Below are 72,089 nucleotides of genomic sequence, written 5' to 3'. Positions count from 1 at the left end.
TCAGAGGGGGTCAGGGACATCATCTATCTGGCCTAACCAATCAGATGCTCCAAGGGGCCTCAGCACATCTTGTTTTTAAGATGGCAAAATCAGCTGGCCACCTGACAGAACACTGGGCACCTCCATAGTGGAGGAGCTGGACAGGGGGGTGGTCACTACTGTGTCCTATGTGCAGTTTTGCACCAGAGCAGGTACCAGGGTTTCCTGAATTGGTGCAAACCAGAATATGCAGGGAGAGCACCAAATGTGCCCTTGAAAGCAGTCTGGTGGTACTCATTGGCCAACCCAGCCCTTAGACACCGAATACACAGGAAGATGTTGTCACTCCTCTCCTTTGCTGGAAATCCTTTGTTCTGCCTCTCCAGCCTGTGCCAGGCTCTCCAGCAGGAGAGCAGAACAGTGTCTGGAGTTAGCAGCAGCGTGGGCTGGCAGCTAGACTCTGTCAAGGCTGCACAGACAGAACTGGGGGATACTCCAAGGAACCCCCAGAGTTCATGGCATCATGCAACTAGCACTGGAATCGATGTAGTTGCATGATACCAACATGTTTGAAACCAAAAATGCCTATGTTTGGAGAAGCCATTATGTAGTTGAGACACTTGTGTTGACCAGTGTCCACTGCATACCTTAAGATAGCTTCTCTGCAATTACAGAACTCAGGAAATAGAGCCTGGAGTCTGTACGGGTACCCTACTAATCTAAGGGTACCATCACACTTAGGGACATGCACCCTGCCCTTGGGTTGAAGGGCCTACCAGAGAGGTGACTGACAGTTTTCTAAGTGCAGTGACCAGGGTATATGGCAACCCTTATGTCCTTAGTGAAAAGGTGCATGCACCATTTCACGCAGGCTGCAACAGCAGGCCTGCAGACAGTTTACATGGGTGCCATGGATGGCATAATACATGCTGCAGCTCATGAGAGGCCCCTGGTGTACCAATGCCCTGTGTACCCCAGAACCATATACTAGAGACTTACATGAGTGCACCAGTGTGACAATTGTGAGTGTAAAAAATTTACCAACAAGCAAATTTAGAGGAGAAAGCACAGACACTCAGGTCCTGGTTAGTAGGATCCTAGTGAACTACAGTCTAAATACATTAACATCAGGCAAAAGAGCAGCAGGTGCAAAATTACACTGTATTGCCAATCATAATTACGCAGGATGGGAGAGAAACAACTTTTATATGTATTACTAACAATCTTACAGTCTTCTTCTTAGTTGTTTTCTGCCAACCTGTGTTCACATGTTGGTACTGAGTGTGTCACAACTAATTATTTTCAAAGCCAATTCACAGCTTCAGAGGAGTAGCAATGATTGCTGCTTAATGGTTGGCGTCACCTCAAATGCAGGCCGAGCCGTGGTACTCTCAGAAGTCTTCGATGTCCCAGGACGGCTGGTGCTTTCCCCATACAGGAGGGTGTTTTTTCCAACAATCATGTTAGATAAAAACAGACCATTTTCTGCTCTCTTTTGCCTGGGGTCTCCCAGCGCAACAGAACTGCAGCTTCAGGCACCCATCTGCATCAGTGGCCAGCACGCGCTCCTCTGCCAGCCCATCTTAATTGTAGCAGAACCAAGGCATCGCCTCTGCTGTACGGCTCAATCCAGAGCATATCCTGTGCATCACCTCTACTGCAAGGATTCTCTCCGCGCAAGGACTCAACATCAACCTCGCAGCTCGCATCAGAACCACCAATGTGTGAAGCTTCCCTGACGCAGGCCCTTGCATTGCAAATTTCTCCTCGACGGCAGCCTCAACGATGACACAGCTTCTTGTATAGCAGCCTTGCAGCTCCTCTGAACCAACGCATCACCTTAACTATGCAACGCATTTTCGACACCAATGTTCACATTGGAAACCCTCATCAAAATTTTCCTTGATGACCACATAGGGACTTGCATCGCAGCTCTTCGGAGCAGACACATCACATCTTCTGCGCGATGCATCCTCAAAGCAGGATCTTACAGTGCTCCAAAACCAGGATTTAAGGTATTCTTGTTCAGTGGGCCTAACTGGGTCACTGTAGCTGGCACCCGCTCTATCACGTCAGCATGAACTTGTGATTGTGACCCAGTTTGGCGTGACCAGATATCCACTGTTACCTCTTTTTGCTTTTTGGTGCTAGTTTCACTGAAACCTATAAAACTTGCATATATCCAATTCTACAAATTGGAAACTTGTAATTTTGGTCTTGATGTACTTATTAAAATTTACTCTATGTTTCTAAATGGGTGTGGAATTTTCCTTGTGTTGTCTCTTACCATTATTACTGTTTAAAGTGCTGCAAAAATACCATAAGCATTGTGTAAGGAAATGCCTCCTTGGCATGGTTACCTCCTGACCTTTTGCCTTTTCTGATGCTAAGTTATGATTTGAAAGTGTGCTGGGACCCTGCTAACCAGGCCCCAGCACCAGTGTTCTTTCCCTAAACTGTACCTTTGTCTCCACAATTGGCACAACCCTGGCACTCAGGTAAGTCCCTTGTAACTGGTACCCATGGTACCAAGGGCCCTGATGCCAGGTAAGGTCTCTAAGGGCTGCAGAATGTCTTATGCCACCCTAGGGACCCCTCACTCAGCACATGCACACTGCTTCACAGCTTGTGTGTGCTGGTGGGGAGAAAATGACTAAGTCGACATGGCACTCCCATCAGAGTGCCATGCCAACCTCACACTGTCTGTGGCATAGGTAAGTCACCCCTCTAGCAGGCCTTACAGCCCTAAGGCAGGGTGCACTATACCACAGGTGAGGGCATAGGTGCATGACCACTATGCCCCTACAGTGTCTAAGCAAAACCTTAGACATTGTAAGTGCAGGGTAGCCATAAGAGTATATGGTCTGGGAGTCTGTCAAACACGAACTCCACAGCACCATAATGGCTACACTGAAAACTAGGAAGTTTGGTATCAAACACCTCAGCACAATAAATGCACACTGATGCCAGTGTGCAATTTATTGTAACATACACCAGAGGGCATCTTAGAGATGCCCCCTGAAAACATACCCGACTTCTGGTGTAGGCTGACTAGTTTCTGCCAGCCTGCCACACACCAGACATGTTGCTGGCCACATGGGGAGAGTGCCTTTGTCACTCTGTGGCCAGGAACAAAGCCTGTACTGGGTGGAGGTGCTTCTCACCTCCCCCTGCAGGAACTGTAACACCTGGCAGTGACCCTGAAAGGCTCACCCCCTTTGTTACAGCGCCACAGGGCATCCCAGCTAGTGGAGATGCCGGCCCCTCCGGCCACTGCCCCCACTTTTGGCGGCAAGGCTGGAGGAGATAATTAGAAAAACAAGGAGGAGTCACCCACAAGTCAGGACAGCCCCTAAGGTGTCCTGAGCTGAGGTGACTCTTACTTTTAGAAATCCTCCATCTTGTGGATGGAGGATTCCCCAATAGGATCAGGGGTGTGCCCCCCTCCCCACACACAAAGAGGGTGCAGCCACCCTCAAGGACAGTAGCCATTGGCTACTGCCCTCCCAGACCTAAACACACCCCTAAATTCAGTATTTAGGGGCTCCCCAGAACCTAGGAAAATAGATTCCTGCAACCTTAACCAGAAGAAGGACTGCTGACCTGAAGCCCTGCAGTAAAGACGGAGACGACAACTGCTTTGGCCCCAGCCCTACCGGCCTGTCTCCCAACTTCGAAGAAAACTGCAACAGCGACGCATCCAACCGGGACCAGCGACCTCTGAAGCCTCAACCCTGCAACCAAGGACCAAGAAACTCCCGTGAACAGCGGCTCTGTTCGACAATCTGCAACTTTCTTGCAACAAAGAAACAGCTTTAAGGACTTCATGTTTCCCGCTGGAAGCGTGAGACTTTCCACTCTGCACCCGACGCCCCTGGCTCGATCTGCGGAAAACCAACACTACAGGGAGGACTCCCCGGCGACTGCAAGCCTGTGAGTAGCCAGAGACGACCCCCCTGAGCCCCCACAGCGACGCCTGCAGAGGAAGTCCAGAGGCTCCCCCTGACCACGACTGCCTGTATCAAGGGACTCGACGCCTGGAACCAACACTGCACCCACAGCCCCCAGGACCTGAAGGAAACGAACTCCAGTGCAGGAGCGACCACCAGGCGACCCTCTGCCTAGCCCAGGTGGTGGCTACCCCGAGGAGCCCCCCCTGTGCCTGCCTGCATCGTTGAAGAGACCCCCAGGTCTCCCCATTACCTCCTATACAAAACCAGACGCCTGATTGCACTCTGCACTCAGCCGCCCCTGTGCCGCTGAGGGTGTACTTTCTGTACCTGCTTGTGTCCCCCCGGTGCCTTACAAAACCCCCCTGGTCTGCCCCCTGAGGACGCGGGTACTTACCTGCTGGCAGACTGGAACCGGGGTACCCCTGTTCTCCATTGAAGCCTATGTGTTTTGGGTACCTCTTTGACCTCTGCACCTGACTGGCCCTGAGCTGCTGGTGTGGTAACTTTGGGGTTGCCTTGAACCCCCAACGGTGGGCTACCTTGGACCCAACTTTGAGACTTGTAAGTGTTTTACTTACCTGTGAACTTAACCTTTACTTACCTCCCCCAGGAACTGTTGATTTTTGCAGTGTCTACTTTTAAAATAGCTTATTGCCATTTTTGCCAAGACTGTACATGATATTGTGATTATTCAAAGTTCCTAGAGTTTCTAAGTGAAAAAACTTTCATTTAAGGTATTATTTGTAAATTTTGAACCTGTGGTTCTTAAAATAAACTAAGAAAATATATTTTTCTATATAAAAACCTATAGGCCTGGAGTAAGTCTTTGAGTGTGTGTTCCTCATTTATTGCCTGTGTGTGTACAACAAATGCTTAACACTACCCTCTGATAAGCCTACTGCTCGACCACACTACCACAAAATAGAGTATTAGAATTATCTCTTTCTGCCACTATCTTACCTCTAAGGGGAACCCTTGGACTCTGTGCACACTCTATTGCACTCTGTTTCTTACTTTGAAATAGTATATACAGAGCCAACTTCCTACACATTGCCTCTAAGTTAAGCTTGACTTCTCTGTGCCAAGCTACCAGAGGGTTGAGCACAGGTCAATTTGCGCGTGCTTCACCCTGACAATGCTTTGTGGTTACTACCTGAGCAGGGTTTCACTCCCCTCAAGCAGTAACCCGATTTCTTACAATCTGTATACGTAGATAAATACACACATACCTAAAAAAGTCAGTGTTAAACATTTTAAGCAAACAATGTGTTGCAATGGAAGCTGATTGGACAACTTAATGTGTGTGTGTGTGGCAAGGTACAGTGTCTGTGTGTTATTTGTGTTATTCAGCCGCTGTGGTGGTGGGGCGCAAGGTGGGGCGGAACAAATAGAGCTAGGGCAGGGAGCCAATCCACCCCCATGAGATGCCACTGTTTTTGTAATCCAGATTTGACCTACTATAACCAGCCAAACTGGGAGCCTTATTGTGATGGCATTGCAGGAACAGCAATGGACAGTGAAATGTTGCTGCATTAATGGCATCTCCCAGTGTGATTTCACTGAGGAAAGTAAGCTCCCAGCATGATGTAAATGCAGCAAAGACATCTGCTAGTGGGGTTTCACTATAATAAGTATATGACTAGTGTTATTTGCTGGTATACTACAATAGGGGGGGGTCACAAAAAGAGACTTAAAAATTGCCTCAAAATCCTTGCAACATTCCAGCTCACAAAGTTTGAGTCTTTTGAGCATTGACTGCTATTATAGGGTCTACAGGGAGTTTACAATGCTGTTGAGATTATGAGTTCGGACACTCAGCATGATGCACAGATAATATTGAAATATCAACCAGTGTTTTGCTGTCATTATGACTCTTGTTATATCTATATAATTTTATTTGGTATTGTGTTAGGATAGATGATGAAATATGAAAGGATGAAGGCACTTACTGGGTGAGCAGACCGTATTGCCCAGCTAAAGTGAACAAGTGAGAACAACAACATTAGATACAACATGTATATAAAACAAGTCAGAAGGGCATTCTGTAATAGTTTGGTCAAGTTGTATTCCATTTGATCTTTAGGGAAAATCAATTTCGGAAAACTTTTTGCAAGTAGATGTCAATGGCTGTTCGACCGACCCACTTTGGATTAACAGTCCACAGTTTAAGATTGTGTCCTGTGCTCCTGACGAGTCCTGGATTAATTTAGCTGACCTGAAGCAGGTTTCTTTTTCTGATACAAACAGGCCTTGATTCTTTGTTTCTGGACTCCTTCCAAACCAACACCATTAAGTAAGAGCCAGTTGTACCCACCTGGATGCCCTACCTTTTCAGTGCTCCATGGGACAGAATTATTTTTTTTACCATAAGCAAATACAAGTTGTACCTACATGGATGCCCCTGCCTTCACAGTGCTCCATAGGACTTAGTAATTTTCTTATGTATAAACTCCCTTCTTTTCCATGCTTTGTGGCTCCAGTCTCTGTCGCCATAACTGGAGTGGCTCTTTATGATTGGGTCTGTAAGTCTACCGTTAGATGTGTGTGTTTGCTACTTGCGTGGATACTTGGGTGCTTGCCATCAGATTCTGGCAGTTGCACATTTTTCTCTACATTCCATCATCACTTTTTTGCCAAGGACTGCTTTTTATAGACATACTGTGCAGTACATGCAATTAGCTAACTATGGGCATCGTGTGGAGACCATGTGATAATTGAATGTAATTGAAACTGTTAATGACTATTAGTTGGGGTGGATGGTAGTCCCAGGCAATAATAGTGTTATTCCTGATAGGTCCAGTAAAAGTTTCAGTAATTTAAACCTAAGCTCACCTCCCAGTAGCTATAGTAGAGAGCACACAGACTTAGCTTAAGGAGTGTGTAAAGCATTTAGAGGTACCGAAAATAGTCAAGAAGTTCAATACTCTGAAAAGATCACTCCAAGAGAAAGAAATAGGGAATAATTTAATTAATACAATGACACCAAAATGACAAAAGTCCTACTAGGGCAAAAATTGGAGATGATTTTTTACAATTTTAAATAAAAATAGCGACAAAAAGCACGAAATGCCAACCATGGGCAACTGTTCACCCTAGACTGCTACAAGAATTAAGTTTAAGGACGACTACTATGGAGCATGGGTTGGATACACAGGCTGGATTAGTCCCAGCTGAAAAATTACCTTTTCACTTAGAAAATTTCAGAGAAGAGAGAGTCTTCAGCAGAACAAATCTGCCAGCTGAATCTGAATAGGTACTAATCAGCGATGGGTCATTAATGGATGAGATCTTGGTGAAGCCGTCGATGAAGGCAGAAAAAAATCTCCCACCCAGGAAGTCATCAATGTTGATTAGATGCTACTCGGCGCCGGGCCCCCTGAAGATTTGTGCCTTTGTACTTAGACTCTTTTTTGAAAGTCGAATTTCCTCCATGGGGCTGCGGGCTGTAGCCAAAGAAGGTTTGATGTTAGATGTTGGTTACCATAGGGCCTGCTAAAATGGATTTGCCACTGTGGAGACGAATGTAGTGGGACTTGTGATGAAGTTAGCCTCACTAGTGATGCACCCTCTGTCGTTCGGCTGGCAAGTTGTTCCCAGTCCCTCACCAGTTCTCCAGGCAAAAATTCAGCAAATGTTTGTAAGTCCCAAGATTTAGGTCTAAATACCACTGACGCCAGCCAAGGGTTCCAGAACCTCAGGAACAGCACTTCAGGGTCAGGACTCACTTGAACAGAAGCCACCAGCAGAAACCAGGGAGGTCAAAATGAAACTGGTCAGCTGGGCGCCTTCGGGAGATTTTATTTTTGCAGCTTTTGTGTCCCTGTAGCTTAACAGAAAATCATCCAACCAGCCCTTGGAATCCGCTATATTTTGGGAAGAAGTGGTGGTCGTGCTGCGGCGCACGGCATGAGCCGAACACTCGGCTCGGGCCGCGGCGTGTGGCGCTGGGACACGCCGTGCCCCCAGCCTCTCCTGCACTACTCGAGGCCCCAAATTGGGCATAGGGCCTCGTTTCTTTTCTGGCGCGGCGCGCCTTCATTAACAGATAGCGTTTTCCCCCACCTACCTGTTATTTGTGTCCTTCTCTTGCTGTCACCCTCGTTTTTTCTCCCCTTTTATGTTTTCCCTTTTTCCCATTATTCCCCTCTCTTCCCAGAATACCTTGGTTCCCTATTCACTATGGTGCCTTGTCCATTGCTTTCTATGTAGTGTTCCCTATCAAATATAGTGTCCTTTTACTTCCTGCCGGTCGTTTCCTGTCCTATGGGTATTTAAGTGCTGTGATTCTTCTCCTTCTTGCGCTGTTGGATGGTGTCTTTGCTCCTTCTCCCTCGCATCAGATACTGGTTCAGCTTTTTGTTCCAGTGTTTTCCTGTTCATTTTTGGTCTTGTGTTCTAAAAGTATTGATCTTTTTGCTCTTATTCCAGGATATTCCTTTTTGAGATTTTTTCCCCATTGTAGGGTTTTTTTCCTTCTGAAGGACACAGACTGCACTTGGCGTTTCCATCGCCGGCAGTACTGTGGCTACCAGAAAGAGTCACCCCTATCTTGGACAAGGCAGAACCTACAAGAATAAGAACCTCGTCACTCGTTCATCGGACTCCAGGCTCAAGCAACGAGTAAGTCGTGACAGTGGGAGCAGGTCCAGCCCTATGGTTCTCCTCATAGATCTCAACAACAGGTGCAGCACTACTTCTGTCTTCCACAGATCCAGTAGTGTTCTGAAGAGAGTGTCCAGTGGTGCCCCATTTATGCCTTTTACTAGCCTGTGAGTGGGAGTAACTCCTGGCTTCTCCATAACCAAAAGGGGAAATGTTTGCAGGGGGAACCCTACCCACTTTTGCAGCTGTTACTGTGTGCTCTTCTGCAAATAATCCCACAGTTCCCTTCTTTACTTAAAATTATGATTGCAGAACCTTTCCTTCCTTGTGCAGAGCTTCTGTGCCCACCCTAGGGGTGTGGCCAGGGAAACAAGCACACTCAAAACCAGTTCTAGAGGCAGCTCCTCTCCCTCTGGTATTGGCGCCCGGCTAGCACAAATAAGGGGCAGGCCCAGGTGTTAGCTATATCTGCCTATGACAGGGTAGGCTTTATTGATGATAAAAAAGATCCTGGGCACTGCCCAGACAGTCATCCTGTCAGAGGAACAGAACAGCTCTCCCAAGGCCTTTGCTTCTGCTCTGTGAGCAAGTTCATTATTTATCAAGGAGCTTTTCAGCTCCTGGGTGACAGTTGAGAGTTCATGCAAAAGATCTTTTAGAAGCTTTCGGAAAGCAAGAGGTGAGTTTTTAAAAGTACCTCTTGTAGAGTATTTAGTACAAGATTGACTACCAATGAACTGGATTGGTAAATAAATAGTTTAAACAGTCCAAGAATGAACTTTGTATCGGATTCCTACGTGCAAATAGCATTATTTATATTTAATATTAATTCCCATTGCTTTTCTATGGAACAACTAACCCTGCTATAGTAAAAATAGCTTTTCAGGCATAGTCACTGTAAAGAAATGTTTTACATTGAACATTCATATATTCTACTTTTTTATAGCAGGCTTGCAGTTACGACTTCATTGTCACTTTAGTGGTGGCACACTATGTGCTGCAGTCCAATAGTGACATGAACTTATAGACCCTGGGTACACTTTTGTACAATATGCTAGGGGCTAGGGGTAAGTTAAAGATGCCAATCAGCAGTAGAGACAATGTTGACAGAGGACATGCATTAGTGGCTGTTTAGCTGAGTCCCAGTGCACAAAGTCACAAAAAGCAGCATCAGAAAAATATGGGAGTAATGTAGTTTTTTTTAGTAATTTATGAAGGAAAGTCTTAATTTTATAAAAGACACGGAGGTGAGTATTATGCTTCTCTAATCTTGCTTTATTCAATAGCAGCAGTCAAGAAAACTACAAATCCCAAAAGGCTTAGCAACAAGCTAGCCAATGGGATAGAAAAACGTAACCAAAGTAACTACCAATAAGATACCAATATAAAGTATAACATCCATACTTGACTGCAAGCAGCCCTGTTTTCTTGAGTGAGAAGTTAAATAGAACCAGAAAACAACAGAAAAATAGAAAACATAATAGCACCTGCTAGGATGAAAGTAAAAAGTTCTCGGCAAAAGTTCATGAAAAAGAGGCTCCTAGGAGAATCCATCGGACCAGGTGGAGGTAAGTCATACAGATCCATTGATGCAAAAGAGGAAGTTGATAATCTTGTTGGTATTGTGGTGTCCTTAAGAGGAAGCAGGTGGTAATGGCAGAGTGGCTGTTAGGGAGGGAAACAACACCAGTTACCAAGTGTTGTGGTGGGATAATACTTTCCTTCATATCTTTAATAAAATTGAGACTTTCCTTCATAAATTACTAGGAAAGCTGCATTTTATGTCAAGACTGGAGGTTCCTATTATTCATGTTTAAACCACCGAAGTAGCAGTATGAACTGGTTCACAATAAAATGTCCTAAAAACATTATTATTAGACCAGTCAGCTGATCTCAGAATGTCCGCAAGTCTGTAACCCGCCCAAAATGCTTTGGACCCATGGTAGAATGTGCCATGAAAGCAGAGATATCAATGCCTGCTAAGGATATAACCCATCTGACCCAGCGAGCCAGAGTAGCGAAAAAAAGAGGATTATGAGGTTTATGAACAGAAATGAGGAGTTGGGAGTGACAGGTTCTGAGATCAAAGGTTTGCTGTTCATACACTTTTAGGTATGGTTTAACACAAATTTTAGGTTGGTTTGGAAAGTAAGGGTATAACATTGTGTGTAAATTAGTCTTTTGTGTTTGTTAACAGAGAACAACACCCCCGTAGGAGTGTACTGATTAGAGGAAACATCCAAGGATTTGACATCTGACAAACGTTTAATGGAGATAAGGCATTTTCAAAGAAAGCTCTGTATTATCAGGCCAGGAAATAAACACATTCAATACTACATTTAAGTTCCACAATTTTGTATGCTTACGAAGAGGTGAATTAGAAAAGTTTACTCCTTTCAAAAGGCAACAGATAAGCGGGTGTTCTCCCACTGGTTTTCTGTTGATGTAGGGATGGTTCATGGAAATTGACGATCTGCATAGATTAATGATCCTATAAGACTTACCTGCACAAGCTTGGGCCACCAGGAAATTGATGACATACATTATATCAGCTGGAAAGGGATAAAGACATTTTCCCAGACACCAGCTTGACCATAGAATCCATGCTGATTTGTAAGCCTTGGGGGTACCTGGAGCCAAGGCTTTGCTAATGAATTCTGTTGCTTCTGATGATATGAGGTCGATAGATTGGGAAGGCCCATTATTTTCCAAGCAGAGAGAGTGAGGGAATTGTTGAGTACCAAGTTGTGGGATGAAGAAGAGTGGGAAAGGACAGGAGGAGGACTGGGAAGTCGATTGTTAGTTCGAGCTGTAGGGAAACCATACCTGAGATTGCCCAAATGGGACCACTATCACTAGGGTGGCCTGCTGATGTCTGACGTGAGCTAGAACTCTGTTGATCAAGAGAAAAGGAGGAAAGGCATATTTGACTGAAAGCTAACAATCCTGTAAAAAAGCATCTGCGGTTAAAGCTAGTGTATCTGAATCCTGGCTGAAAAAATTAGGTAAGTGGGAATTTAGGCAGGATGCAGAAAGATCGATGCTGAAAGGACCCCATTTGTGAAGCAGAGACTGCAACATTGAGGGATGAAGTCTCCAATCGTTGGAGCCTCATAGATGACAGGAGTGCCAATCTGCAGTGGAATTGAGACTGTCCGGAAGGTATTATACTCGGACTGAAATCTTTTTGAGAAGGTAGAATTACAATAAACATTTTCCCAATTCCACTAGGGGCTATGATCTGGTGCCGCCCAGATGATTGATGTAACGGACAGCAGAGACATTGTCCATGCGGAGGAGGATGGAATGTTGCACTTTGTCTTTTGCAAGACATTTAATTACAAAGGAGCCTGCAAGCATCTCTAAACAATTGATATGCAATCTGTACTCCTCGATGGACCATGTACCTGCAGACATAATTGGTCAACACCGGGCGCCCCAGCCCATCTGGCTTGCATTGGATACTAACGCGAGACCGGGGGCTGACATGAAGATAGTCCTGCCGTTCTAGGTGTATAAATAGTCTACCCACCACTAAAGTACTCAATGGGACTCTTGGTCTATGTTTATAAAATCAGAATAAGCAAGACCTTTTAGTGGGTGACAAATCTTTAGGCTTTGCAGCACCCGATAATGAAGTGGACCTGGAAAGATGGCCTGAATGGAAGAAGAGAGGAGGCCTACCATTCTTGCCAGAGATCTGGGAAATATTTAAGAGCTGTGAAGTGACTGTAGGATTTCGCTTTTGGTTGCTTTTACTTTTGGTTGAGGGAGATGAAGCGTAGCATTTGAACAATTTACTAGAAAACCTAGAAACTCTATTTGTTGAGTGGGAGACATGATTGATTTTTCTGTATTTACCAAGAAACCCAACTCTGAAAGAAGAGAACAAATGAGATGAAGATGGGAGTATAGGATTTGTATATTCTGACTCATGAAAATAATGCCATCCAGGTAAATTATCAGTCTGATACCCAGAGACCTGAGGTGTGCATCTACTGGTTTTATTACTTTTGTAAAACACCAAGGTGCCAAAGAGGGACTGAAAGGAAGGGAAGAAAACTGTTAAGTTTGTCCCTGCCACTGAAATTGAAGGAATTGTCTGTGAGATGGATGACTGGGAATTGTGAGATAAACATCTTGTAAATATAATCTTACCATCCAGTCATATTGAAGCAAAGCGTCACTAAGATGTACAATAGTTTCCATTTTAAAATGACAGTAAATCACAAACTGATTGACGAGTCAGAGATTGATAACTGGTCTCATCTTTTTGTTTTTCTTCTGGACCAAAAACAGGGAGCTGAAGAAACCCGAAGAATCTGGAACAGAGATCTGAATTGCATTTTTTTGTAAAAGAGACTGAATTTCTAAGAAGATTAGGTCAGCCATGACTGATGAAAACTTTGGAGGAGGTGGAAACATTTTGGTAAGGTAATGCATAGAACTCTATAAGATAATCTTGTATCATGTTTAAGCCCAAGGATCTGCAGTTATTGTTTGCCATTTTGGGAAAAATACTGAAGACGGCCCCCTACTGGAGGAGGGCCAAAAGGTAAACTCACCTTATTGCTTGTTACAACTGAAATGCCGTTGTCCATGACCCCGAAGTCCTCTACCTATTTGGGGGTAGAATTGAGGCTTATAGTCATGGTAGCTGCAGCTTGAGGTGAAGGAGCCTCTGGTTCCCTGGTTATGATAGGAACTGCTGGTAAAGTGTCTTCTGCCTCTACTGGCCCGTGCAAAAACACACTAAGAAAAAATAATTCAGGGACTGTTGAGCTTTATCAATTGATGAAAAGTAATCACATTACGACTAAAGTCTTTTATGAATGAGTCACTGGAAAGAAGACCATCTACTTTGATGCCAGTGTCAAGAGGCGCAAGATTTGCTAACTTTGGATCCAATTTTAATTAAAGTCCCTTCCTTCATTCATGTGTTATTGTTGCACTGACATTGCCAAGCAATCAAAAGGCTCCCTGGACCCAAAAATAAAGTTCAAGAGGATCAATGTCCAGATTATACAACCTGGCTGCCTCAGCCCTTTAAAAAATGTGGGCTAAAGGACACTCTAAGTCGAGCAACTTGTCCTGACAAGTCTACCAGGCTTTATCAACTCCCTTACGGGGATACTTATCAAATTTTGAAAAGAAAGTAAGTAGTGATTGATCAGTTGTTGGAGTAGAAGTAATGTTGGAGGCCAGGGAGTGCCTAGGGCATTCTGTCTTCTACTTGGCTCTTGTATGCTTGATTAGGGGAGGAAGTAGCCTAGAAGACATATCGTTCCCCTACATGGGCAGGGGGAAACCATTCCATAGATTTGGGGTGGTGAATGAGAGATGAGTCAAACATATGAGTACTTTTTGTGTCCAGAATGGTTTTTGAATGGAAGGCGTCAGACGTGGAAGGAAATAGTTTAGACTTTTTGGGTGGAGTAGGAGAAGATGGACTATTGTCCCCAAAATGATCTGAATTGTCATCTAGAACACCCATGACATCATCAGTATCCAAAATGTTGGAAATAATGATTTGTTTAGGCTCATGTTGAATATTTTCTGCCTTACCTTCACATTTAGAATATATCTTAGAATTCCCCTCCTTAGTTGGAGGCCTGGGGAGGAACGATGTCCTCTGTCTGGTGTGAGGAAATCTCACTATGCACCCTCTCGTATGTGGATCAATAATTGTTTTTTTTTAATAGGTAAAGATGCCATCCTATGTTTTCTGTTTTCCCCTGCAGAATTGGTCAATAGAGTCTTAGACATCAGACTCATGACAGAATGTTCAATATTTCTGGACATTTTGTCCATTGAAGCCGCAGTGGCTTGTTCAACTGATGTATGAATAAAGTTATTTAAAAAACGTTTAAAAACTTCCCCACCATCATTTTCATCAGTCATCGAAGGAGAGCTCTCTAATTCCATTTGAAATATTACAGAAAAAAAATTCAGGCAGAAAAAGGGTTAAATGCTCAGATGAAAAAAAGGAGGTGGAGACAAGGGTCTAAATACTCCCCTAAGGCGTAAACATTCTGGACCCAGTAGCCGGTAATGAAGGAAAATGGGAGAGATGAACCTTCTCACCTTTGCTGAAGTGGTGAAGGGAAACCGGAGTCAGAAATGCAGGAAATGGAGGAGAAGGCAGGCGAAGATGGTTGAGCTGCCTCAGAACAAGACAGACACGACTGTTTGAGCAGTAGGAAGCATCTAAAATGGCAGACGGTGGAACTGCCGTGATCAGAAATGTAACAGAGCTCATGCTCGAAACAACGGTAGCTGAGTGCATGCCGCGTTCTATAAGGTCATATGGCGGTAGAGAAACTAAATACTTATAAATCAATGTATAAAAATATAGTATAGTACAATAATAATGGCAGAAAATGATACAACGTGAATAAAACAGTACTTATCTTGACTGGGACTGCGAGCAGCAAGAAAAGAGGGCTGTTCATAGTCAAGTATGGGCATTATACTTAATGTTGGTATCTTATTGGTAGTTACTTTGTTTATGTTTTTCTGTCCCATTGCCTAGTTTGTGCTAAGCCTCTTGGGATTTGTAGTTTTCTTGACTGCTTCTATAGAATAAAGCAAGATTAGAGAAGCAAAATAGCCTCTGGCCTTGACATAAAATTAAGAAAAAAGGGTCCTTTTCCTACACTCACCTTTCAAATAGCATTGATTGTGTATTATTGCTTTTTATAGGGTCTATAAAGTGGCTGTTATATTTGTTCAACCGGATGAAGACCCGGTGTGTCTTTCAGGGATAGAAATGCTGTCAACACCTTCAGGTGCAAAGACAAGTCCCAAAATGAACTGTTCCCTATAAAGCATAGAAATTACACCTTCACCAAATGATTACATGATATTCTACTAACTGGTTTTACTTACATGTTCTGTCTACCACCGTTGATGACTTTAGTCGGGATATACGCTTTTCTTCACAATCATTGTGTGATCACCTTCACTTTTGAGCATTTGTATATACTTGTTTTGTTGATGATTGCCTATGTATCATAGCTCTTTGTAAAAAAACAACTGTTGTATATATGGTCTCCTTTTATAACTATGCTTGATATATTGATTGATTCTTAAGGCAGAGTTTTTAAGTATCTCGCTTTTCCAATTTGATATTTGCTGACCTGGTCAGACCCCTTTGCTTTAATACTTTTTAGCTCTGCCCGTCATTGGTTTACAGTTTGTTCATGAGTTTTTTTACATAAACATTGGGGATTAACATAAATATTGTGCTTACACTTTATCCTCTCCTGCGTTATGAGGAAAACCACTCAAGAGCATACTGTGACTTAAACTCGCCATTTTGCAGTGCAATTTTAAATGAGTGTGAGAAAATCTGCGCAATTGTAACCATATATTCAATGGCAGTTACATAATTTTGGTAACTTTGTTTCTAATGGATACTGTTTCATCTGTAAATTCTTTATTTTTTCCACATCTTTGCTTCTGGGTTTGTGTCTCTGAACATTTCTCATTCTCACTTTGTCATGGCACTATGAAGGCCATGTCATGTGCCATTGGGCACGGATACAAGCTGTGCAACTGCTGTAATGGGAACAGGCAGGGCTCTACCCTCGGTGCTTGACTGCATATGATACTGGTATCCTAATTATTTTGTCCCTACATCATTCTAATCTAGTGTTTGCGCAGAGGTCCAGGCCTCTCCCTGGTGACTTGAGGTCCAGAATCTATTCTTTGACCTGGAGGGGCACACCGAACATACCATCATTGTCCATGGCATGGGCACATCATGTAAACTCGTGGTGAACACATACCTTTACCTTGTTCTTTGAATCTGTGGTGTGACCAGATGTTTTTCTCTGTGTTAAAGAGATGCAAGCCTATCAGCTCCTCAAGTGTAAAGTTTTACTGTTATACGAACCCCCCAACCTTGTGCGGGCACCCTGTTGCATGTCAAGTGTGTACATGTGCAGCGAGTGTGTAGCAGATGTACTGTAGTCAGACTTTGGGTATTGTATGGTCTGGGTACTAGAGCCAATGGAAACAATTTCATATGGCTCTGGATTAACATGGCACAGGACCGTGAAAGTGTATTGCCTGCATTTATATGGCTGCAGAGTGGAGGCACAGATACTGAAGTGAGGAAAGATCAAGTCAATGCTTCCTATAGAAAGCCAAAGAGGTCATTGTTAGCAAAGGCCTACTGAATAGCTCTTCCTCAGCACTGACATTTGGTAGATGGTAGGGGTGAGGAGTGAGTCTGTAGTCTGTAGTCTCCATTGTTCAAGGTGAGGAAGTTTCTAGGCAATACCTGCCCTTTTGCTTGTTACTGATTACTGCTTCAGGAAGGCTGATGAGAACTAGGTGCAAAGATCTCACACTTTATTGTGCCCATGTTATGGATACTCTGACTTGATACCAAAACCATTGCTATCTGATGTGTGAGACATCACATTGCACAAACGCTGTGATTGCCATTTCAATTCAAACTAGTTTGGTAACCTTAGACAGTTTATTCACACAATTTGTCTGGAAAATGTACATACATTGGGATCCAAACCACCCTACTTTATTCCATCCCAAGGTCTTCTTGAGTGCAGAGTACTTGAAGAGCTGATGCACAATCAACACTGGTGTCTGCATGACAGCCAGTCTCCCTGGGGTGAGGTGACATCGCCTGAAACCTGCACTTCCTGCTGCACAAGCTGAGGGTCTCTTAGAGGAACCTAGAGGTCTGCCTGCCGAGAGGGGGAAGGAATATGTTTGGCCCTGCAGGAGGACAAACTGTCAAAGAGGACAAGCCCACGATGTTATCTTTGTAAAAGCAGACTTGCCTAGAGAGTGAACTCAGGACTGACCTCTGTTGTGGAGGCATCCCCGCACTCACTTTGCACTGTTTCTATGTGAACTGCATAGGATTGTAAAACAAAAAGTGTCTCCTGGCCGTTTGTGCAGACTTAAGAGACTGGTGCTGCTCATGGACATCATTTAGGGGTCATTAGGGGTCGCAGCTGCGACCCCTGGCTTGCCCTTTGCGTCCCCTGACACTGCCTTTGCGACCCCTGGCTTCAGAGGTGGCAAAGTCAGTGCTATGAACACAGTGGCAGCTTGTTAGTTTGGACTTCGCTCTCTTAGTTTTCTGCAAATCTTCATTACACTAATCGTGAATTATAACATATTATTCACTATTAGTGCAATAAAAATGAGGTACAGTTAGCTGGAATATGCCTTTCCATGGCAGTTGAGGTATCTGAAATATTTTAAGTGTATGTTGTGTGCGTGCCTGTGGGTGAGTGTGTGTGTGTATGTGGAAATATGTGAGTGTGAGTGAAAGTGGAGGTCAAAGGGCGTGCCATGCCACTTCCGCTACCCCTGGCATTTTGGTAAATTTACGTTCATGGTGCGGCTGCTTCTGATGCAGTCAGTGAAAGTGTGTTTCTGCCAAAGCAGGAAGCCATGATCAACCCAGAGATCACAACTAGAAAAAAAAACACCACCTCAAGGGATGTGTCCTCGAGGCTGCATGTGTCACAGAACACGCCCGGAGAGCAGCAGAGGATTACTACTGCTACATAGATCTGACACACTGATTGTATCTGCAGACTTCGTTCTGAGCAAAGCTGTTGGTGCAGACCCCGCAGGAGAGGAGATATTGCTGTGATGGTGGGAGCCCAAACTGCATTCACCAAACAACCCAAACTGTTAAAATAACTAGCAAGAAAAGCCCCGGGATCAGCCTGCACACACAATATCCTAAGCATGTGCAAATAAGTCTTCAAGCACTCTAAGACTGTTTGCTGAAGGGCTAAAGAGACATTGGACTGAGTTGTACATTTGACCTAGGAGAATATTTGAGCCATCTGCACCTGTGTTTAATCCTGACTCAACTAGACACAGGTTGCTGACAATAGCAGGAGAACGGGGGATGTAGCGCCTCTCTGTTTAACGCAACTTAATTTGCAACCCCTATAAGAATTGAATGATATTTTTGTTGATGTGTGATTAAAGTAATTTCTTTTACCATAAAAGATAAGCACTTGGCTAGACATTAAGTAATTATGCCTGTTGGTTGTCTGAAAGCCTGTGATTGAGCACCGTCGATGCCCTGAGAGTGAATTGTGGGAAGGATTGAACTTGACCCAAGTTTGCAGAGCTATAGTAGGAAGGATCCCAGCACACCAGTGGCAAACGACATCTATCACCACACCTGGGGGGTAGTAGCTCCTGTTTGCGCAGTGGCCCTGTGATTCACGCGGTCTGACACCTTCATTCAATTGGAATGAAATTGTTTTGGGGCCTTCGGACACTAGAGGAAAAATCGGTATCCACCTACCTTAAAGCTCAGTTACTTTCAGACCTATCTTTAGAACCTCTTTAACACTTTAACTAATGCATTCGGAAACATGTCCTAGGACCCGAACATTCTGACCCCATATTCTCCAAAAACGTTCTTGGTAGAAAATCCGTTAATCCAAGCTCCCTGGAAAGGCTCATCCAGCTTGCTGAGGTGTTCAGTGGCACAGGCATTGCCGACTCATGATATCCCTGTGGTGTTGTCAAAGGACAGCACCTACACTGTCTATTGTTCCTGTACTGCTGTCCATGTCTGTAGCCCGCCATCGCGATGTGTCGTTCCCCATGCCTAACTGGTCTAGGTGTGTTTGCATCAGGGCCGAACAGCAGGTCTACAGTTCAATTGTACCCTTTGATAAGATATGCTATTTACCTTGGCTCTGAGGCAGTAGAACTGCGTCATGTGTCGATTCGCAACAAAACTCACAAATATATAATGCATTTTTAAATTTACGCAACGAGATGCATTGTACATCCACACTCTTGCCCTTGTTTTATTACTTCTCAGGTATCCACATCGCCAGTGATGCAACTGCATTTGTTTTATGAAAGAAGGACTTGAATCAAAATCAGTTTTTGAGGCTAATGTAGAATTTTCGGAAATGGTCTTCCACAGTAATTATTAATTTGTAAGCAAACTCCAGGCTACTGGGATATCGATAGCTCAGAATCAGGTGCAGTCAAAGTAAACATTCGCTCTCATCTTCCTTCATCTTCCCGCGGGATAATAAGATAATGTTGACATTCATTTCGTTTTCTGTCAAACAATCAGTGTAATAACTGTAACAAAACAAGGCCTCTTCTATTTGGGATTCATTAAAAGCACCTGCCATGGGAGCCAACAGACAGAAGCCACACATATAGTAATCAGTCTCTGTAATTGGGTCTCCCTGGAAAATCAACGTTTAGCTCTTGGGGATAGGTGAACCTATGACACCCTCTATGAAGCAACTTCTAATTAGCAAGCTGGCAGTGCCCAGGTGGAAGTTATAATGGACAGAAAGACATTTTACACACACCATGGAATGCAATTAAACTTCAGAAATGAAAAACCTGTCATGGTCTGTTAGCGTGTCAGACCTGAATAAGTAAACTTACAAGGAGACGCGAATAGGTCGATGAACCTTTTGACTCGCTTTGAGGTTTTCCCGCCATATATCCAGTACATGCAGATCAATAATAATAACATTAGTAATCAATAAGAGACTGTAATTGTTACACACCATGATCTTGCAGAAACGAATAACCACACCTTTATGTAAAAGTTAGAATGTTTATTTCCCTATATTAACAATGCTAATGTCACATAGCTTAACCTCAAAATCAAATGATAAGCATACAGAAACAATACTGGCTGTCCAAAGTGACAGAAGAATCGCAATCTAATCAAGGCTTGAGCTACTACACATTCTAAAGTTACAGTGCAAATTAATAGCAAGAATAGCTGCACAAACGATATTACATATATTTAGATTCAGCAAAGAAAATACATCAAATGGTATTACCAGTATTGAACTTCATTAGTGAGGACCCTAATTAACATCAGATTAGAATAGCATGTTTGGGCTTCATGCAAAACAAACTAGTCAACACAAATTTGGAAAAACATCTATCTATGGCTCTATCAAAATAGAGGTTGGTACCTAGAAACAAAAACAAATAGACATAGCAATTAATGACATTATTGGTATACCTCTCTTCAGTTGGATCGGCAAGCTAAGATAGTCTTCGTCATCAGGACATCAGGGTGGTCAGCAAGGCATCAGGATTTAGCATCAAAGTTCAGAATACGCAAAGTCTCTTTAAGCAATAAAGTTAAGCACATCTCTTCTCAAGATGGTCAAGAAAATAATAGCCTTACGGCAAGATAGAAAATGGGCAAATAACCTGTCTTCCCTCAGTGCAGTCCGGCTAAGTTTGATTTCCTAAAACTACTTCCCACATCCTAATTGGTCAGGGGATCGCATGTTCACACTTTGTCCAATTAAACTAAAACTTGGTTCACATGTCGATGATTGGTTCTCGCCTTTTCCATTCTCGTCATTGCGCTCATCAGGTAACAATATTGTTGCAGCTTGTACTTCAGTCAGTGAATTCTTTGTCTTCTCCTGAGAAAGTCAGTCACACACATTACATTAAACATTGTTGCACTAGCAAGCTCATCATCTCCTAGCAAGCAGTTCTCATGGGAAAGACTTCAGCTACAAACATTTGGTCAGCACAGTGGAAGATCACAAATTAATTCTCTAAGCATCCATTTTATTAAACACCTAAGCAAATGCAGCTTGACATGAGGCTGTGCAACTAGGCAAGACCTCGTTAAGTTAAAGCCTACAATTAATTAAGCTAATACATGATGCATGACCCTTAATATGGCATATTACTACATTAGTCAAACATAAGCCCAACATTTCTTATTAATAAGCCATTAATAAGTACACTTCGTGAATACTAGTGGCCACTCTGGTGGACGCACCTTCAAATGCGTGCATTATTTTTCCCTACGTTATTACATTTTCTATGCAAATCCAACACTCAAAATACATGAATATTCATTAATAGTTTCATTAGTAACTCAGCATTAACAATCCCTCCTCTGATGACTAAATGTGTCATCACACTAAACCTTCCCACACAAATTTTTGCATCAGCTAAAATTCTGTCATTTCTAACCCTTCAAATCTTCATTCCCTTCTTGAATTTCCCCCAGACAATTTTTCTCTTTTCATTTCTTCCCTCCTCTGATCAATTTTCATTTTCTTCAATTTAATCATTTTACACAATTTACATATGCCCCGTTCTCCAATTAAGCAAATCACAATAATCAACATCCCTTGTATTATTTTCAATATTAGCCCTTTCCCAGGGTTGCTGAGCCAATTTCCCAGTGAAGCAAATTCTTTGCCAACTTTCTCCCAAGCACCTGGTTCTTTCAACTCTTTAAAATGAGCACTCTCATTAGTCAGATTAGTAAGTAAACTTTTAATTTCTTTACTATTATCAGGAATGAAAGAACAGCAATGCTTCGAATTGAGCATTTTGCAAACTCTGCCATCCTGTGCGAAAAGAGTGTCTATTGCAAGGCGGTTCTGAAGAGTCATAGGGGGTCATTCTAACTCTGGCGGGCGGCGGAGGCCGCCCACCAGAGTTCCCCCAACAGAACACCGCTCCGCGGTCTGAAGACCGCCGCAGTGATTCTGTGTTTCCCGCTGGGCTGGCGGGCGACCGCTAGAAGGCCGCCCGCCAGCCCAGCGGGAAACCCCTTCCCACGAGGAAGCCGGCTCCGAATGGAGCCGGCGGAGTGGGAAGGTGCGACGGGTGCAGTTGCACCCGTCGCAAATTTCAGTGTCTGCTGAGCAGACACTGAAATTCTTTGTGGGGCCCTCTTACGGGGGCCCCTGCAGTGCCCATGCCATTGGCATGGGCACTGCAGGGGCCCCCAGGGGCCCCACGACACCCCATACCGCCATCCTGTTCCAGGAACAGGATGGCGGTATGGGGTGTCGGAATCCCCATGGCGGCGCAGCAAGCTGCGCCGCCATGGAGGATTCCTGAGGGCAGCGGAAAACCGGCGGGAGACCGCCGGTTTTCCTGTTCTGACCGCGGCCAAACCGCCGTGGTCAGAATGCCCTGCGGGGCACCGCCAGCCTGTTGGCGGTGCTCCCGCCGACCCCCATAGCTCTTTCCACGGCCAGTTTAGAAATGTCTTTAAATCATCAAGGTGAAAAATCTTTTGGAAAACTATCCCCAATAACATGTACCATACCATCCTCTTGGAAGCGGTAATAAGCATTTGTCCCACAGATGTAATATATGCCAGGAATCGCTGGATCCTGTCCATTCAAAATAAATGTCCATTTACTCTGAAACAAAAACACATGTCTACATTCACTTGTTTCCACAAATAAAGTGTTAGTGCGAGATTTAGGTCTATATACACAAAGCTTCCCTACGTGTTGTGCATCTAAAGCTAATTTCTCTTGTGTTTTTATTGCACTAAAAGCATACTCATTCTTGTAAGTCCTTCTCATTAAGTCCTCTAATTTCTCCTTCAATGCCTTTCTCCTGTCATCTGTGTGATCTAAAAAGCTCTTTTCTAAAGGTGTAAGGTGTAAGCAAGCATGTCAGGTTATTCCTGTGAGCGTAAGCTGTACCAAAGGTTAATGTAGGCTCAAAGAAACCCCTTACTAATACTATGTCATTATCCTTAGCAACTCTACTCAGGTACCTAATTATAGGGACAAATAAAAATACCACATCGTGGTTGGAGTAGAAATACTGAATGTACTCCTGGTTATAGAATCTTGTTAGTAACAGACTACAGATTATCCCATAAGTAAGAGGCAAACTATGATAAGCAACTCCTTCTTCGACTGATGTAGGAATCTACGTACACACAAAACAATTCTTTGCATCCATCGTCTCAACATACTCACTCAATAGGCAATAGAAGAGATTAGAAGAAAGTTCCCCTTGAGCATTACCTAGGTGCAGATACTTCTCACCTAACCTAAACTTCTCTATTGCTGTAAATGCAGGAGTGGTCTCTAAAGCTGAAGCATGGTTGGCTTTACTCTTGTCAAGAACAGTCATACCCACAATCAATATCACACACACAATTGCTAGACCAACACTCAGGCCCTCATTACGACCTTGCGGCCATTTGGAGATCCCCGCTGGGCCGGCGGGGATCTCGGCCGCAGCACAGGAGCCGGCTCCAAATGGAGCCGGCGGTGTTGCGGGCGTGCAACGGGTGCATTTTGCACCCGTCGCGCTTTTCACTGTCTGCATTGCAGACAGTGAAAAGCTGCATGGGCCCTGTCAGGGGGCCCCTGCACTGCACATGCCAGTGGCATGGGCAGTGCAGGGGCCCCCAGGGGCCCCGCGACTCCCCGTACCACCAGCCTTTTCGTGGCAGTTCAAACCGCCAGGAAAAGGCTGGCGGTAGGGGCACTCGTAATCCCCTGGGCAGCGCTGCTAGCAGCGCTGCCCTGGCGGATTACTACCGCTGGGGCCATTGTGGCAGGAAACCGCCGGCCCCGGCGGTGCGATCGCGGCGCTTCCACCACAGTCGTAATGACCTGCGAAGCACCGCCAGCCTGTTGGCGGTGCTTCTGTCATAACAGCCCTGGCGGTCTTGTACCGCCAGGGTTGTAATGACCCCCTCAGATATTTACAGCACCTGTTTTTCCTACCCTGCTGGCTAATTTTACTCATGATCTGTAAAGAATCAGAAAGTAGAAGAGAACATTTTTAGAAATTATGCAGCAAAAAATTAAAAACAAAAATCTTCTTTCAGCAGTTACTTACAGCTTTCAGTCTCACTTCCAGGATCCTTTATCAAAATCAGTAAGTTTGTCAAATCAGGTTATCTTGTCAAAATCAGGTAATCAAAAAGTCTTATATGGCTACCTTCAACAGTGTCATTTCTTTTTGCACTTTTCTCAATTTGTCTCAACAGTTCATTTCATTGATTTCCTTGAAGTGCCAAAATATTGACCTGGAATGTTTCAATCAAAACAAAAACTCTCTTTGCCATTCACTTGTAGTTGCATACGCCCATTCAGGACCTGTGTACCTGCGACTTGCTATTCTCTTTGTTTTCAATTTTCGATCTCCCTGCAACTCTCCTTCACTCAGAACTTCTCTCCTTGTTGTATCTATTTCTTCCTCGATTGTTGTTACAACAACTGCTTCCTTTCTCTTTGCTTGTGACTGTGGCCACGTATCTCCTTTCAGTGGACCCTTGGTCAATGCTCTTTTCGGTGTTGAACTTGAAACTTCTTCTTGCTCTGCAGGGTTTTCTCTTGACGGACCTGCGACTGGTTCAGAAGGAGTCAGATGACATAGGCTTTGATCTGCCTCAGCTCCTTCCCCCTCAGGGTCTGGCGTTTGCACTGTTTGTCTCTCAAATTCGTCTGCTTCTGGAAGAGCCCTCCTCTGACTGGGCTCTCCTGCTGCCTCAATTGAGATTGGCTCACAGTCACCCTCCTGGAGGTCTTCTCCTTCGTCCCTCACAGGAGTGACACCCTTCCTCAATGTGCTCAGATCCGGCCACAGCTCCTTTTTCTTCTCCTTCTGGCTCTGAGGCTTGTCTGGTCGTTGTTGGTACTCTCAACAACTCCTCTTCATCGTCCAGAGGACATGCCACTTTTCTTGTGTGGCTTGCATAAATCCAGTTCGGATCTCCAGCACACTTCACAGCTGTGTTAGTGGTCAGAACCACATGGAATGGACCTTTCCACAGAGGCTCCAAACACGTCTTCTGCACATGTTTTCGGACCCCCACCCAGTCACCCGCTCTCAGGGGGTGTCCTTGATCTTGGATCGGTGGCAGTGTGGTGGCTTCCACCTGCTGAGAGAAAGAGCGAACCACATCAGCCAGACCTTTGCAGTAGTCCAACACCATATCATTTGTAATGTTCACAAGTGTATTTACAGGCTCCGCTGGCAACCTCATTGCTCTGCCCATGAGGATTTCATGCAGTGACAACCCTGTCTTCCTGTTGGGTGTGTTTATCATTGTCATCAGAATTAACAGCAGTGCGTCAGGCCATTTCAGATTCGTGGACGCACACATTTTGGCCATTATTGATTTCAAGGTACCACTAGTCCTAATGTTTCAGGGCGGCAACTACAATGTAACTTCTGCTCAACGTTCAATGCTGCACATGAAAATTTCACTACTTCATTGTTGAAGTGACTTCTCCTATCTGATTCTAAAGAGATCGGAAACCCAAAGTGTGGTATCAGTTCTCTAAGCAGTAATTTCGCTACTGTGAGGCTGTCATTTCTTCGTGTAGGGTACGCTTCAATCCAGTGACTAAAGATGCAAACAATCACCAACACATATCTCAAACCTCCACACACAGGCATCTCTATAAAACCCATCTGCATTCTGCTGAATGGGCCTCCTGCTCTTCCAATGTGGCTCAGTTTAACCACCGTCCCTTTTTCCACATTTATTTGCTGGCAAATGACGCAACAATGGCAAACTGCTTCAGCAACTTGTCTAAACCTTGAATTGAACAGGCGAATCGTTGCATCCCTTCCAACATGTGATTGACCATGATAATACCTAGCCATTTGTGACAACAGACTGTTTGACAGAACCAACTGACCCTCTTCTGAAACCCACAATTCATCCTGTCACTGTACATATTTAATTTTGTTCCATGATCATTTTTCCTCCCTGTCAACATTATTCTGCAATGTTTTCAATCTTTCCAATGTGTCAAATACTTGCAATGCAAAACTTGGACATGTTTCATCTTCTTCAGGTAACAATTCCCACTTATCTTTGAATGATATACAGTTCAATGCGCAAACCCTTGCGACTTGATCCGCATATCCCTTTCCAATTGACACAATTTGCGATTTTAGATATGCACTGCATTTCAACACAGCAATCTTTTCAGGCATTTGGATAGCATGGAACAATTCTTTAATTCTATCCCCATTTCTCACTGCTGAGCCAGAAGAGGTCATGAAACCTCTCTGTGACCACAACTGGCCAAAGTCATGGACTATTCCGAATCCATACTGGCTGTTCGTATAGATGGTAACTTTAGTCTGAGCAGAAACATGGCACGCTCTAGTAAGGGCTACCAGTTCCGCTACTTGTGCAGAATACACTCCTCACGATGCTTCCAGGATACCAGTAATTGTGCACACAGCATATCCTGCTCTCAGTACTCCTGTATTGTCTCTTAGACAGGAACCATCAACAAAGATAATTTGGTAATTTTCTTCCAATCGGGTGTATGTATGTATGTATGTATTGAGTATTTATAAAGCGCATTCCGGCCCGAGGGCATCGAAGCGCTAACTGGGTGAGGCAGGATCTACTACAAAGGAGACTCCAAAACTTATTGCGGGAAGAGCCAAGTCTTGACCAGTCTCCTAAACGTTAGATAATTGTGTTCTTGCCTTAGATCCAGTGGGAGTGAGTTCCAAGTTTTAGCAGCCGCAATGGTGAACGCTCTATCTCCCCACTTCACCTTCTTGGTGCGGGAAGTTTGGATTCGATAGGCAGAGGCAGATCGCAACAGCCTATTAGGTCTATACCATTGCAGCTTGGTGGTTAGTGCCTTAGGCCCAATCCCATGGACAGCCTTGTGAGTAATGCAGAGAGCCTTAAAAGAGATCCGCTGGGCTACCGGAAGCCAATGTAGATTTCTGAGGCACCTCTTAACAGAGGCCCCGCGGGGCAGTTTCAGTAAAAGCCTAGCAGCAGTGTTCTGCATCAACTGTAGCTTATTCAGTGATTCTTTATCCAAGTTGAGCAGAAGCGCATTCCTGAAATCCAATCTGGAAATGACTAGAGCCAGAGTACCAGTAATTCTGCAGGATTGTGGAATAAAAGGAAACACTTTCTTTAATTTCTTCAGAGTCCACATGCAGGTCTTGATTATCTGATTGACCTGAGGTTTGAACGACAATTGATCGTCAAACAGTAATCCTAAATTCCTCGAGGTAGACCCTGGCACAGGGAGAGTGCCACACTCTTTAGGTCACCAGATGGAAGACCAGTGTTCCCTCTTAATCCCAAAGCACAGAATCTCAGTTTTTTCACAATTAAGTTTTAGCCAATTGGCCTTCATCCAGTTATTCACTGCTGTCATGCAGGCGTTGAAGCGGGTGGCCACTTCCTCCATGTCTTTGTTAATAGGGATGATAATCTGAGTGTCGTCTGCATAAGAAGTTGGGATAAAGCCGAAAGAGCGAATTAGCTCTGCCAGCGGTGCCACGTACACATTAAATAGCGTAGGGCTGAGGGAAGAGCCCTGAGGGACCCCACACGGCAAGAGGTAGGCCGGGGATCTAAAATCACTGCTGCTAACTGTGGCCCACCTATCTGATAGAAAGGATTCAATCAGCTTGAGAGCCTGATCTCTAATGCCTACCTGATGTAGACGGTCTAGCAGAATGTGAGGGGCAATGGTGTCAAATGCTGCCGACAGGTCCAGTAGAACCAGAAAGACCCCCTGCCCCTCATCAACCAATCTGCGTATGGTATCGGATGATGCAATGAGAGCTGATTCAGTGCTATGGGATTTCCGAAAACCATGTTGCGAGCTGTCTAGGCCCTTTGAGGCTGACAGAAAATCAACCAATCCTTTATTAAGGTGTTTTTCCAGAATTTTAGCTGCATAGGGAAGAAGGGCTATTGGGCGTAGATTAGTCAGATCATCGGGTTTGCCTGTTTCCTTCTTTTTTAAGGGAATAATAGTGGTTTATTTCCATGCCTTAGGATACAAACCAGTTATAAGGACTTCCTGAATAATAGGGGCCAGCATAGATGCCGCTAGCTCTAGTACTAATTGAAGGATGGCGGGGGGCAGGGATCCATAGGGGAACCCGATTTACATTCCAGAAGTAGCTTGCACATGACCTCTTGAGATGGCATTTTAAACCTAGAGAGTAAAAATGGCTTATCTGGCAACCCATTGGGTGTCAACATAGTGCACAGTGGCACAGCTATCCAGGGAGGGGAGTTTACTTGTTCCTTGTCCGACATGAAGCTAGAGTAGATGTTAAGAATTTTACATTTGAAGAATTTGGCTATTTTGTTGCAAAAGTCTTGAGAGTTTTCTACTTTAGGAGTACCTAAGGGAGTGGTGAGAACATTAATGGTTCTAAATAGCTCTCTAGAAGAGTTGGCTGCCTCGCTAATTTTAAGTGTGAAATAGTCCGATTTGGCTACCAGACAGCCTTCTTTGTAAGTGTTTAGGGCTAGTTTTAGCTCCGCTCTCTCATCTTCCCGGGGGCTAAGTTTCCGACAGCGCTCCTTCTGCCGGTATTTTCTCTGTAAGATTTTGAGGTCTTGAGAGAACCATGGTTGGTTGGGTTTTTTCCTGATGCGAGGGACAGAGACCCTCGCCGGTGCTAGCGAGTCCATTGCCTGCGTAATGCCCTGATTGAATCTGGCAAGCGGTGACAGAGTGGACGCCTTCGGATCATTCCAGTTATGTATTAATGCTATTTCCAACGGTTCTGCTTTAATGTTTTTCCAGGGTCTTAGCAGTTTTTTCGGGGGAATGGGTATCAAAGGCTGCTGCCTGACCAGAAATTTAAATGTCAGGAGAGCGTGGTCCGTCCACTCTCACGGGGTCGTTAAAAGATTAAGTTCTTCCTCAGGGTGGGTAAAAATCCCATCAAGGGTATGGCCAGCTCTATGAGTGGCCAGCCCATCCTTTAGGACCCAGTCCAGAGCCGCCATGAGATTAAGAAATTCCACGACCAGCAAATCACTCGGATTATCGAAGTGAATGTTAAAGTCTCCTAAGATAATTGCTTTAGAGGCCATGATTAGGGGTTCCAATAGTGAGGTCCATATCGAAATGAACTTAGGGATGGGGCCGGGGGGCCGGTAAACTAGCAAGCCTTCAAAGACCAGGGATTTACCAAAGAAAAGTTTAAAGGTCATAGTTTCACAGACTTCTGGCATGTGGCTAGCGCTATTCCAAGTGCAGGTGAACTCAGACCTGCAAATAATAGCCAGGCCTCCTCCTCTCCCTGTATTCCTGTCTACCCTATAAAAAGAGAAGCCGGTGGGGGCTGCCTCAATAAAATCAGGGTCCGAATCTGGCCTCGCTCATGTTTCTGTTAGAAAGAGACAATCTATGTTAAGGGTGGAAATAAGTTCATTAATTTCAAATTTGTGTTTGGGGAGGGATCTGGCATTAATAAGGGCAAAAGAGCCCACAACTCTGAAGTCCCTTATACCTCCACCCGGAGCGTATTCTGAATTATTGCCTCCTACTCCCCGAACTCCCTGAATTTTCTGCTTTCCCACCATTAATGGTATAGGCGCCATCCAGTTACACTGCACACACCTCGAGGCATGAGTAGTGTCAGGGATAAGTGTGTGCGTGCACGGGGGCCCGCCAAGTTCTTAAGTTCAGCAATGGTGTACCTGTTCTTTTTAGTGCAAGGTGCGAGGTCCCTGGCCCTCAGGCCCGTTCCGGCGCGGACGGGCGCAGACGGGCTTGCCTTTGGCGCGCCAGTGGCACGCCCGCTGCACGCGTCCGCTGCGCGGCCGTGTTGCTGCCCTCATTTATCCCCCCTTGATGAAAGGCAGATCAACTAGACCGCTAACCGCGGTTCCTGCCGAGAAACAGGAAGTGGGCTCTAACAGGCCCAAACTTCCTGCACAGAATGGGTCCAAAACCTCAAAGGACCACCGGCGAAAATATACACCCCCCAACCGCCCTCAGAGGAGTGTCAACAAGGTGAGGAAGGTGCTTCCCAAAAGTAACAAGCTAAAAGTTGAGGCACGTTAAAAAAAAAATATATCTTATAAAATCGGCCCTGCAATGTTTCTCTTTTTTTAAAAAAATAAGTAGACACAGATTCAAATTCAAATGCAACAGTGATTCAAGTCATAAAAAATGCGGCAAGTGATAGGAACCGTTAAACTAAATTAATGAAATCGGCAGTAAACACGGAAACGCGCTCACCTCAGTCTGCGCGGCCGTGTTGCTGCCCTCATTTATCCCCCCTTGATGAAAGGCAGATCAACTAGACCGCTAACCGCGGTTCCTGCGAGAAACAGGAGTGGGCTCTAACAGGCCCAAACTTCCTGCACAGAATGGGCCAAAACCTCAAAGGACCACCGGCGAAAATATACACCCCCCAACCGCCCTCAGAGGAGTGTCAACAAGGTGAGGAAGGTGCTTCCCAAAAGTAACAAGCTAAAAGTTGAGGCACGTTAAAAAAAAAAATATATCTTATAAAATCGGCCCTGCAATGTTTCTCTTTTTAAAAAAAAATAAGTAGACACAGATTCAAATTCAAATGCAACAGTGATTCAAGTCATAAAAAATGCGGCAAGTGATAGGAACCGTTAAACTAAATTAATGAAATCAGCAGTAAACACGGAAATGCGCTCACCTCAGTCTGTGTGCCTCTTAGTGTCTCTAATATCAGGTCTCGGTTTTGTGCACAAATTAGTTACTTCAAGACAATCATGCTCAATGTCTTCCAACTTTTCAATTTCAACATTTTCATTCATAAGTTAGCTTGCAGGGTTAAGCACTGTACATCTTTTCAATGACACATTTGGTGACCCTAAAATACATGGCTCATAACGTGTCAATCTTGCACCTGTTAGGTATTGGGTTTTGGTGCGGGTAAGTAGAACTTCAACTGGGTGAGGGGCCATTATTGTTAGGGGGTGTCCCATCACTATGCCTTCACATTGTGTGAGGCTCTGTCCAACCACTGCAACTGCACACAGAGAGACTGGTAAAGCTGCTGCAACTGGGTTCAAAGTAGCTGAAAAAAATGCTACTGGCCGTTTTACACCTCAATGGACCTGCGTCAAGACAGACAATAAACATGCATTACGCTCATGCCAAAACAACGTGAATGACTTAGTGTAGTTAGGTATACCCAAAGCTGGAGCTTTGCACAGACTGTCTCTCAATTCAGAAAAAACTTTCATGCAGGCCTGGTCTAACACTAGGGGATCGGTGACTTCTTTATGAGTCAGCTTTTGTAAGGGCTTGGAAATGACTGAAAAATTGGGAATCCATTGGCGACAGTAACCTACCACCCCCAGAAACATCCTGACATCTTTCTGTGTGGCGGGGGGACTCATCTGCAATATTGTCGTGACCCTTTCTCTGGATATTTTCCTTGATCGTTTCTCAATCTGGTAAATCAAGTATTTCACTTCTTTCTGACAGTATTGCAAATTAAGTGGGGATACTTTATGACCATTCTTCCCCAAATGGTTTAATAAGGTAATCATGCCATTCTTGCCCTCGTCTCTTGTTTTGGATGCAATCAATAAGTCATCAATGTACTGTACCAATGTCGATTGGAACGGCAATTCCAATGACTCCAGAATCTTTTTCAATATCTGATTGCATATGGAAGGTGACTCCAAAATCCCTTGAGGAATTCGACACCGACAGTAAACTCGATCTTGAAATTTGAAGCAAGTGAAATTGGCTGTCCTCGTGTGAAGAGGCACAGAAAAGAAGGCTTGTAACAAGTCTATGACAGTGAACCATTCAGCATCACATGGAATCTGAAACATTATCACAGCTGGATTTGGCACCAAGGGGCAACATTTGATCACAATGCCATTTATTTTTCTCAAGTCCAGGACAATTCAAACCTTCCCACAGGGCTTCTTTAGTCCCATTATCAGTGAATTACATGTGCTGCTCAACACTTCCTTCAAAACCCCTTGATTCACAAATTCTGCAATTATTTGGGCAACCTTTGGAAGAATGTCCTGGGGCATGTGATACTGGGAAATCTGAGGAAAAACCGCGTTCGGCTTTGCAGGAACTTTAACTGGCTCAACTCCCTTTATTAAACCAATCTCCCACATGTTAAATCCCACACTTTCTCTTTAACTGTTCCCTGTAAATCAGGAGGAAGCTCTTTCATTGTGAACACTGGAAAGAAATTAATCAGAGGGTACTCCTCACTTATTGTTTCACACTCGATCTCTGGAGCTGGGTCATCCTCATCATCACTATTCGTCTGTATCTCAATCCCATTGTTTGAACAAGTAATCGAGCACCTAGTTTTACACAGCATGTCTCTTCCCAGTAGGGATACCGGACTTGAATCACAGACTACGAGTTTGTGCAATCCTTGAATGTTGCCAATCTTAACCTGAACTGGTTCTGTAATTGGGTTGGTCAAATACTGATTTGCTACTCCTACAATCTGGACTGTCTTTCCTGAAAGGGGCAAATTTGGAACTTCTGCAGATCTTACTGTAGAGTGTGTGGCTCCCGTGTCAACCAAGAAAGAAACTCTGTGACCCACTCCTTTTCCCTTCACATAGTGGCCTTTCTGATCTACTTCTAAGGAAGCTGCAAGCTCACATTCCTCCACATCCGAACTCTCACTCACCCAATCACCGTTTATTCTGATCTCACTGTGTAACGGGAATTGGTGAACTGTGTTATCACTTTGGTTGGACCTCTGACCTGTGACCTGTTGAGGAACCATCACATGCTGCTGTTCCATTGGGGGTTGAGGTAGTTTGAATTTGCTGTCTCGGTACCATTGGAACCTGCTGTTGCATTGGCTGCACCTGTGTCCTTTGTACATGTGGCATTTGCACCTGCTACATGGGTTGAAAATTCTGCATCTGATTCACATTGTTATGAAAATTCGGATTATGATTCTCATTTTCGGTCCTCTAATATTTTGCAACAAGTTATGTAACCTGTTTGCTGAACAACACCTTCCTGCACCATCATCGGACACTCCCGCTTCCAGTGTCCGACCGCTCCGCAAGCGTGACAAGGCAACAATTTCTTCATTCCCTGCACATCATTCACGATTCACATTACCAATTCCTCCGCAACCTCTACCTCTCATCTGATTTTGAAATACCATATTTCTTTGCTTCTACGGCGGTAGCTGTTGTGGAAAATTTCCCTGCACCCCTGTTTGTGCAGCTTTAATCTGCATCACCATCACCTTTTCCTTCAACTTTCTCTGCTTCAACTCAATCTCATCACTACAGTACATTGCATACTGCAATACCTCATCAATCGGCTTTGCTTTGCCAGCAAATCAAATGACTCTTTATCATCTGGCTAATTTCAGGTCTCAATCCTTCAACAAATCTAAACACAAAATTAATCATGTCTTTCGGCTCAATTGTTTCTATACCACTGTAATGCTTAAACGCCTGCAACAATCTCTCATAAAATGCATGTATGGACTCTTTTGCTTCCTGAGGTGTCCTGTCTATTCTCTGCCAGTTTTTGGGCAAAATTCTCGTTTTCAAAAATTCGATCACTTTGTAGTAATATTTCATTACCTCAGGAGACGGCGCACCTGTAACCTGATCTCTCTCTGGTTCTTTTGTGTGCCATCTATACTCCTCTTGCACTCCATCCACAAATCAGCTGGTACTACTATCTCTGATAGAGTGTTCAAGTCCTCCCACAGGCACGTTGCAAGTTTCACATACCTTTCTTTCTGCTGGTACCATTCCACTGGCTTCTCTCTCAATATGGGATAGTCATTCGTAAAGGACAGAATGTCACTTCTGCTCCAAGGGACATGAACAGAATTCCACATTGGTAAAATTTTCACTGGGTCCTTGCCCTGCTGCCCCTTTGCAGTCAGCTCTGCAGAATCCCTTTTTCTTTTCTCTCTTTTCTTTGCTCATCTGCCTTCCCATTTGTCTAAAGTTCCCCATGTCTGGAGGCTGTGGAGCAACTCCCTAAGGTGTCCCTTCATTCCTGCAGATAGCATGTGTTCACAATCCTTTGTGTCAAAATCTAATCTGCAACTCCTTTTCAAATGTTTTGTTTTCTCTATTTCTATGCAGAACTTCTCTGCCAGGTCTGCTAGCTTTTGATGCACATCGCTCACTTCCCTTGTGATCTTTGGGCACATATATCTCAACTCTGCTTCTGTGTAGGACTTTAATCTGTTCACATCCATAATTCCTTCAATTGAGCTCACCCGCTTCCATTCCTAGTCTCATATAGTTCAAGTACTCCTCTCCCCTAGAAGCACTCTGCAGGGTATTCAGCTTATCTAACCATTCAGTCAATTGCTGGGCAGTCAACCCTTGCAACAAAATGTTGCTGGCCTGGGCATGTGGTGCTTGTTGCACCACTGTATTTGGGGTCTGCGGTGTCGATAATTTCAGGCTCTGACTAACGTTTGACCCTATGACAGTATCCAGAGGAACTCCGAATGGGCTAAGGTCTAGCAAAGATCTCGACTAATCAAAAGTCTGCCCCACTGGAGCGACTGCTCGGATATTCTCATTTAGTCCTCCCCACATTGCATTCTGACTCAAAACTCCCTGTCCCTTTGCATTGCTACCCTCTAGTGTGAACAAAGGTACGATTGGGCCAATGGTAACAGATACAGATACTGCATCTGGGCTTGGTCTTATACTCAAGTTCTGTGGTTGCGTAACTCCTGCATTCTGGTTCATCAGTACAGACATATCTGACTGTGTCCCTGTTACCGGAGTGTACTTCAGCATTGTTTGTGACTGCACCTGAGGCAGTAAAAGTGGAGTTGGTTCTGTCTGAACCAATGCCAGTTTTGGGAAAACTTGTCCTGTAGGTTTGTGGCTGTTTCCACTACTGGGACATCAGTGTAAATTCTCGGGACACTCGGCTGTGGAACCTGATTTTGTGCTACTGGAGTAAGACTGCTCTACATTGGACTCCGTGTCATACTCGGATTAACCTGCACTGGACTCATTGTTGCATTAACCTGGGTTGGAGCTGTAGGATTCATACTAGTGCTCGGACCACTCACTTGTGCTGCATATGGTGGTGGACGATTTCGCAATCACTGCAAAATAAACTCATCATCGTCTGACTATTCCTCATATGTCAAAGATCTTAGTATCCCCTGATCTCCGCTCTCCATTTTCGGAGGGGCTTTTGTTTGTCTTTCTACTGGCCTTTCATCCTTCTCTCTCGCTGTCCTGTGTAGTCGCAGGAAACAACTTAATCCCCTGTAAAGTCTCGGTTCTCCATAATGTCTGACCAATGTCCCATCTAGCCTATGCTAGTGTCTTTTCTGCCTTCCTCATCCTTCTTTCAAATGTCTATTGCTGCTACTGCTGTCTGGCTACTAGCTTCCAAATTGCCAATGCCTCAAACTGTGCTGGTCTCGGAGGGGGTTTCATATCATACAACACCCTCCTCAGATTCTCTAAGCTCCTTAAATGAAATGTTCAGTTCGCAGGAAACGCTAAACTCCCATCCTTCTCTGTCACTTTGCACCACTGTTTCAGCCAAAGACATGGCACAACAGCCTTTTCTTCGATTATAATCTAAGCTGGTGTACCTTCTGACAGTGCTACATCCCCTAAGATCGTGGTAATGTACACATTTCCTCTTAAAGCACTCTTTAAAGCTTCGAAAAATGTCATTTCTGCGACCTATACTTTGTTTTAAATCAAATCAGGAAGTGACTTTTAATTCCAGAATTCTCTTCACCTACCTTCTCAACCACTTGCACTTCTAGGACGGCTGCCAATCCATGCGCGACCCTTCTCAGTAACCAACCTATCCCAGCGTGGCTCCAATGACGTCACACTCATACATACTGTGGCTGACAAAGTCTTGCGGCTTGTCCTCCCAAACTCAGAATCACACTAAAATAATGCAAATTATTGCAAGCACTAAACACAATCAAAACCCAATTTGTCTGTTTACTACAGGTAGAGTCACACAATTGCTTCAGAAGCTTTACAGATTTTTCGCTGACGGTGTTTCTCTCTAGCAGCTACTCCTTCTTTCTCGGCTTCCATGATTCGCAAGCGAAATTCGTCCTGCAAATTTCACTCTCAACTGACAGTTGGTCTGTCCTGGTGCACATAGGAAGTGCCAGGTCTCAGTCGAGAAATTCTTTTACTCCCTTTGACTCACACCCTAACATGTCGACCACACCCTATCAACTTATTAAACCAGACAAATTACAAAAAAAAACAAGTGTCTCATACACTTTTCAATACACTCCAAAGTCTTAGACCATGCATGGTCCGTACATCAACAACCACGTGGACAATTTTTGAGCACAAAGCACCACACACATGTGAAGTTTGCCGACTTCTCTACTCTCACACTTCGGAGTACACACTCTCCTTCTACAACTTCATTTGGAGTACGCAAACTCCCTAAACCCTCACAAACATCACAGTTCACCTGCGATTTGCATAAGCTGTGAAAGCGCAAAACCTACTTCATTCACCCTGTCGCTAGAACGCCGAGAACATCCTCAAACAACCATTGGCAAGTTCCAGGATTCTGGGAAAGTCATTTTAAGTGCTTAGGGGCACATTTTCTCTCCAATTTGTATCATTGAAAAATAAATACAAATCTCAGTGATGATGAGCTCCTTAAAGACAAACCATGTACTGGGCCTCTACGATGGGCTCTTAAGGAGACAAACCATCAGTCTGCTACCATTTCTATTAGCACGTCAGACCTTAATAAATAAACTTACAAGGAGACACGAATAGGTCGATGAACCTTTTGACTCGCTTCAAGGTTTTCCAACCATATATCCCGGACATGCAGATCAATAATCAATAATAATCATTAACATTAGTAATCAATAGGAGTCAGTAATTGTCACATACCATGACCTTGCAGTCATGAATAACCACACCTTTATGTAAAAGTTAGAATGTTTATTTCCCTATTTTAACAATGCTAATGTCACGTAGCTTAACCTCAAAATCAAATGATAAACATACAAGAACAATATTGGCTGTCCAAAGCGGCGGAAGAATCACAATCTAATCAAGGCTTGAGCTACTACACAAAGTTACAGTGCAAATTAATAGCAAGAATAACTGTGCAAATGATATTACATACATTTAGATTCAGCAAAGAAAATACATCAAATGGTATTACCAGTATTGAACTTCATTAGTGAGGACCCTAACTAACATCAGATTAGAATAGCATGTTTGGACTTCATGCAAAACAAATTAGTCAACACAAATTTGGAAAAACATTAACTATGGCTCTATCAAAATCACGGTTGGTATCTAGAAACTAAAGCAAATGGACATAGCAATTAATGACATTATTGGTATACTTCTCCTTAATTGGATCGGCAAGCTAAGATAGTCTTTGTCATCGGGACATCAGTCTTGTCAGTAATGCATCAGGATTCAGTATCAATGTTCAGAATAAGCAAAGTCTCTTTAAGCAATAAAGTTAAACATGTCTCTTCTCAAGACGGTCAAGAAAATAATAGCCTTAAGGCAAGATAGAAAATTGGCAAATGGCCTGTCTTCCCTTAGTGCAGTCCGACTAAGTTAGATTTCCTAAAACTACTTCCCACATCCTAATTTGTCAGGGGATCGCATGTTCACACTTTGTCCAATGAAACTAAAACTTCAGATCTACATTTATACTAGAACATGGTTCACATGTCGATGATTGGTTCTTGTCTCTTCCGTTCTCGTCATAGCGCTCATCAGGTAACAATAATGTTGCAGCTTATACTCCAGTCAGTTAATTCTTTGTCTTCTCCTGAGAAAGTCAGTCTCACACACATTGCATTAAACATTGTTGCACTTGCCAGCACATCATCTTCTAGCAAGCAGTTCTCATAAGAAAGACTTCAGCTACAAACATTTGGTCAGCACAGTGGAAAATCACAAATTAATTCTCTAAGCATCCATTTTATTAAACACCTAAGCAAATGCAGCTTGACATGAGGCCGAGCGACTAGACCAAGACCTCTCTAAGTTAAGACCTACAATTAATAAAGCTAATACATAATTCTTAACCCTTAATATGACATATTACTACATTAGTCTAACATAAGCCCAACATTTCATATTAATAAGTACACTTCGTGAACACTGATGGACACCCTGGTGGGCTCACCTTCAAATGCGTGCATTATTTTTCCCTACATTATTAAATTTTCTATGCGAATCCAACACTCAAATACATAAATAGTCATTTATAATTTCATTAGTAATTCAGCGTTAACAAGTCCTGTAAGTACGTGCACCTGATATGTTTGCTTTTCTAAGAGAAGTGAGGATGTGACTGTCTTGTGGCCCTACAGGAGCACCAATTAAGTGTTGCGGCAGCATGATGCCTCCCAAATCTGTTGCCATTTGAAGCAGCCTCCTAGATTTGCCTTATCTAAAATTACTTTTGTCAACAATAGTTGTCACCATGAATGCTGATTCACCAAAATGTCTGGGGCAGTGGAAGGAACAATACTCACAGTTTCAATCCTGATGACATTACAGATTGGACCCTTTGACCTACCCATCATCACTCGACAATGTCCTACTTGCTGCAGAGAGCATATGGGAAGAGAAAGGAGCAATATTTACTTCCTGTTCCTGCCACTGCGTTCATGATACAAAAACCAAGGGCAGCGAGGTGAAATGATGGGACCACACAGGAAAAAGGTATGAATGATTGCTCAAGCTTTTAGCTGGCAGTAATAGTTGTCTATGGAATCTTTAGCTTCCAACGTCCCACAGAATTCCAAGCATTCCACAAAAACATGAATTAAATCCCACTTTCCGTATCATGAGTCTCAACAGAAACGTAGTGCCAGAAGTTCCAAACGGTAGAATGACCACCCCTAGTTCACACTCCTAGTTGGCCATTCACTGGGAGGGTGTGGTCAAGATGGCTCATGAATGCAAAAAGAACAGATGATGGACAGAATGCTGAACAATGTCAAACATTCACCCCAGTCAGAGATCTGGGCCTATATCAATTTTTTTTTTTTATTTATCACCACGCTGTTACAGTTTAGACCCAGCCATATGCAAATCAGTCTTGATTTTTTTTGTTTTGAGATGGCGGATGTTAGACCTGGCAGCTCATGGCGTGTGTTGGACCTGATAGCCTTAGGGTGGTCATCCCCCAACTTTTTGCCTGCCTCCCTCCACTCTTCTGACACTGTTTTACTGGTTTTTGGTCTCTGCGTAATTTACCACTGCTAAGCAGTGCTAAAGTGCATATGCTGTCTCCCTTATACATGGTAACATTGGTTCATTCCCAATTGGCATATTTAATGTACTTGTAAGTTCCTACTAAATTGCACTACATGTGCCCAGGACCTGTAAATTGAATGCTACTAGTTAACCTGCTGCACTGGTTGTGCCACCCACATAAGTAGCCCCTAAACCATGTCTCAGGCCTGCCATGGCAAGGCCTGTGTGTGCAGCTTCACTGCCACTTCGTCTTGGCATTTAAAAGTACTTGCCAAGCCTTAAACTCCCATTTTTCTACATATTTCACCCCTAAGGTAGGCCCTTGGTAACCCATAGGCCAGGTGCTATGTAAGTAAAAAGCAGGAAATGTACTCATATGTTTTACATGTCCTGGTAATGAAAGACTCACAAAGTAATCTTTCACTACGGTGAGGCCTACTCCTCTCTTATGCCTGCATTGGAAATGCCCTTATATACTTTTTAAGTGGTAGTCTGTTATGTTTTGATTCCGCGCTGTGTTCGGCGGAATGTTGACGTCTAGTGATTCTGGAGGTGACAGTTACTGAAGCTCTCCAGAGTGGCTGGATGCTAGGTCGCTTGTAGAAATAAACCTTCTACTTGAACTTACCTCTGTGACAGATTTGAGCTTATTCACATCAGTTTGGCGACGAGGATCAAGATTAACGCGACCTAGGTCGGCCCGATTTGGATTTTCTGTGTGCCGTTGCTTATTCCTCTTCACGCTGGTGCACAGGCGAGAGTGGTGCTGATCTCCGTCCGGACCCGGCAGCAGGTGTTTATTTGATGTTTGCGGGCGCGCCCATCTTCTCTCGACTTTCGATCTTGCCTGCCAGCACCTGTTCGGCAATTACGGGCGCCCCCGTTTTAATTGGTGTTCTGACTGGAGTTTCCCCTTCGTGCCGCGTTGACGAGCAGCCGGGGGTTTTATTATTTGACTGCTTGTTTCAGGAAGGACACCACTAGTTCTTCCGGGGGAGCAGGCTGGTTCACGTCAAATCAGCGCATTGATTGGAGGAAGCAGACTTGTGGGTGGCATCTTCAGACTTGGAACGCGTAAGAAAAAAAAAAGAGGAAAATAAAAACGGGGCATTGTAGGAGCCTCGCTGAGACACTGTACTGTTATTGGTGCATCGAGGCACGTGACATTAGAAAAGAGCTGGCATCTTTGGAGTAAGGAATAACTGTACTCTAACATTGTACTGTATTGTGTTGTGTACAAATTGTCTGTGCACAGTTATAATGGCTACCCAGACCAATATTTCCCCACCACCATTATTTCTATCTCTTCCAGGTATTCCAACTCTTCTCTGGGAAGATTGGATAGAAATGCTTGATAATTATATTGTCGCTTTGGATGGACAAAGTTTTTCGCCACAAAGAAAAAAAGCTATTCTTCTAAGTACTTTGGGGTGCGAAGGTCAAAGGATTTTTAAATATCTTCCCCCTTCCATGGGGCCCAATGGCCAACCTATGGACGATGTTTTTAAAGAAGCCATTAAAAGATTGGAGAACAGGTTCGCTAAACAAACTAATCTAGTGCTAGCTAGATATCAATTTTATACTCAACCCCAAGACCATCATGAATCCATTGATGATTTTGTGTCACGGTTGAGAGAGTTGTCTGTCAAGTGCAGGTTTGGAACGATGACTGATGAACTAATAAGGGATCAACTTATTGTTCAGTGCCGCGATAAAAAGATTCAGGAGAGGTTGTGGGCGGCAAAGGATCCCACATTGCAAGAAGCAATTGACCTTGCAAAAGTCATGGAGGAATCGAGACGCTGTATAAAAGAATTAGAAAGGAAAGAGAAAACTGTGGATGTTATGGCTTTGTCAAGCAATTCTACAGGGTTTCAACAGGAAACTGGAATTGTACCAAAGAAAGGGGGGTATAACAGGAGCAAGGGAAAAGAGTGCTTTCGGTGTGGCAGTACTTTTCATTTAGGGGACTCCAAGAAATGTTTTGCTGTCAACAAGGAGTGTCGCAAGTGTGGTCGTAGGGGGCATTATGCTCGGGTGTGTAGGGAAGGTAACCTATTTACTAAAGAATCTAAACCAAGTATAAATATAGTGGAAGAGTGCTGTGAATCTGCTGGTGAGGACAGGATACTTGTAGTTGAGAATGATGTGACCATGAGAGTGAATGGGAGTGACCGCAGATGCTCTAGACCATCGGCTCTTTTCTCTATTGGGGAAGTTCAAATTAACCTCATGGTGGACTCTGGTTCATTGTACACCATAATTCCAGAGAGCCTTTTTAGAAGTCATTGGCGGAAGGAAAAATTGTTACCAAAGGATATATCCCCGGGTGGGTATCAAGGGGTGGAAATCCAATTGCTTGGTTATATGTTGAAGGAAATTCAGTTTGGAAAGAGGAAAGTTCTTGGGAAAATTTATGTGGCTGTTGAAGGTCCACCCATCCTGGGATGGATGCATCAATTTGATCTCAACATTGTCATCAGTCCTAGAGCCGCCTGTCAAATTTTGTCGGTAGATAATGTACAATTGGAAGATATTTTGGAGGGGGCCAGGGATGTTTTTAAGAAAGAGTTAGGATGCTTCAAAGGTTATGTACACAAGATAATGTTGAGAGATGATGCTCACCCTAGTCAACACAAAGTTCGCAAGATACCATTTGTGGTGAGGGATGAAGTCAAAAAAGTAATAAGCAACATGTTAATAGAGGGTACCATTGAACCTATTGAGGTTTCTCCATGGATTTCCCCAGTTGTCATTACACGGAAATCAGATGGAAATGTGAGATTATGTGTGGACTTGAGGTCTGTGAATCAGAATATTGTGGTGGATACTTATCCCTTGCCAAATATAAATGAGTTGTTAACAGCGGTTAAAAATGGTAGGTTTTTCTCGAAATTAGATTTGAGAAATGCCTATCATCAGATTAGACTTCATCCTGAATCCAAACACATTACAGCGTTTGTCACTCCGGAAGGTACATTTCAATTTACCCGTATGCCTTTTGGTCTGGCTTCTGCTGCGAGTGTGTTTCAACGTATGATGGCAAAGATTTTTGGAGATGTTAAAGGAGTGTTATTTTTTCAGGATGATATACTGGTGATGGGTGAAACAGTTGATGAACATAATATCACACTCAGGAAAGTTCTCAAGATCATTGGTGAAGCTGGTTTAAGTTTGAACAAAGAGAAGTGCACTTTTCTGGTGGAGGAAATTGACTACTTAGGGTACTCTATTTCTAAAGGGAGTATTAAACCAAAAAGAAGTCTATTAGAGGCCATTAGGTTGGCACCAGCACCAACTAATAAAGAACAATTAAGGTCCTTTTTAGGACTTGTGGAATACTACTCCAAGTTTGTGGATAAGTTTGCAAGCAAGACTGAGGATTTACGGAAGTTGCTGAGGAATGGGAGTAAGTTTTGTTGGTCTGGTGAGCAGATGAGTTGCTTTGATAAAATCAAAGGGGAAATTTGTGGTGCAGGTATCCTTACAGCTTTTGACATAAATTTGCGTTCTATCTTGACTGTAGATGCCAGCGGTACTGGTTTAGGAGCTGTGTTGTCACAAAAGCATGGGAGTCAAGAGAAGACGGTTGCATTTGCGTCTCGAACTTTGACCCAGACGGAACGGAATTATTCTGTTATTGAACGGGAGGCCTTGGCGGCTGTATGGGGTACAGAATACTTCAGAAAGTATGTGTGGGGGTTGGAGTTTACTTTGAGGAGTGATCACAAACCATTGCTAAGGATATTGTCTGCTGGTGGTGCGGGGAAGGGATCAGCGAGGTTGGCCAGACTTTCTGCAAGGTTGCAAGAGTATTTGTATCAAGTTGAGTATGTCCAAGGTTGGAAAAATGTCCAGGCCGATTGTCTGAGCAGGTTGTCTCTTGACTGGGAAAAAGTTGATCCTCAATCGATAAAGTGTTGCGATACGGATGATGCTGTAGCCTCTATATGTGATGTGGTTGAGTGGGGTTTGGGTACATTTACGCTGGAGGAATGGAAGAGTGAGATGGCTGCGGATGATTGTCTTAAGTATGTTTTCAAACTAGTTTCTTTAGGGGCTAGAAGAGAGAGTTCTCTTCCGTTGTCGGTAAGACCATTTCTGGATGTGTTAGATGAATTGTCGTGTTGTGGAGACAGTGTATTGATGCGGGGAGAACGTTTTGTTCCACCAGCTGGGTTAAGGTTTAAATTATTTTCCTTAGCTCATGAAGGTCACTTGGGTCAGGGGATGACAAGCAGGAGGTTGAAAGAGTTTTTTTGGTGGCCTGGTTTAGATGGTCAGGTCAAGTGTTGGGTGGAACAGTGTAGACTGTGCAAGGAGAGTGAGAAGAGGTTGAAAGTCGGAGTGGGCAGGATGGAAGGGCACATTGAAGATCCTGGGAAACCCTGGCACACGATTTGTTTAGATTTTATTGGTCCACTTTTTGAACTTCCTCTTCAGATGCGTTTTGCAGTAGTGGTGGTGGATGTACATTCAAGATGGTTAGTGGTTAAATTCGTACGTGATGTGACCACAACCACGACCATAAAGGTATTGGAGGACATTTTTATGGAAGAAGGTATTCCTATGGTCATGATTACGGACAATGGCACTCAATTAACTTCGAATGAGATGTGTTTGTTTCTGAAGAATTGTGGAGTGCGTCACACTAGAACGTCCCTATATTATCCTCAGGGTAATGGAATTGTAGAAAGAATCAATAGATTAATCAAGGGGACAGTACAGCTAGCTCTTGCTAATCGTTGTTGTGTGCGGAAAATGATTGTTGATGTGGTACGTGCCTATCGTTCCACAATTCACAGTGTTACTGGCAAGTCTCCTTTTCGAGTGATGAGGGGGCGATCGATAGGGTCGAAATTGATTCCCCCCTGGCTTCAAGAGTGGGTTGCTTCAGGAGGAGTCAAGATGTCGAGTGGTGAGAAGGTTGTTATCCCTCATCACAACTATAAGTTGAAGGTTGAGGATTGGGTTAAAGTCAAGTCAGGAAGAGTCAAGGGGGGTGTTTCGAGATTTAGAGGCCCTTTTCGTGTGAAGAAGGTGGGGAAGTTTCAAGTTGAGATTGAAGGAGGGGAGAAGTGGAATCTGAGAAATGTGGCTTTGTATCAGAGAAGTGGAGCATGTGCCCGTAGTCAAGAGGTGGAAGAGTGCTCGAGTTCATTTTTCTTGGGAAATGGGAGTAAGATGGATGTTGATTCAGAAGCTTTTGCCTTTGGTGTGAGTGATGGAACCTGTGAAAATGCTGGAGAGGTTGAGATACAAAGCACGAGTACAGCTCAAGGAGGTGGGATACAAAGTACAAGTGCATTTCAAGAGGGTGAAAAACAAGGTGCAAGTACACCTCAAGTGGAGACATCCATTCGTAAACAACCGATGAGGATCCATAAGTGTCCTAGTTATTTGAAGGACTATGTAGTGTCCTAAGTTATCTGTTGAACTGTGTTATGAAATAACATTTGTAACTTTTGTTCTAAATTATTGCTTTATTGTTTTCTTTATTAATGTATTACTTATTTGAAGAACTATGTCATTTGTAACATGTATTCTTAAGTACGACTTGTTTTTCCATTTCTCTATGTTGTTTTTGTTTATTATTTTTAATTAGTTACTTAGTGTGAAGATAAGAGGATATGTTATGTTTTGATTCCGCGCTGTGTTCGGCGGAATGTTGACGTCTAGTGATTCTGGAGGTGACAGTTACTGAAGCTCTCCAGAGTGGCTGGATGCTAGGTCGCTTGTAGAAATAAACCTTCTACTTGAACTTACCTCTGTGACAGATTTGAGCTTATTCACATCATAGTCCTGATCTGAAATGAATGGCCCTGTTTAGTTTGGCCAGAATGGTAATAGAAAATCCTGCTAACTGGTGAAGTTGAATTTAATATTACTATTTTAGAAATGCCACTTTTAGAAAGTGGGTATTTCTCTGCACATACAGCCTGTCTCAATCCACATCTGAGCTGTGCTGGTTGACAGCTCCCCTTGTGAAGTCTACCCAGACAGCCATAAGCACAGGACACTCAGTCACATCTGCATTCATCTGCATACTGAATGGGTCCTCCTGGGCAGAAAGGGTGGGGGGGTTCTCACTTACACTTCAAAGGCCAGTGGGCCGATCCTGGCAGACAGGGCAGGGTTGAAAGGGGACCTTGTGCACTTCAAAACCATTCTCGGAAGTTTCCCCTACTTCAAAGGCATTTTTGGGTATATTTGTACTGGGTATCTGACCCCACCAAATCAGACACTTCTGGAAATGCATCCGGACTCGGTCAGAAGGACTGCCTGAATTCCCAAAGGACTCATCTGTACTGCTTTGAAGAGAAGGACTGCTCTTAAGCCTGTTGCTCTGCTGCCTGGCTGACCCCTGACTCTGCTGTAAGGACTCTACCTTCCTTCTAAAGTCCTCTCCAAGGACTTGGATTGAGCTTGCGACCTGTTTCTGAAGTCTCAGAGACAACAAAGACATCACCTCTTCAAGGAAATCCAGCGCGCCCGAAAATCGACGCATCACTTTGTAGCATGTAAATAAACAATGCATCACCTTTCCTGCGCTGGGAAAATCAACACATTGCTTTGTTTTTCAAAACATCTCCTCCTCTGCGGCCCCTCTGCATTGTTATTGTTCACGCACACCAGGTACCGTGTGTTACAAGGATAAAACCACTGACTCTTGTGGATTAACAGTGAACTCAACCTTTTGAAAGTGATATCTTGACTTATACTTATTGAATTCCTGTTGTTTTGATCTTGATTTCTTTAGATAAAGATAATCAATTTTTCTAAACTGGTGTGGTGTACTTTTGTGGTGTTTTCACTGTGTTACTGTGCAAGTTATTGCACAAATATTTTACACATTGCCTTCTAAGATAAGCCTACCTGCTCTGTGCAAAGCTACCAGAAGATGAGCAAAGTAAAATTTAGTTTGTGTTGTGCCTTCCCCTGCCTAGGATTGTGGTAACTACTTGGACAGGGTGCATACCTCTGCCAACTAGAGTCTCAATTTCTAACAGACTGGGAGCGAGCACCGAGATTAGAGCAAATGCAAACTGTAACACGCAACATGGTTTTATCAGCTGGTTTGATTGTTGCATTAATGTTCTTTTTTGTGGGTCATCTAAAGCATTTTTTTCTACTTTTGTATTATTAAAATGTGCATAACATATTATACTTTGTTTTTAACTATCATAAATATGTTTTCAAAGGCTACATTTTCCATACTCATGGATTGTAGGAAAGTACCATCTTTCTTGGCATGTTACCCCCAATTTTACATGTATGTCAGAATGTTTTTGCCTGTCTCATTGGGATCCTGCTAATCAGAACCTCAGTGCTCATGCTCTCTCTGCCTTTAACTTTGTCACTATAGGCTAGTGACTACTTTTACCAATTTCAATTGGCATACTGGAACACCCTTATAATTCCCTATGATATATTACCTAGGTACCCAGGGTATTGGGGTTCCAAGAGATCCCTATGGGCTGCAGCATTTCTTTTGCCACCCATAGGGAGCTCAGACAAACCTTCACACAGGACTGCAATTTCAGACGTTATTCCACAGCCATTTTCACTGCACTTAAGTAACTTATAAGTCACCTATATGTCTAACCTTCACTTGCTGAAGGTTAGGTGCAAAGTTACTAGGTGTGAGGGCCCCCTTGCACTAGCAAAGTTGCCCTCACATAGTTCAGGGCCATTTCCCCGGACTTTGTGATTGCGGGGACACCATTACACGAGTGCAAAACCTATATGTAGCTTCACAATAGTAACTCCGAATATGGCCATTTAACATATCTAAGATCATGGAATTGTCCCCCCATTCCAAATCTGGTATTGGGGAGCCAATTCCATGCATCACGGGGGCTCCACTATGCACCCCGGTACTGCCAAACCAGCTCTCTGGGGTTTTCTCTGCAGCTACTGCTGCTGCCACCCCACAGACTGGGTTCTGCCCTCCAGGGGTCTGGGCAGCCCAGTCACAGGAAGGCAGAACAAAGCATTTCCTCTGAGAGAGGGTGTTACACCCTCTCCCTCTGGAAATAGGTGTTAAAGGCTGGGGAGGGGTAGCTTCTCCCAGCCTCTGGAAATGCTTTGAAGGGCACAGATTGTGCCCTCCTTGCATAAGCCAGTCTACACTGGTTTAGGGAACCCCTAGTCCCTGCTCTGGTGGAAACTGGACAAAGGAAGGGGAGTGACCACTTTCCTGTCCATCACCACCCCAGGGGTGGTGCCCAGAGCTCCTCCAGTGTGTCCCAGACCTCTGCCATCTTGTTTCCAGAGGTGTGAGGGCACTCTGGAGGGCTCTGAGTGGCCAGTGCCAGCAGGTGACGTCAGAGACCCCTCCTGATAGGTGCTTACCTGACTAGGTGACCAATCCTCCTCTGAGGGCTATTTAGGGTCTCTCCCATGGGCTTTTCCTCAGATAACAACTTGCAAGAATCCAGCAGGACTCCTCTGCACTTCTCTTTCGACTTCTGCCAAGGATCAAACCGCTGACTGCTCCAGGACGCCTGCAAAACTGCAACAAAGTAGCCAGAAGACTACCAGCGACATTGTATCGCCTAATTTTGACAGCTTCCTCAACAGTTTCCTGGTGGTGCATGCTCTGGGGGCTGCCTGCCTTCACCCTGCACTGGAAGCCACGAAGAAATCTCATGCGGGTTGACGGAATCTTCCCCCTGCTTCAGCAGACACCAAACTTCAGCTTCACCGGTAATCTGGGTCCCCTCTCATCCTGACGAGCGTGGCCCCTGGAACACAGGTGGTGGACCCAAGTGACCAAGACTGTCCAGTGGTCCAATTGTCCAAATTTGGTGAAGGTAAGTCCTTGTCTCCCCCCTCCAGACAGTAATCCTGTGCACCGCGTGATCTGCAGCTACAAGGGCTTCTGTGCACATTTCCAAGAAATCCTGCATGCATAGCTCCCTGAGTTGATCTCCGGTGTCGTAGGACCTCTCTTTGCAGTTTTGAGATGACTGCTGTGTTCAGACTTCTTGAACCCCTGCTGTTGCTTCCTTCCTGTCCGAGGGCTCTTTACGTTGCTGAGGGCCCCCTCTGTCTCCGCTCCCAAGTGGCGACATCCTGGTCCTTCCTGGGCCCAGGCAGCATCCTTTTTCTCCAACCAAAACTCTTGCAGCTAGCAAGGCTTGTTTGCAGTATTTTGCCAAGGAAACAACTCTGCATCCTCCAGCACGCCGTGGGACATCTTCTGCATGAAGAAGAACTTCCTACCTCTTTCCGTTGTTGCAAAACCTGCAGCTTCTTCCAATGAGAGGCAACCATTTTGCACCTTCATCCGGGTTTAGTGGGCTCCTGCCCCCCCCGGACACTTTAGCGACTCTTGGACTTGGTTCCCTTCCTTTGCAGGTCTTCAGGTCCAGGAATCCGTCTTCAGTGCTTTGCAGTCTGTTGTGGTCCTTGCAAAATCCTTTATCACGACTTTAGTGTGTTTCTCTGGAAATAGTAGTCCTTTACTCCTACTTTCCAGGGCCTTGGGTTGGGGTATCTTTTACACCCTAAGTGTTTTCTTACACTCCCAGCGACCCTCTACACACTACACTAGCCTAGGGGTCCATTCGTGGTTCGCATTCCACTTTCTTAGTATATGGTTTGTGTTGCCCCCTAGGCCTATTGTATCCTATTGTATTCTACAGTGCTTGTACTACTTTCTGACTGTTTTACTTACCTGATTTAGCTTGTTGTGTATATTTTGTGTATGTTACTTACCTCCTAAGGGAGTATGTCCTCTGAGATATTTTTGGCACATTGTCATTAAAATAAAGTACCTTTATGTTTATTAACTATGAGTATTGTCTTTCTTATGCTATAGTACCTATGAGATATAAGTGGTACTGCATGAGCTTTGCATGTCTCCTAGTTCAGCCTTGGCTGCTCTTCTATAGCTACCTCTATCAGCCTAAGCTGCTAGAACACTACTACACTCTACTAATAAGGGATAACTGGACCTGGCACGAGGTGTAAGTACCATTGGTACCGACTATAGGCCAGGCCAGCTTCCTACATGGATGATTTAGGAGAAAAGAAAGTAGAGGGAGAATATAGTCAAGTACCATCAGGAATTATTTCATAATTTGTATCATGCAAGAAATGTTTCAATCTAGCACCCTAAAGAAACTGCCTAACTTGATTCTGGATCATTCACACAGGTTTTATAAAAGTTAACGTCTCGGTTCAGTCATACAAAACAGATTAGTGAAGGAAATGGATTCAAATGGCATTAAAAAAAATATTATTTAACATTTGAAGTAATGGTGGCTGGTTTGTCTCTTCACTTGTGTACAGTTGTTTTGAAACCATCTTTGTATGCCACCCTGAGAGCAAAAGACCTGTCTCCACAGCTTTGGAGCCAAAGACGGTTGCCAACTTTCACTCCTGGCTATAGAGACCCAAAGAGAGATTCTGCAGCAAAGTCATGAAATGTTCCAGAGAAAGGCACTCATCATCTATTAGAGTGAACTGTTTGGATGATTGGGGGAACAGTATTGGGTTCTATAATCTGTGCTTCTTGGGTATAATGTTTTTGGTTCAGATACAGATATGTTTTCTTTGTTTATAGGATTAGATAGCTTTCTTGATTGTTCCACCTTTTAGATAATTTAATATCATGAAACTCCACACCTGTTTCATTTACTTCTCTACTTAATGTTTTTGTATTGGGGATCAAAGTGTTTTCCAAATTTTCTATCAATCTTAAAATTCAAACTCTATTTTTATGAATGGGCTAAGACATTTTTCTATGTCTAACAACATTCACTTACAGTTAGTTGCTATGTAGCAGGCAATAGATGATGAAGGCAGCAGGATTTGGCACACTTATGGGAGCTTTACTATTGTGTTAATAGGTGTATGTAAACTCAATTGCAGAAGTCAATAGTGGAGTTGACTTCTGTCTAACTGATGGAAATACTTTGGGGTAAGAGCAGTAGAGGCAAGGTTTGTGTACAACATGAAGATAGAAGAACATTTTGTTACCCCTTTTGTTCACCTGTAGTGGTGAAATGTGTGCATCCAGAGTGAGAAGTAGACATAAAGGTGGTCCGTTGTGAATGGCCAGCCAAATTAAATGAGTCTCGGTTACCCAAGCCGAAAAGCAAGACCTTTATCACAGCCAGTTCTAATGCATCCTGTTTTGTAGGTCTGTTGGATAATTTGTGACATGACAATGATATCCAAGTTTGTTTGATACTTTAATATGGATCCAGGTGGTCCTGCCATCAATCCAATGATATGAAGCTCTAAGTAAATGCTGCAGTTCAATGCAATTCTTGTAATAACTCATGGCTGGCAAAGCTACCATAGTGGTGTTAAAGATGGCTGCTTACCCTACAGGTCATGTTGGTGGAGGTGGAAAGGTAAGAGAATAGTTTAACTTGTGGCACTTTTCGGACACTTAGGGTGTAAGTATTTTCAAGACTTCCCTTTTAACAGTCAGTTTGCACTCTGTCAAAGGAAGAACCCTCACTCTAGTCAGGGTAAGGGAGATACACAGCTTAGATAACCTCTGCTAACCCCCCTCGTAGGTGGGCACAAGCAGTTAGGCGAATCTCAAAGGCAACGTGTAAAGTATTTACACAAACACACAGAGGAACACAGTGAAAACACAACAAAATCACTCAACACCAGTTTAGAAAAATTGCCAATATTTATCTGTGTAAAACAAGACCAAACAACAACAATCCAAGAAACACAAGCAAAGTTATGAATTGTCAAAGATTAATCTTCAATATAGCGCTTAGAAACACAAATGCTTCAATTTGGTGTTATCACGGCATCATGATGGATTTCGTCCCAATAATCTGAAGCAAATGACGTTGGTCACAAAGTCATACGGACCCCCAGGTACAGTACCTTCGAAAATGAGGAAACAAGCCGATGCACTGAGTCAGGGAGGTGAGGAGTCGCTGGATCTGGTGTGGAGTCGGTTCCTTACTGCAGAGCAGGGAAAGTGGTGTGGTATCGATACGACGTGTCAGTTTCTCATGCTCCGGCAGAGTCAATGAATCTGGCGGGTCGGGTGCCACGAATGCCAGTGACACAGCACTCGGGACTCACAGAGTCCACTGCGGTGGGGTTGGGCTTGCAGAGTCGGTCATTACATTCCAGCGGGGACCACGGAGTCAGGCAGCGGCATCGGTCCTGGCATTGCCTAAAGTTGGAATACCTGGTTCTTCTTGTTTTTAGGCCAGCTTTCACTCTCAGGGGCCAAGAGACTGGAATAGCACCACCTGGCGAGTTAGGATCCACAGCAAGTGAACCCAGAGACTGGTAGGTGAAGTATTAAAAGGAGGCAAGCTCAGTCCAAGCCCTTGGAGACACTTCACAAGCAGGATTTCAGAAAGCAAATCCAGTCCTTTCCCTTTTAGGCAGACGCAGCAGCAGCCCAGCACAACAAAGCAAGAGGCAGAGTGGCAGATCCTCCTCAAGCATCAAGCTCTTCTGCTTGGCACAGGCTCGTCTTGATCCAGAAGTAATCTAAAAGTCTGGGGTTTTAGGTCCACTACTTATACCCATTTCTGCCTTTGAAGTAGGCACATTTCAAAGGAAAATCTCAGTTGTTTACAATATCCTGCCTTGCCCTAGCCAGGCCCCAGACACACTTGGGGGTTGGAGACTGCATTGTGTGTGGACAGGCACAGCCCTTTCAGGTGAAGGTGTCAGCTCCTCCCTCCCCAATCTAGCCCAGGAGAGTCATCAGGATATGCAGGACATTACCCAACTCCTTTGTGTCACTGTCTCGAAGGAATTCACAAACGGCCCAACTGTCAGTCTGACCCAGATGTGGATTCCACAGGCAGACAGAGGAACAGAATGGTTAAGCAAGAAAATGCTCACTTTCTAAAAGTGGCATTTTCAAACTGACAATCTAAAAACCAACTTTACCAAATGTATTTTTAAATTGTGAGTTCAGAGACCCCAAACTCCACATCTCTATCTGCTCCCAATGGCAAACTGCACTTAAAGGACATTTAAAAGCAATCCCCATGTTAACCTATGGGAGAGATAGGCCATGCCATAGTGAAAACCGAATTTGGCATCAGGACATGCAAAGCACATCAGTACACTGCACCCTGTCCATGGGGCTACCTAGAGCCTTCCTTAGGTGCGACTTACATGTAGTAAAAGGAAACGTTTGGGTCTGGCAAGTGGGTACACTTGCCAGGTCGAATTGGCAGTGCAAGACTAAACACAGACACTGCAGTGGCAGGTCTGAAACATGTTTACAGGGCTGCTCATGTGGGTGACACAATCAGTGCTGCAGGCCCACTAGTAACATTTGATTTACAGGCCGTGGGCACCTCCAGTGCACTTTACGAGGGACTTTCTAGTAAAGAACACTTACACTTTAGCACTTGTTAGCAGTGGTAAAGTGCCCAGAGTATCAAAACCAGCAAAACGAATTAAGGCACATGGTCCAAAAACAGCAGGTCAGAAGCAAAAAGTACAGGGAAACCACACCAAGAGCTGCCAGGTCTAACATTCACTATAAAGGTGCCCATCACTCATTGAAGGCGTGGCCTAGAATGGAAATTGCTAAAGTGGTTGCACTGTACCAAGTGGGCCTAAAGTTGTGTGTTTACCAATATTTGAGTACTGTAGCTAGTAAGGTGAATGCAAACATTTTACATCATTTGTCAAGGCTTCAGGACCCTTTAGCAACAGAGAAATCAGTGTGTGTTTGGACTCTAGTGGGCTATTCCCCCATTTCCGGATGTCATTAATACACTTTATGATAAAGGAGATAAGGGCAGTTTGACACAGCCTATTGACCTCAGCATTTGAGGTTTTTCTTGATTTCTTATAATCTTGATTACTTCACCCTTACAGAGAGCAATTAATTTATAGAACGTGGCTTTGCACGGTGCCACTTCTCTGCTGGATGTGCACTGTCAGCATGCTGGCCCAGATCGTTTCAGCCTGGTTGCAGAATTGGAACATAATGTTGGCACATTGTTATTGAGCGGTAGTGACCTTGGACGAAACCGATGAAACGAATGAAGGTCTGCTAGTTCAGTTAATGCTCTCCTTTGGCTGCATTGACGGTCACGACACGCAGAGCCGCGCTATGATAAGACAGGATGTCTTTCATCACATCTCCGATGTTCTTGTTTTGCATTTCAGGAGGAAAAGTTCTTCCTCGAAGCATCTCTGGTTCATTATCTTTGCTCGTTATCCAATTGTATCGTGTGGGTTCCAGTTTGTCAAGTGCCATGGTTAATTTATATTCTATCAGGGCTATTTTGTTTTCATCAAAAACAGCTCCTTGAGATGTTACTGTCTGGAATAACATTATATTTCATTTCCATAGCATCCTTTGTGTGATGAAGTCAGTTCATTCGTGTTGTTTTTGTACAACCCTTTTCTATTTAGCCTAAAAGAAAAAAAGGAATTTTAATAGGCATAGATTGTAAACAATAAACACAATCGAGTGTACCGTGGTAACTTTAACCATGACAATGTGATCCAACATTATCAGCTCACGTTGTATACTTCTTGAATTTTTGTAATGTTTGAGAAGACAGGTTACCAGCAAGACCTTCAGATTTTAAAAATGATAGATTGTACTTAGTGCCTTCTAAAATGTTATAGATGTAGTTCAATAATTAGTGTCTAACACAGAGTCAGGCCTAATCACCTGATCCATTGGCTCTTGAAATTCAGCAAATAAGAAAGGTTTCAAGGTATTTGTAGTAAGGAAATAATAAACACTTTCATATGTTTTCAAGTTTTCATTCTCTTTATATATGAGCAAAAAGACAAATGTTTCCTATTGTGTAACTTGCTGCCATGAGTGGAGCTCCTTCATGTACATTGATATCCTTTATGAGCATTGGAGCGTGCTCATTTAAAACCTACCTTGCATTTTAATATCACCCTTTCACATTTTAGCTGTAAGTGAGGAAAATGTTCTTAATGGTTCAATACAACCGAGTTTTTTGAGATCTGAATTTAGCACGATGTGCTGGTTTGACCCACATTTAAATCTATACTTAAAGAATTGAGACAAAACAATATGGTGAGCTGATAGCTAGAAACTCCATACTGTCTCATTGCTTTACTGTCTCCCATAAACCTATTGTCCAACCTTACTATGTCCATAGTGGACATCATCATTTTCCATTTCATGAACATTATCTTAGCATAGAAATACATACCTTACATAATTATTCATGAGCGCTATCAGTGAATTCTCCACTCCTCTACACCTCACTTTTCCACTTCCTCATTTCCCTATATACAGTGTTAAACAAAATACAACATACCTCAAAACACAGGATCCCCTATCCAATCCTACAAACCAACAAAACTATCTACACACCCTTCAGCAGCCTTGTCTGTAGGGCTGGGCTCTGTCAAGAATGTCCTAGTGGGTGGAAAACAATGGTCTGGAATGTGGTTCTGAAAAACTGCCATTGACTGAGATTAATGCAAGCATTCCCTCCGCCGTCTTTTTATTTGTCTCTTTGTCACTGAAGCATGTTTATTCTTTTTCTGCCATGTCATTTAACATTGTAATACATCAAGAACGATTCTCCCGCCTCCAAAAAGACAGGCTCCTCAGGCACAGGTACAAAAGCCATTATACAAAAGGATAAGTGATCAAGAAATAACTAATCATACGTTTTTATATTACCAGCCATGCACCAAATCATGGCAACGTCTTTCCTGATTACTTAATTGAACTCACTGCATCAGTTTTCTTCTTGCTGACTTCCATATCTCTTGGAACACTATTAACAACCCAATCTTGTCCGAATGAAACGAAAACTGTACATTTCATGATCTCACACAACTCATATTTCTCCCAGTCCACAACAAAGGCTACAACATTGATTTATTATTTGTCCAGCTCAAAGTCTCCCTTTTGAACGACCAATGAAGCTAGACTAGTTAGGCCACTATGTTCCTTTTTTCCACTGTACCTTTCTTGCTTTTCGTAATAAAGGCCACTGTACACCAAATAAACTTACACCTTAACAACTTGAAGACCTGCCAATTTTATGACAATGTCTGGATCGTAAAGCAGCAGCAACCTCATTAACTCTCCATCAATTGTCTTGAGGATATCACTATGTACTACAACCAGATGGCGTGTAATACTATAAATGATTTGGCTGCCCTCCAAGATTCAGCAAGCAAACCCCCATTGTTCCCTAATTCATGGGAATCTCAATCTAAATATGAGTGCAACTAGAAAACTAGAAAAAGATTGGAGGAGGCTCAGAACACTGAATGTCTCACCTTTACTAAAAGTACAGAGAACAATCCACAAGGAATTTGTTGTCATCCCATCAAAGAGACCAAATTCAGGCCAACAGGCCATCTAAAGTTAGTAAACAAATCATTAAACACTGATTCCATCGAACTCAAAAGCTAAAAACGCAAAGTTATGTGTTGATTGATACCAGTAGTATGGACTTTTTCTGTGATAAAATACTTAAAAATACACAGGGGAACTCAAAATATTTAGCAATTTGCAACTATACTAGAAAGGAAGATCCCCATGTTCATGTTTCAAACCTCTTGACACAGTCTCTTTTACAACTCATCACCTCCATCAATCCCTCTGCGTATAAAAATAACCCTGTTGGAAGGTAATTGATAAAAGCTAATGGTCATGACTTTGTCTACTTGATTCTCAGAATCATCAGTTCTTCCACTGAGGAAAGTATGTTTTCTATCACCATTATATATGACCAAATCACACTCTGCTAAACAAATCAGAACTTGACCCTTTGGTTACAGATTCTGAAAAACGTTACTTGAATAAGCCATTAAGTGAATGTACTAATCTCCTTGAAATATTGAATTTCAAATACGCTTTGCCTCCTGTTCAAGACTGTCTAGACTTACTCACAGGACTTGCCATTCCACCTGCTTTGGTCCTCCATCAATCAATAACTATATATGGGTGGCCTCTCATATTCTCAAAATCAATGAAAATCCTCCTTCCAACTCAATTGTCTAAGATGCTAAGAAAAAAAACGATTTCCCACTGATTTAGAAACTTCTCCACTGACTTCATTTGGAAGTTAAAATGAACTTCAAAAATCACTCTTGGCTTTCCCTGTTACTTGGAGGATAAACTACACCTGACTAAAAGACTAAGTTACACTAAATAGAACTTAGGCCCTCATTATGAACACAGCGGTCCGTACTGTGCCGCTGGCTGTGGCAGTAAAAAGCGCCAACAGAGGAGCGGTCCAGACCGCCAAATAATGAACCAAACGAAACACAGGCATCCAGAAAACCACCCACCGCTAGTAGAGGAGTGCCGACAACGACGGCAGAGTCCGCCCAGAGGCCGACGGAAAGGCCCAACCCGCCCATCAAATTATGAATTACCAGTCTGCCGCCAGTTCCGTGGTGGGAACCACCGCCATGCAAAGCCAGGCGGAAATGAACCAAATCCAATGAAACACTCACCACAGGCCCTCACAGCGCGCCGAAGCAGACATGGATAGAGAGCTGCAGATCATGCCAGCCCTGCTCCTTGCATATACCTCCACGAAGATGACGACGGCAAGTACCGCAACCTACGAAACAAGGGAGGAAAGGGCACAGTTACATACCCACCCACTCCACCCACACAGCAACGCCCCCCAACCCTTCACAGCAGCATAAGTCATACACCCCACAGCAAGAGGTACTTACCCGACACAAGGCAAATCCAACTTGACCCTAGTACATGCAAATGCCCCACACCCATAAACAATGAAACGAAAGACCAGGGTTCAACAGTGTGCCGCCAAAACACAGGCCACACAGAAATATTTTATTAAAGCTCACAGAGCCGAAAACTTCAAACATGGCCAATGGCCAGTCCGTATGGCTACAAGTGCCATGGACCACAACGGACCCAACCTGACTCCCACAAGTGCATGGTACTCCACCTAATGGGGCAACAAAGGGGCATCCAGGCATCTCACGGTACGGGGGCAGAGGGTGGTGGGGGTGGGGATTTGCGACAGGGGTGGGCCTTGGACTTTCGTTTGGAAGGTGGAGGGGGTGTCTGCAAGTATGGTGAGTGTGCTGCATGTGTCAACTACAGTAGTTGTGGTGAGTGCAGGTGTGGTGTATGGGGTGCATGTATGAATGCCTGCTATTGTGGTGAGTGCAGTAAAAGGAACAGCAACAGTGACTGAAGGTGCACTACATGAGGGTGTGGATGTAGAGGGGACAAACAGAGAGGCAGAAGAGGTGGGCACACTGGGGGAAGGGGATGTTGTTGTGTGTGCATGTGTCTGTTGGCTGTGTGAATGCTTGTGGTGGGAGGTGTGGTGCTGGTGTTTAGAAGTGTGCTTCTTGTGTGTTGAGGTGCTTGACTGCGTGTCTGAATGTGTGCTTTGGATGGGTGAAGGGAGTGGGGTGCTGGAAGGGGTAGAGGAGGTTGGAGGGAGGACGGAATGACCAGGGAAACAGGCTGCCGTCCAAGAGGAGGTCAGAGCCTGAAAAGATCTCTGTAGGGCAGACAGGGCACTGTGAACGCCATCCATATAGGCATTTGTCTGCTGCACCTCTGATGCTAGCCCCTGGATGGCATTGACAATGGTTGTCTGCCCTACAGAGATGGTTCTTAGGAGGTCAATAGCCTCCTCTGTGAGGGCAGCAGGACTGACTGGGTCAGAGGAGGAGGTGCCTGGGGCGAAGGAGACGCCCACCTTTCAGGGTGAGTGGGCACGGGCAACTTGGTGGGGAGCAGAAGGGAGGGTGGTGATGAAAGGGGGGGTGGCGGAAGATGTCACTGTAGTGGTGTGGCCACTAGGGTCCGCCACCGCCGGGGAGCCCCTATCGGAGGAGGTCTCGGAGTCACTACCTCCAGTGGTAGTTGCCTCCCCCGTGGAACTCTCCTCGCCCTCCCACCCACTGGTCCCCTAGGCGTCGGATATCTCTGCCTCCTAGGATCCATGGGCCGCTGCTTCCCCACTTACCGGTGCCTCAGCTCCCTCACCAGATGTTGCTGCTGTACCAAACCAACACAAGAAAACGGATGGGGAGACAAAACAGGAGAGACACTTGTAAATAGCTGAATGGAGGTACATAATGGCCAGACATACACCCACCCAGAAGACACACCCAATAGGCAGCACCGTTCACTATGCCCATGCCCCTGACTACTGACCAGAATACTGCTCTACACCCATCCCCTGGACTACTCAAGGAGGTGACGTGTGGGAGACCTGACAAAGACATCCCTACACCCTTTGGGGATCATAATGTACATGGTCACCAGTCAGAATCCCTGCCTCTAAGCAGCATGAACCCTAATGCACACACAGACATCCTTCCAGACTGAAGTCTGTGACATGAGTACTCATCCCCTTGTGACTGCTGTGCAGCCTTCAAGCGCCTATCCAGTTCTGGGTACGCCACCGCAAGGATGCGTCGCATGAGGGGGGTCAGTGCCCGACGGGCACCCCTTCCACGTTGGGAGGACTTCCCCAGCTGGGCTTCACATATCTCACGCACCCAGCGCCGCAGGTCCTCCCACCTCTTTTTGCAGTGGGTGCTCTGCCGGTTGTAGACCCCCAGGGTCCGTACCTCCTTGGCGATGGCACGCCAAGGTGCCCTCTTCTGGTGGGCGCTGAACTAAAAGGGTGACACAGATCTGGAACACAGAGGTCAGACACTTGCAAGATAGGTACAGCTGGCTAATTGTCCACCATGGGACGGACAGTACTCTCAGACTTACAAGCCATACGCACGCAGCATGCCTTGCACCACAGCCCATGCAGGCTCAGAGGCGCACACATATGTCCATTCAACACCATTACACCCAAACAGTGCTCTCCAAACCCAGACTCACCTGTACCTCTGGCCGTCCATACAGTTTTGCATACAGGGGCAGGACCCCGTCCACTAGCCTCTCCAGTTCCTCCTGGGTGAAGGCCAGGGCCCTTTCCCCTGCAACACGAGCCACATCCATTGCCAGAGGCAGGCCACAGCAGTACACACAGTGGAGTACCTGTCCGCACGAGATCAGGGAGTCAAGTGAATAATAGATGCCAAAATCGCGTACGTACGGCTGGGGTGTGCACCGTCACCGCCGGCGGAGATCATGATACACCAGGATTCCCCATTGGCATCCATGTTAACCAATGACGGTGCGAACGGTGGTAAACACAGCCTTACGCTGTGACGTCAACCACTAGCGGTATGAGGTCACCTCCGCAACAAAAGGCTTGGATTACAGTGGGTAGACATTTTGGCAGTAACTACGCATCTCTAAATAATAATGTGCACAATGCAGGCCCTACTAGCCACATGAAGCACCTATGCATGTGACCATTCCGTAATATACCACACATGAAAAACACGGTTCCCTCATTGAGGTGTAGATGTAGATCTGTCAAAAAGCAGTTAATGTTGAGTCACTACAATGAAATATGCAGTGCACAATTTATGACAATGTGTGCCTATGTATGTGTGTTCATCACACCTTTTTGATACCCCTTGTAGGTACCGACCCTTGTGGCGAGGAAGGGCACCATCGGTGTACAGACCACTTGTGGATATGAGGACCATGGTGGAGCCTCAGATCATAATCAATTACAGAATCACACATGCAACAATTCAGGAACTTTGTGCTATACTGGATCCTGCACTAACTCCGGGAAATCGTAATCAGCATGCCATCCCTACTGAAGGGCAGGTGCTCTCCGCACTCCATTTCCTGGCCACGGGCTCATTTCAAGTGACAGTGGGCATGGGTGCTGGATTTTCACAGCCAATGTTCATCATGGTACTGACAAGATTTCTAGATGCATTTGTACGACACCTGCAGTCCTATGTGAGGTTTCCCCAAAGTACTGACCTCCCTGCCATCAAGTCTGAATTCTATGCCTTTGCCAACAAACCCCATGTGATAGGTGCCATCAATGGCACTCACATTCCGATCATCCCCCCAAGAGTCAGTGAACAGGTGTACAGAAACAGAAATAACTTTCACTCCATGAACATCCAATTGACATGTACTGCAGATCAGTACATCTCACATGTGAATGCCATGTTCCCAGGTTCAGTCCATGATTCCTTTGTGTTGAGGAACAGTAGTGTGCCACAGAGGATGGGGCTTAACAATGACTACTCTGTATTGCACATTTCTAGGTGATTCGGGCTATCCAAACTTGCATTGGCTCCTGACACCAGTAAGGAATCCTCGGACGGATGCAGGGAGGAAGGAATTACAATGAGGCCCATGGACGTACTAGGAAGGTGATAGAGCGCACAATAGGTCTCTTGAAGGCTAGATTCCGTGGTCTACATATCTCTGGGGGTTCCCTGGCCTATGGGCCCGAAAAGGTGTGTAGAATAATGGTGGCCTGCTGCATGCTGCACAACGTGGCAGTGAGACATTCTATCCCCCTCATGGAGGTGGAGGGTGCTGTATGTCCTGACCAGCTACCTCAGAGAGGGGAGGAGAGTGATGGTGATGATGAGGAAGGGGAAGATGTCAATTCCAGGACCCAACTGATAAAACTCTACTTCCAGTAACGATGTGGGACTTTGGGCTGACATTGGGGTTTGTGACACATACTGTCAGCGTGCTCAGTCATATGGGGGGGGGGTTGATAATGATAGGTGAAATATGGTCCAGTTCTGCATGGTACAGGTTGATATTTTCTGCATTTACTTATGGCCCACATTTAGGCACACAGGACTCCCTTCATGCAAAGATTTGACAATAAAGTAGTTATCAGCCAGTTGCATCCGTACTTCACTTTGTTCACATTTTAACACAAGGGACAGTGTTTCAGGTGTGATATGTGTTTTATTGGTTGCAGGGAGTGAATAGTGCTATTTACAGTGATGGCAAGTCGTAAGGGGTGGGTGTCCTCAAAGCCATCATGGTGGCAGCCTTGTTAGTAGTATTGATGGGTCCATCGTTTCTTACATTAGTTCATATTGCCTCTTAGCAATGTGTGGTGGCTGATTGAGTGGGATGGTTGCTGGGCAGATTGTTGCTGAGTTACTTCTTGAAAGGGACCTTGTTCTTTGCTGGAGTTCCAGTGCCATATCTTGGCGTGAGGGTCCGTTTGGGCGCCTGCTGTTGATCTTGACATGATAGGCCCTTGGGTTTCCTGTGAGGGCAGTTCCTGGGATGTTTCTGCTGATGGTGTAATCTCATGGAGGGTGTCCGGTGCTGTAGTGGGGCCCTCTTGTCCTGTGTGGGTCTCAGACTGGGTTTGTACCATCTGCAGCAGTGCTCCTGCTATGGTGGCCATTGTGGTGTTGTGTTGTTTCCACTGCTCCATGGCCTGTTGGTGGTGTTCCTGCTGCATCCTCTGACTGTGCTCCAGGATGGACACTATCTGTGCCAACCTGTCATGGGTATGCTGGTAGGGCCCCAATACCTCTGATATCACGTCCTGGCCTGCTGCATCCATCCTGTGGCCTCCCCCCTGGCCCACTGACACCCTTGCACTTGCCCTAGCCCCCTGTGTCCCCTGCACAGGTCTGGCAGTACCACTTGTACTGGGGCCCTCGCCTTCTTGCATGTTGTGAGTGGGAGACTGTGGCCTCTGTATCTGTGTTCCACCACTCTGTGGCCTGGATACACTGGTGTGGGGACGCTTGCCCTGGGCTGCTGGTCTTGACTGGGTGGTAGGGGTGACAATCGTTTCCTGGGTGGGGCTGCTGCATGGTGACAGTCCAGGACTGTGTGAGGGGCCTGCCTGCTCATCAGTGTCCAGGGATCCTTCACCAGTGTCCTGTGAGGTGCCTCTGTCTCCCTGGGGGGCACTGGCACTCCTTGTCCCGTCCGTTAGGGTGGCATGGGTGGTGGTGCCTGTTGGGGGACATAGACATGTCTGTTACAGCTGCATGAACGTTTGGGGTGAACGGGACTGGGCTATTTTGTGCTGGGGTTACTTTCAGTGGCCTTACAGGGTGCCTTTGTGAGGTTGACACTGCATTTAGCTTCGACTGTGGAGTTGCATAGTGGTGGGGGGTGTCGCTCAATTGTGCGTACTTGCAGGGGTAGGTGGCTGTGCACAGGGGAGCGATGTGGGCCTGTTAGTGGGTTGGTGGTCATGCCGGCAGGGTGGATTTAGTGGCTGTTGCTTGGGTGAGGTGTTGGTCCTGGTTGGTGTGGGCGAGGTGGGGTGGTACATGCATTACAGGTATGGTGTATATGGGGTATATGTTGGTGACTTACCCGAGTCCATTCCTTCTGTGAGTCCAGTGAGTCCCTCAGGGTGCAGGATGGCCAGTACCTTTTCCTCCCAGTCTGTGTATTCTGGTGGTGTTGGTGGTGGTCCTCCCCCAGTCTTCTGGACTGCAATGTGGTGCCTTGATGCCATGCCCCTGACCTTCCCCCACAGGTCGTTCCATCTCTTCCGGATGTCACCCCTGGTGCCTCGGATAGTGTCCCACTGCATTGACCCTGTTCACAATGGTCTGTTATAGCTCCATCTTCCTTCAGATTGGTGTGTGCTGCACCTCAGCCTCGAATATTTGTGGCTCCACCTTCAGGATCTCGTCCACCATGGTCCTTAACGCCCTTTCTGTGAAGCGTGGATGTATGTGGGGTGACATGGTGTGTGTGGTGAATGGTGTCGGGATTGGGAACGCGTGAAGGTGCTCTTCTGTGGGTCGGTGTGCTTCTCGTGTATGGTGGAGTTCGGTGTCTGCCTCTGGTGCTCTCCGTCTTCTTGGCCTGGTTTCGTTGCAAAGGATTGTGGGGTATGTCTAGGGGTGTTTTATGTGGGTTGCATGCTTATCCAATGTGTGCACTTCTTACTGTTAAGTCCACTTGCCACCCGTGGCGGTCGGAACCGTCAATGGTCCTCCGGCCTCCACTGTCCGCCAAGGTGATTTGTATATCATTATTTGGAGGGCGGGATGTGGGTGTGCTCGGCGGTGGCGGGGTGGGGTGGTCCGGGATTCCCGCCGACAGGGTTATGGCGGGGAGTGGTGGACTGGTGATTTTTGGCGGGGTTGGGATTTTCGTTCATTATATATCAGGTTTCCATTCACCGCCAACGGCGGACTTCTGTTCACCACAGCCACGGCGGTCGGCAGTGTTTCCCGCCATGTTCATAATGACTGTCTTAGTCTTGGAAATTCTGAACATAGAGAAAACTCCAAGACAATGAACCAGTCCTTCTCTTGCCAAGCAGCAACACTTCGGAAGTGCCATCCAGATGAGCTGAGACTTAGTCAGATCTTGCTATACTTAAACACTTAAGGACACAACCGTTTAGAGTATACCGTAATCTCTAGTTGTTCTCTCTTCCTCCACTCCCTCTTCTTGGTTATCCCTCACATAACTATGACAATAATTTTATGGGATGTGCCCCATTGCCCTTGTGGCTACTGCTGCACTATGCATGTATGTTCAATGAAATAAAAATTAAATAAAATAAAAAATAAGAGCACAAATAGTCCACTGCTAGTCCTGGAAAATTGAGAATATAAAAAAACGTAAAACTCTTGGAGCTGTTTCAACTGATTCTCGTTGGGCAGTTTTAAGATTAACGTGCAGTTATTTACTTATTTAATTGGAGTTGTACATTTTGAGGAGTAGATCCTTTCAGGCATGAAAGTACTGTCAGTTTGGTTATACAGGAAGCAGGAGGTTGGCTACAGGTATTTGAGGTTAGTCGTGGACAGTAAGGGATTGATAATGTTCTTTTTACTTAGAATATTGGAGGTTAAATGTGAAAGAGTAACTATGCACTGTAAAGGTGAATCTATTTGAGGTAACACCAGCCGTTGATGTGCATTGTTAGTGTGATGCAGAAGGTTGAATAAACTTAAAGTCACTTTGAAAACAAATAAGGCCAATGTTGTATAATAAAGTGTTTTGCTCCTTGTTGGATGAAACATTACATACTATCCATTTGTCATACAAAATAGGAGTGAAGTCGGTAAATGTAAGTACAAGTAGACTGTCTAATTGTATGCTAACATTGCTAACATGCTTGACCTTTTATTTTCAGTTTCAGAATTAATATTTAACAACATTTGAACAATATACATTATAAGCTTTAAAATGTACACAGATTCTAAAAAGTAATTATTTTCAAGTAAGCGTGCGAATATAGCTTGATGGCATTTGCATTCATTATAGCGATCTGTGTGGGAAGGTCACAGGTTCAAATCTCAGCGGTTCCCATCAGACTTGTAGCTTAACGAGGGCAATAAAATTAATGTCATTGCATTAGGCAGTTATTAACACTGCCTATTCCTTCTTCTAACCATAATACTTCAGTTGCTGCTCTGCTGTTATTCCAGTATGTGGGTGTGGATGTCTGGTGCCAGTTACTTGTAAGGGCCTTTGAAGTGTTGCTGATGCTGTGTTTAATTTGGACTCCCCATGACTGTTGTTGGAAATAGCCCTTTCTGCAAGGTTATCCCCAAACCTTTTGCCTTTCTCCTGCTAATTTTCTGATCCTCTTTTCGTTGGCTTTAGGACTTTGGGCACTTTACCACTGATAATCAGTGCTAAAGTGCATGTGCTCTCGCCCCTAAAACTTGGTATGATTGGCTTACCTGTTTGGCTTATTTAATTTACCTGCAAGTCCCTTGTAAAGTGGTATACTCTGTGCCCCTGTCTGTAAATTAAATTTTTCTAGTGGGCCTGCAGTACAGTGTGCACTACCCACAGATGTAGCCTTTCAAACTTGTCTCAGATAAATTAAAGTGCAATTAGACTGCCTAAGTGTATGCTAACATTGCTAACATGCCTGAATGTGCAGTTTACTACCACATTGACTTGGCCTACTGCCAAGGCCTAAATTCCCTTTTTACTACACCTAAGGCACCCCTAAGTTAGGCCCTAGATAGCCCTTTTGGCAGGGTGCTGTGTATGTAAAAGGTAGGACATATATTTTTATGTTACATGTCCTAGTAGTGACAAACAGCCTATTTTATTTTTCACTACTGTGGGTGATGCTCCTTTCTTAGGTTTGCATTATGAATTCCCTTATACATGTCTAAGTGTAATTTCTGTTCTGAAAAGGTGTAGCTTGGACATGTTTTACATGTTTGGAATGGTACTGAGAAATCCTGCTTACTGGTGTAGGTGGCTTTTACATTACTATTTTTAAAAAAACACCTTTAGAAAGTGGCCATTTGTCTGTGCTTACAACTCTAGCGCTTTGCAGGCTGACTCTAATCCACATCTGGGGCAGAGTGACAACTCCACTTGGTGCATACGTTCCAGACAGCCATCATACAGGAAGGGCTGGGTGTGTCAGAAGAGGCATCTGGATCCAGGAAACCTGGACACTCCATTCCAGGCAGACTGACTTCAGGACCATCGGTAATTGTTGCCAGCACGCTCGCAGGCTGCTGCTTGTTGTGCTCTTGCTGCACAGGGAAACTCAGCGGGATCCCCCGCTGGAACTTGCAATACGTATACTCTCGTGCCGCGGGCACGACTGGGGACATTTGGAATTACTGGCAAATCCAGATGGGTCACTACCTTTCACTCCCAGTAGCCGCGCACTCAAGGCTGCGAAATCGGAGAGACCCAGAGACAGGAGTACATCCCCTGTATTGGCAGCCTGCACACTGGGTTACTAGGTCACACCAATGTCTGCATTATTTTTCCATATAGCCCTGAATAGGAGCTTGAGTGCTCCAGGGCTCCTTGAGACTTCCTTCCATACCGGTTCACCGTGATTATATAGAGGAGGGCACTCACGAACCTTGGTGTGCATGTGTGATAGTACTGCAATGCTAGCTTTGGCATCGGGGAATTTAGATGTTTTCCCCCAACCAGCAATGATATTTCCTGCACTAATTATGTGATGGATGGCAATCTTCGTCTTGCCAGGTCCAAGATGGGGGTACTCCCAGAGTAATGCTATTACATGCAAATTGTGTGTGATTCATGCATGACGTGTAAAGTATTCATGGTTTGTGCATAATGTGCAAAGCTTTCATAACCTATGCCATTTTGCCTTGCCAGGCTAAGTGGTCTATCACGATAAATGCATATTATGCACAGCAATGTTTTCTTCCACGATGTTTTGCAGCCTAATAGTAGTTTCCTTGTTGCACTCACTGTGATGTTTGGGACGATTGCCTATTGGCAAAGTAGACACTGATTTATGTTATATTGGTCTATGATTTCTGTATAAGATACTTCATATTTTTATATAATAGTGTGTGGAGTATCTTTTGTGGTGTATTTCTGTGTCACTGGTGTGATTGTGTTTCACAAACACTTTACATATGACCTCTGGGAATAAGCTTGACTGCTCTGTGCCAAGCTACCGGGGGTGAGCACAGGTTATCTTTTGTGTGTAACTGACTTGCCCTGACTACAGTGGTGGCTTCTGCCTGGCTGAGGTGCATACCCTAGCCAACAAGAAACCTCATTTTTAACAACTACCACTTGACCACCAAGGGTAGTCCTCGAGTGATGCTGACCAGTAGGTCAAATGCAAGGCTTCAAACACTCATTGGGGGGAGCCTCGCTATTCAAACTCCACCTCAGTCTGCTCTTCCAGTTCCCAGGGGATGTTCCAGGCGCCCTGATAGCTTGAGTGGCTATTGCTCTAGCCGTCCTGTCCCTGCTGTAGGGATTTACAGCTACCCCTACACTTGGCCAGTGTTGTGAGCTTTGTTTCTTCAATGGGGGCACGTATGGACACCTTTCCCTGCCTCAATGCTCATCCTGTGCTAGGAATCCCACACATCTGCATTGGTGTCCACCTGTGTCTGTCTACTGAACTCCACTGTGGGGTGTGGCTCCCTTCTCACATTGTTCTTCAGGATGTTGAGCAGCACATCAACATCAATTCATCACCTCTCACCTTCCACTGCCTCTCTCCACAACCAGCATCAAGTAGGGACCCCTGAGGGTGCAAATGAATTCCTTAGATAGTAGGAGACAGCCACAGGGAGAAAAAGTTTAGTCTGTGCTTGGTTTTACCATACCCCCATATACAACTTTATATCAACATTCCGTTCCTTGAAAATGAGAGTGACCCAGCAAAACCATATTATATCTACCCTAGTCTCATCCCCAGTGTTTGACTTAAATAATTAGGTTTCCATATGTGTCCTATAGCCCCTGGCGTACCAAGATCCACCATCAGTACCTCTCTCTTCTTAACAGTATCGCTTGGCACATTGGTGGCCCCTTTCCTTTGCAGGTAACTTCAGTGTTTCCCTTATCATTAAATCAGAACAAACACACTTTTTCTGTAAGCTTGCTTCCTTTTTATGAGTATGGTTTTCATTTGCTAGTGGCGGGAAACATCCTTTTTTACAATTTTTTTTTACGAAGGTCGTGGTTAACGAAAGCGCAACAACGCTTTTTTTAACCACTACTTCGTTTTTTTGTGCCTTAACTACGTATGTTGTGAACAACGAACATGCGTGGTTAAGGTACAAAGAAGGGACTTGGCGAAGGTAAGTGGTGGGTTTAGGTTTTGGGGAGGGGGTGGGGGTCAGGGGGTTTTAGGTTTTGGGGTGGGGTTGGGGGGGTGGGGCGTTTTTGGTTTTGGGGAGTGGGTGGGGGGTCAGGGGGTTTTAGGTTTTGGGGTGGGGTTGGGGGGTGGGGCGTTTTTGGTTTTGGGGAGTGGGTGGGGGGTCAGGGGGTTTTAGTTTTTGGGGTGGGGTTGGGGGGGTGGGGCGTTTTTGGTTTTGGGGAGTGGGTGGGGGGTCAGGGGGTTTTAGGTTTTGGGGTGGGGTTGGGGGGTGGAGCGTTTTTGGTTTTGGGGAGTGGGTGGGGGGTCAGGGGGTTTTAGGTTTTAGGGTGGGGTTGGGGGTGGGGCGTTTTTGGTTTTGGGGAGTGGGTGGGGGTCACGGGGTTTTCGGTTTTGGGGTGGGTTTTGGGGGGTGGGGCGTTTTTGGTTTTGGGGAATGGTTGGGGGGTCAGGGGGTTTTAGGTTTTGGGGTAGGGTTGGGGGGGTGGGGTGAGGGATGTAGGGTGAATGGTGCCTATTGCTAATGATTTTATCAGGAATGCCTTTACATCGAAATATCGTTGTTTAAGGCATTCGTGGTAAAATCATTAGTAGTAGCAACGAGGTCGGTGTTCCGACCTCGTTGTTAAGGTAGTAGTTTTGCAGTCGTTGTTTCGTCGTATATTCGCTAGTGGCACACTTACAATGTTCCCTTTATCATTTCTCACCCCATGTTTTACTTTCATGCACACCCTGCCTAAATGCTCTATTGTGTCACAATTTTTACAATATTTTTGAACCCTGGAAATGATAGTCCAAGCCAAATGTGTTACATTTAGAAGGCTCATGCCGATAAGGAGACATGGAACTCAAGCAGGTACTGGTACCTTGTTCAGAAGCAGGTTTCAGGAAGATAAACCCCAGGATGAGCTGTGATGTAACCAGCCCAACTCCCAGCTGTAGACTGAAACTTCAACTGACAGGGGCAGAACACTCATACCAGTGACATCATGCATTCCACATGAATCAAAACATTCCACAATAAGCTGTGACAGAAGATAGGATACAGCAAAATGGCTATAACTGCCCCATTTATAGCAAGTAACTACCCTATCTTTTCTTTCTTTTGGCATGGCTGTCATCTTTGCGAACATGATTCCTCAAACTATGACCTTCCATATATTTTCTTTCATCCTTCTTTTCATACTAGGAGTTGATCCTCCTTTCATACCTCTCAATAGCTTTTCCTTTAGTTGTTGCATCTTCAAGAACAGGAACACCCACTACCAATAATCATTCCCAAATCTTCCTACTTTTCATGTTGAGAGTTAGCTGATCTCTTATAATTTCATCTTCTGATGTCCCAAAATGACATGACATGGCTAATAAACTGATACTAGTTAAACTTTTATCAACTGTATCCCATTCCATCTGAGCTCTTGTATAAAATGTGTACATTTCCAACGCAATGCTGGCATTAGACTTAAATTGTTTTCTCATCCTTAATAAAGACTCATCAAACTGATTTGTTTCACCTTGAACTTCTTGTGTACTTCTCATGGTAGTGTTCCATACAGTGCTTGTCCTTCTGATCCTCAGCAATGTAATAAGGTGTTCATGGGCCTGCCACAAGAAATTGAATAGGGGTGGACAGAATGTTTCATCCCACCCGAGGAATTGGCGGACTTTTGGTGAATTAGCATTACTGTTGTAATGCCGAGTTAAGGCCAAATTTTGCTAATCGCTGCTTGGTGGAATCTTTTTCCTGTGAGGCTCCAAAAATGTGACCCGGTGAGTGTGAGATTTGGTGTCCCATAATGCGATTTTTCACTGTGTGAGGCCACATTCAGAGGGTTTCTTCTCAAGCAGATTTGCTCCTGCTCGGGTAAATTTTCTGCTTGAGTGGCAGAAAAATCAGTTCGAATATATATACACTCTTGTGCCCAGCATGGCTCAGTTCATTCTCATTTTTCAGGCGCTGCTCGTGCTACTGGCACTAAATTGCAGCACAAGCATGGTGACGTGTATATTTTCTGCCCGTTGGTGGAACTCCAAGGAATCCTGCAGAGTTTTTATGTAACTCTGTGGAATTCTGTGAAGTGAAACTCCATGAGTTTCGCCTACTCCTGGAGTTGTGTCCCTTTCAATAGCGTGCATGTAGAAATGTACATGTTGTATCGAATCTCATTTTCATCTATAATACTGCAACAACATGTTAGCAATGGATTCTCTAGTTGGCAGTTAGTTTGAACCGTGTCCAAGTAGGGACCCTCACTCTAGTCAGGATAAGGGAGATACCCTCTCAGATAACCACTGCTCACCTCCTTGGTAGCTTGGCACGAGCAGTCAGGCTTATCTCAGAAGCAATGTGGAAAGCATTTGCACATAACACACAATAATACAGTGAAAACACTACAAAGGACACCACACCAGTTTTAGAAAAATAGCCAATATTTATTTGTCTAAAACAAGACCCAAATGATAAGAATCTGACATGTAGTAAAAAAGATATACATTTTGCGAGATTTAACTCAAAAATACAGATCATTGAAGTTGATAGCTCCACTTGGGGCTATCACAGCATCGTGATCAACAAAACCAACAGTTCAGGCTGGCCGCGGTGTTGCGGGCCAGCTACGGTGTTGGGGAGACCCACAAACAGTACCTTCGATTTGCAGGACGTTGTGATCCTCGCAGTGAGCTCCGGAGAGCTCTGTCACTGGTGTCACAGTGTCAGTTCCAGAGTCGGTGTGGGAGTCGTCGGGCCCTTCAAGTCACCTGCTTTGCGGATCGAACTCCAAGTTGATGAAGTCAGGAGCACTGGCGTGGATGGCGTCAGGGCTACGGTGCAAAGCGGGGCGATGCGATTTGCGGTTCCCACAGGTTATGGTGCAGGCAGCGGCTCGGTGACGGCATCCAGCAGCGTCGGTGAGACCAGGGCTGTGGTGTGAAGTTGGGCGTTGCGACGTGCGGTGTCACCAGGTCATGGTGCAGGCAGCGGTGTCGTTGCTGAAGCGCTGTCGTCGGTTGGCCAAAGCCGACGGTGCTTGATGGGACGTGGCCTCGTGACCCTCACAAGCAGTGTCCACAGGCCACGGTGTCGGCAGGGATGCCTGGTGCTGACACTGGAGTTGATGGTGCTGGTGTCGGTGGACCAGGGCTGTGATGCAGGACGGGAGGGTGCTTGGAGTACCTCACAAGCGGTTTCTACAGACCAAGGGTGCAGACAGTGGCGCCGGTGTCAGCAGGAGCGGCGGCATCGGGGATGCCCAGGTTGTGGTGTGAGCAAGGCGATGCCGGAGTGCAGGGCCCACAGGTCGCGGTGCAAGCAGCGGCTCGGTGAAGTCGTCCGATGACAGCATCGGTGAGACCATGGTCACGGTGCGAAGTGGGGCAGTGCGGCTCTGTGTGGCGTCGGCAGGTCACGGTGCAGGCCAGTGGCATCTTTGGGGGCGTCGTGGTGGTTTCTCCTCTTGAACAACACAAAACACACAGTTCCCAGTGTTGCTGGTCGAGGAAACTGAAGTCTTTGGTGTCCCTGAGACTTCCAAAAGGAGGCAAGCTCTACTCCAAGCCCTTGGAGAACTTTCTCAAGAATGACACACAGGAAAGTTCACCCTTTGCACTCTTGTCAGGAAGAAACAGCAACTGCAGGCCTGGCCAGCAAAGCAACACAGCAAAGGGGCAGCACTCCTCATCGAGATCTTCAGCTCTTCTCCTTGGCAGAGTTTCCTCTTGATTCCAGAAAGATTCTAATAGTCTGGTGTTTTGGGTCCTCTTCTTATACCCCTCTCTGCCTTTGAAGTTGGCAAATTTCAAAGCAAAGTCTCAAGTGTTTGCAAGATCCTTCCTTGTCCAGGCCAGGCCTCAGACACACACCAAGGGGTTGGAGACTGCATTGTGTGAGGGCAGGCACAGTCTTTTCAGGTGTAAGTGACCACTCCTCCCTCCACTCTAGCTCAGATGGCTCATTAAAATATGCAGGCTACACCCCAGCTCCCTTTGTGTCACTATCTAGAAGAGAGGTGTGAACTTCCCAACTGTCAATCTGACCCAGACGGGGGAATCCACAAACAGGCAGAGTCACAGAATGGTTTAAGCACGAAAATGCCTAATTTGTAAAAGAGGCATTTTCAAACTCACAGTCTAAAAACCAACTTCACTAAAAGATGTATTTTTAAATTGTGAGTTCAGAGATCCCAAACTCCATATTTCTATCTTCCCTCAAAGGGAATCTGCGTATTAAAGTTATTTAAAGGCAGCCCCCACGTTAACTTATGAGGGAGACAGGCATTGCAATAGTGAAACCCGAATTTGGCAGTATTTCACTGTTAGGTGTATAACACACCAGTGCATGTCCTACCTTTTAAATACACTGCACCATGCCCCTGGGGC

Source organism: Pleurodeles waltl, chromosome 6 (genome assembly GCF_031143425.1).
Source record: "Pleurodeles waltl isolate 20211129_DDA chromosome 6, aPleWal1.hap1.20221129, whole genome shotgun sequence".
Taxonomy (NCBI): Eukaryota; Metazoa; Chordata; class Amphibia; order Caudata; family Salamandridae; genus Pleurodeles; species Pleurodeles waltl.
This window is presented reverse-complemented; position numbering follows the sequence as displayed.